This window comes from Mercenaria mercenaria, unplaced genomic scaffold (genome assembly GCF_021730395.1).
Source record: "Mercenaria mercenaria strain notata unplaced genomic scaffold, MADL_Memer_1 contig_565, whole genome shotgun sequence".
Taxonomy (NCBI): Eukaryota; Metazoa; Mollusca; class Bivalvia; order Venerida; family Veneridae; genus Mercenaria; species Mercenaria mercenaria.
The window spans coordinates 1-65,931 of NW_026463447.1; the positions used below are offsets into that span (position 1 = coordinate 1).

Here is a 65,931-nt window from a genome sequence, read left to right on the forward strand (position 1 = left end):
ATTCATGTGAGGAAGTTGGCAGTTACTTGCGGAGAACAGGTTTGTACTGGTACAGAATCCAGGAACACTGGTTAGGTTAACTGCCCGCCGTTACATGACTGAAATACTGTTGAAAAATGGCGTTAAATCCAAATCAGACAAACAAACAATTTAAAAAAAATGCAAACAATTATATGCGAGGTGCGTAGCCGATGACTTCTTGTCCCGGAAACTCCAAAAAGAATGTCAACAATACTTTACTGAAAACATACACTGTCGGATTACATCAACGCTTGGTATTTCATTACATATAACAACGGCAAAATTAAAGTTATGATAATTGCTGTCAGGATTAAAGATTATCAGTATTATTTCATGGAATATGGTCAAGTGTAACCTTTCGTCAGACCAAAAGAGAAACAATATTAAGTGAAGATGACACTTACCTTTAGATTCAAACTTTATCTCACTGTCGGGAACAGGTTTCTGACCCACAACCAAATACTACTTTGTAGTATACATAATAAATATAATTATCCGCTTTGCAAGAATAATTTGTGAGTTAGTTTTGTTTTTTATGTTTCAGACGAAAATGCTGGTCAGGTGAACAAGAAGTTGAAAGTGTTCGGTATCAGCGAGAAAGAGGGTGAAGAAAGACACCGACCAGAAGACATGGACCATTTCCCAACCACTGGTACAATTTTTTTGTTTCAAATTCATACATTATTTCACTTCATCTTCAAAGAGATGTTCAAGCTGTTACCTACAAGGTGATTTTTAAGCTCGACTCTGTAAGGTATATGAAAAGCTAACTAACTCGCCATTGCGTCGGCGTCCTCGTGCAGGGCTTGGTTTAACTTTTGATACAATTTCATTTTATCTATGTTATTACTTGACTGATTTGCTTAAAACTCTTTTGTTTCGCATCATCTCCTACATCGTATGATATACAATCATACCTGCACAATAAATATTTTATGAATTATGTCCCCTTTTTACTTAGAATTTCAGATTAAAATGTTGATGCACTGTCACTCTCTGATTTGATTCAAACTTCAGATAATTGTTCTGCATGAACACTCGCATTATATATGACAAGGTCAATGAAATGTTGGTTTGTGTAACGTCTTTTTCTGAGATGAACGAAGATTGGACACATGCCCACCCAAACCCCAATGTGGAAGTATTAATATTTGTGTATCTTAAAGTAGATTTAAATTTATCTTGCATACATATTTATCTCTAGCATAGTATAGATAGTTGTGCTTATTAATGCCTAGTAGTTTTATGTATATGGCTTAGTCATCCTACCATGACTATTAGGTCTAAGAATGAATGTATAATCAAATATAACACAGTATTTACCCTAAGGGGTACCAAATGTTTTAAGACTCTATAGTTTTCACTCAGTTTTATTAACGTTTCGGCCTTAAGGCCTTTATCAAAATGACAAATTCCGAGAATTACTCTACATCATGGCGTCTCATAATATAACAACATTTGAAATACAAAACCGGAATTGACGTAACGTTATTAAACGTCAACGTCAAATCCCGCTAAATGTGTGTCGCTTTTTAGCGAGATTTGACGTTGACGTTTAATAACGTTACGTCAATTCCGGTTTTGTATTTCAAATGTTGTTATATTATGAGACGCCATGATGTAGAGTAATTCTCGGAATTTGTCATTTTGATAAAGGCCTTAAGGCCGAAACGTTAATAAAACTGAGTGAAAACTATAGAGTCTATAATCAAATAGTCTCATAAATATATAGGCACGCGTGTTTTATGTTTTTAAATTAATATATAGTTAACAATGCCAAGGGTTGTAAGACTAGCAGTTTAACGCACTTTCTCAGTTGATCTTTGGCTAGCTTCCAATAACGAATGCGGAATTTTCCTTTTCTCCTTCACGTAACAAAATGTTTGTAACTTATCGACTGTTACGCTTATGTTAATGCACCATAACGCGATATCAGATGTTCAAAATCTTTACAGTGGAATATAAAGGTCTTATATGATTATCTGTTTAAGATTATAAGGATTTTATACGACTGCTAGTCTGTGTTCAGACCCTGTGAGATAACTCCTGAGGCTATTCAAAGTTTATTCGACGCCGCCCTGAAGGCGGTGTCGAGTATATGGGATACACTTTTATTTCGGACCCTGTAAAGATGGTAATGAATAGTTTCGGAGTGTTAAACTGAACACAGTGAATAGTTTGTAAAAGGATCAAGGATATTGCACAATACATTTTAGTGAATAAACAAAAATATGGCAAAAAGAAAACATAAAAAATGTATGTAATGCAACTTATTATGTGATTTAAAACAATGCTATCTGTCTTTCCTCTCCTTATTTGTAGAGCAGAACATATTTTTTTATTTACAATTTCGTCAAAAATGTTGATCCGATTTATTGATAAGGGAGGTTACTCTGTAAGTCAAGTTTTCTATTTCTATTCTTAGCATGACCTACTTACCTATCTCATTTTCTATAAATAGAACACACCACAGAGCTGATATACCATATACTACAACGCGTGAATCGCCTGGACACGGGAGCGTTCGTGTACTTTACAATAATCTTGCAGTAAACTTCGAAGAGAATATTTAAAAAAAATTACAATTTGCCTGCATAAAAATTCCTTGGAAAAAAACATATTTACAAAGTAAATACAGATATCAATAAGCATAGATATGTTGAAATGAACGAAGGAAGTGCCGCTGTTAACTTATTTTTAACCTTTTGTCTTATTTTCTTTGTTGATAGGTACAGTGATGTAATTTCAGAATGCGCACACTTTAGCAAATTCCTATTTCTTTTTTTTTTCTTTCTTTTTTTTTTTTTTTTGCTTATGTGTCATATAGACCTACTCATTGTTTACAGATATACACTGTCAACTAAGGTGTGCAATAGGCTAAAGAGCATTTGGCTGAATTTGTTAGTGACAAGTTAATACTTCTTTAAATGTGGTTAGATCGAAATATCAAAAGCCATGGGACCATAACTTATCAAAGCATCAGTGACTTTATAATAGAATTCCTTGTTGAATTTATATGTTCATTGATCTTATATGACTAGTCAGTTGCTCTGGTTTTATTATATCTTGTTACTTGCTTCTTCTTTTTTCTTTTCTTTTTTAATTTAATAGATAGTTTTTGTATTTGTCCATTCCTGACAAAAAAACAAAAACAAAAAACAAAAAAAAACAACATTTTCATTGAAATATTTTCTACACTTTGGCAGCGGGTTATTATGCTTGCTAAATTTCTTGTAATATTAGATTTGAATCTAGACACTGACATACTCCTAGTAACCTTACAGTTAAACGAGGACTTGAAGTTTATCGTTCGTCCGAAAAAAATGAATTCTATGATATTCAAAAGTATATAAGAAAGATTCATGCTTTGTGAATAGGGGCAATATAGAGATTATTTACGTTATATCATTCTTTTCTTGGACAACATTTTTGGTTGTTTTTGGCAACGGAAACAGTAAATTGCTGTGTATAATCTGCATTCTGAAATCTATAATGTAGGTGACTAAGGTCCATAAAACTTCATCAGTAAATAGAAAACACTCATTACATTACATGATAATAAAAATAATGGTTTCTGTGAACCACAATTTTGAAATAATTTCAACATTTCCTCATTTCCCAACAAACTGCATTTCTGTGAAACTTCATACACACGCTCCTGCATATAAGAACTTTTCACAGGAGGTGATCTTAGTTAGTGAAATAATTACTTTAATTTTTTATGTAAAGGGACCACCTACTCGCAATGTTAATGTCATTGCAGGTAGAGGGTTTGTATTGCATGATAAAACTTTTCTATCATGTTTATTCTTCATGCTTTAAAACAGTTTATAACATGTATTGTTTTATGTGCTAATGTTGATAACTTGTAGCCAGTCAGACTAATAAAGTAATGATTAGGTGATTTCTCATATTGCAAAAAAATGTACTTCAGACACAACACTTGGCGGCGTCTTTGATGCTTGCATCAACGAATTTCCTTGTATAATTATGTCCTTTGTCTTCTCAAAACACACGGTCTAAATAATCAGAGCCAAGACATATGAATTCAGGGTTTTTCCAAACCTGAGACAGCTTGGGGCTAGCGAGGTTTTTCATACACGCAGTCCGGAGGGTAATGAAACACCTGCCTTACTCAGGCAGATATATTAGATCATTTTCTCGCCTACCATTGACTTAATTCCAACATTTGAATGAAGCAATTTGAACAAAGTGCACAAGGAAGTCTGGCAGTTAGTATTAGTATTTTATCGCGATCTTTATTGCTATGTATTGTTTACAGTAACTAGTGCAAGACGAAACCAGCGATGTAAGCCTTGTAGGACGATCATACAAGAACATTTGAATATACCAGTATGTTCATTTGTTTTTTGTTAAAACAGTACATAAGGCAGGAGAGGAATTACAGAGAAATGCAATATATAATGTTAGATATCTCGTTCAGACGCTGTTTTGCTGAAGTGAAATGTGCAATAAAACTGACTTGGATACAAATTCATATGGTTACGTATTATTTTGTGATATGTATCCTTGTAAAGTACATACACATTCTTTTGAACGAAGAAGTAAGCCGACTGAGACACTTACAAATGGTGATCAAAATTATATATTTCACATGGGTGTTTTAAACTTTTATTATTATTATTTTCCAAATCGTGTTGAAATTGAATGTTCTCGTTTTAAAATAGCTGCTAGCTAAAGAATATTTGCCAAAGTTTCATTCTAATTTCAGTTTCAACTTAAATGAAAGTTTTACCCTTAATATATGTGGAAATCCAAGATAAATGTTAGAAACGCATGTTAGTGGTACAATTGCAATTGTATACTTGCAGGAAGCAAACTTACTGTATAAGGGTACAAGAGCCATTTTGTCGACCAAGTAAGTGTAGATAATAATCCTTACTTTGTATTGATGAAAAAATAAGTTCTGTAAAATGCCTTGTTTCTTTCGACATTTTCAATAATTAGAGTTTTGATCAAGAACATGCTTTTTTTATTTTCATTTTTTTTTGGTTCACATGAACTTTAATCTCCCCGTCAAACTGATATGTGAGGTCGGAGAACCATTCCCTTCAATACATTACAATATTTCTTACAGCATAATATCATACCATATACATATTACATATATATTACAAATACAAGCCATCGTGTTAAAAATAAATTTGTCAAAGTTTGTGTCTTGATGAACTAACTAAAGGCCAAGCTCAAAATATCCACATAATGTCATACCTTTTAATACAAGATACAAACAAATATTTCAAAGAATATATTCCAATACGATACTGTACATATGACAAATTAACTTTAATACTTCATTCACATGAACCTATATTATATATAATGTTTAACAGAAAGAGCACATTTCAGACTTCTATAATTAAGCCAGGTTTGAAAATTTTCAATTTTAATACATGGTCATCTGAGATTTCTTAGCTTGTAACAGATTGTATTATTTGCCAGGTATTGGCAAAAGAATCTAATGTTTGATTTTTAACTGCAATCGCTTTATGTATATTAAAATGATGTAAAAACCTTTTATATCCAGCCAATGACAGTTTACAGTCTAAAAGTTTACAGGTGAATATGAACTTCTTAAGATAGAGAATCATTATATTTTTAGGGACATAATCAACTCCAAGTAACACACTAGCCTCATCAAAAACTACTTCTACATGTTTACTTTCAAGGGAGGTACATAAAATATCAAAGAACTTTTTAACCTCTTTACATCACCAAAACAGATGTTCTATTGTCTCAATGTCTGTTTTACAGAAAGCACAACGATCTGAATCTTCAAGGTTTAGGGTTTTGAGATATTTATTAACTGGTAAAATACGATGTAAAATTCGAAACTGCATCCACTGTATATTACTATCTTTCGTTACTCTAAAAGGATTACTATAAATACTCTTCCATTTGTCATCTTTAAAAGAAAAGTCTACCATCCATTTAGTTTGACTTGACGGATAATCCTTATTTATATTAAGCAAAGTGTATATATCCCTACACCCAACTGCAGGTTTTAGTAGCGTCTTTGCTGGTAATGGTATCAATGGATAATGAATATTCACTCCATCTTTCAGTGACTTTGAATTGAGATTCAGTTTTTTTGTGTGGAAAGTTTTTGTTACTAGTATACTAAGATAATTCAAACTATTTACTTGTAAATTTGTTTTAAGTTCAAATTCTTTCTTTGTTAATAGTTTATTATTTTGATACAAGTTGTTGATATACCTTATGTCCTTTTCATACCATGATCTAAAATACAGGCTCTTATTTCCAATTAAAATATTATGGTTGTAAAAGATGGGGCATTTTAAAAAAGCCTGCGTGTTATCAACCGGGACAGTTTCAATAAAATAGAACATTTTTCCAAAACATGTTGTTGGTTTTTTGAATCATTTTATCAGCATAATGTTTACCACAATTTATAAGTTTGTGTAAATCAAACATATGATCGGTCATAGATATCCATTTTCCTTCTGTTCTTATTGCTCTTCTAATCCAACTAATCTTTTAACTTTTAATGAAACACTCAACATTCGTCATCCTAAGTCGTTCCTCAGAGTAATCTTTAGTTATAACAGATTTTTTAACTCTTGCTGGTCCATTCCATAAGAAGTCATACAAAATATTATTTAGTTCTTTTAGTATTTTATCACCTGGATCTGGATGGGAAAGGAACAAATGGTTGAACGATGGCAATAAGAGACTTTTTATAACTGTAATTCTTCCAACTGTAGTTAGATTTCTTCTCTTCAAGAATATGCTTTATTTAAACATGAATATTAACGCTTACAGTTGTGGTGCGTGCTAAGAGGTAGTCAGATTGGCAAAAACAACGTGACCATCTTATATAAATTGCTAGACGCTTGCCAAATTCATTTCTCTTTTCCTTCTCATTTTGTTTGAAAGGTACATCTAGAGATTCAACACAAATTTGCTTTGTATGCCATCGGCGCAGAGACACGCCATCGTATATAGGCTCCGTTTGTTGCTGTGTTTGTGAATCATGCGGCGTGTGTGATGAACACTCTCCCATCAGTGGTAGAACATAAACAAAACAATTGATATTTGTAACCAAAATTACTGTCCATATTTTACGTTTCTTTTTTGTTATGTTGTTGTTTACTTTTGACTAGCAATTTATTTAATTGTGCATTCATAAATTTATTACAGTGTAGTTTAGTTTTGGATATTTCTAATTCATTTAATATGTTATACATTATTTTGATTTCTTTTGTCTTAAGTTCTATTATGACAGTTTAGTTTTTGTTTCAGTATGTCTGTTAGGAACGTTACGTTTGCACTTTTATGTATACATATATAGTTATTAGAGTTATTCTCTGTTTGTGATATTCAATTCCGCTTAAGCAGAATCTGTGCTAGGGGGCGTGATTCAAAGGTATTTGGCCTCTTGTCCATGAATGGGTTAAATCAAACCGAGCCCGGGGTATCTACAATTTATTGTACATAAACGGAAACTTTTAAAACGCGTAATTTATTTAATCAGTTTACTTACATGCAATTGTATATATGCTATTAACTTTTTATTTCCACCATTTAATTTCATTATTCATGAGACAATGAGTCTTATATGACCTACAAGTTAATAATGTCTGAAAATATATATTGTTTTCTACTACTTTAGCTTTTTTGAAACGGATTTATCATTTTGTTCAAATAGTTGTATGTCACTGAAAATTGCTGAAGTAACAGATTCTTTTGAAAATGGGCATGTTTTGCCATATATAGGTGAAATAGGAATGTTTTCATTCATTTCAGATATATTTTTTGGGGTAATGAATAATTTGAAAATTATTTCATGCAGTTTGATAAAACAACACTTCTAGATGTAAGAAAGCTTTGCATTTACTCCATTTAAGGACTTTAAGCTTTTAGGCTAGTGAACATTTACCATACTGATTAATCGATATAGTGTATGCTTAAATACGGTTTAGAAGTGCACCCTTTTACATTATTAGAAAATCGCTTGTATTTTCATGTATTTTGCAGACCTATCCAACCTGAGGAAGTTTTTGTAAAAGATCTTTGTTTCGCAGAAGTGACTAAATACGTTTTATTTCTTGTAGGGAACTTTGAAATTAAAAAGAATTATAGCAGTCGGACTTTTTTTAATTTGACTGAAATGCAAGCTCAACCCGGGGCTAGAGGGCGTGGACGGTAGCATGCATTTCCACTGCCGTCCATGAACAGGCTCAATCAAACCGAGCCTGCAACATTTTCGATTTTGTCGTGTTGAGCGACCGACCTGCGGAATTTCCACATTTCCTATTTTATGTTCATTTGTTTTAATTATCTTAGCTATATGTCAAACATTTTGGTGTATATCTCAATGTGTTTATTTGTCTTAGTTATATGTACATATGTCAAACATTTTGGTGTATAGCTTAATGTTTTTATTTGTCTTAGTTGTATGTCAAACATTTTGGTGTATATCTCAATGTTTTCATTTGTCTTAGTTATGTGTCAAACATTTTGGTGTATATCTCAATGTTTTTATTTGTATTAGTTATATGTCAAACATTTAGTAAAATGTCACTACAGTCCAAATGTGTTTCATCCGATGAAGCTTTAATGAAATCTATTAACCTCACAAGAAGAGACTAGGTACGAATGTTATAAAGAATGTGCATTAGGTCGTCAACGAAAATCGTGCGTTGTGACGCGACGTATACTGTACGTTAGAACGTTTGATTTTTCAACAACTGCTGTTAGTTGACGATTTTGTTATTCATGATATCTATAACTTTACAAGTATGCACCATTAATTCATTCTAGCAATGCTATAGGAGAAAGAAACAAGAAATAAATCATGGTTTAGCGGTTTCCATTTAAGTATGAAATACATGAACGAGTTTGTAGTTGGTGAGGGCGGCAGAAGTGATTCGATCTCCGAAAACTTTCATTGCGCTCATGTAATCTGGATCATCATATAACCCAGGTGGTGCCATTCATACGAAAATAGATAATACTCAACATTTATTTTAATACAATTTGTTTGCGTTTTTTGTATCAGTAAAAGTATTAAAATTTGATGCGCTCCTGTTTTATTCCGTTTCCATTATTCTATTCTCTCTGGCCAAAAAGCATCATGGTTATGTGCTGTTGTTCGTTTGTGTTGTTGTTGTTGTTGTTGTTTTTGTCTTACTGAATACTAGTATATGATTGCTGATGGCATATAGCGCTCTATAAAAATCTTAATAAGTTTGATTTTTATTTTGATATTTTGAAAACCTACAAACATGCATTTGTTTGTTTCGGTGTTATTTACTGCTGTTACAAAGTCAGTAAAACAGACTAGTATTAGATGTTTTTAAAGTTTTTATACTACCAAATGAAGTCCAATTGTAAAGTGTTTGCTCAAAGTAAGGCATTGTTAAGGATATGTTTTTTTTATTATTATTATTTTGTTGGGTTTAACGTCGCACCGACACAATTTTAGGTCATATGGCGACTTTCCAGCTTTAATGGTGGAGGAAGACCCCAGGTGCCCCTCCGTGCATACTGTCATCAAGAGCGGGCACCTGGGTAGAACCACCGACCTTCCGTAAGCCAGCTGGATGGCTTCCTCACGTGAAGAATTCTACGCCCCAAATGAGGTTTCGAACCCAAATCGATGAGGGGCAAATGGTTTGAAGTCAACGACTCTAACCACTCGGCCACGGAGGCCCCTAAAGATATGTCAGTTGTGAATTGTCTTTTGTTACATTTTATAAATAATAAGTAAGACGAATAAAGACGAATCGTCAGTGCCAAACCTAGTTACTCTGTGTGAATACTAATATCCTGCCTTTTCTATAAGATTTTATTGTGTTCTAAAGGATGGCAAAGACTTTGCAACAAATGCCACTTTGTACTTAGGAAATATCCTCATGTGTATTCAGACGAAAATACGCTGAATCTATTGAAAATTACACCTGATAAAATATGCGTGCTCGAACGAACAAGATAAGTAAATTACAGTAGAAGTTATCGATAGTTTTTGTGCAGTATGTCTCTCTGAGAAAGCAAATGAGCAAAGACTTGCATGTCATAGTAATTCGGTAAGTGTCACTATAAATCCCGATTTTTAATCGGTTTGAAGCTTCTGAAAGTATTCACATAAAAGCATGCCAATCGGCCGGTCAATTTAAATAGAACGTCTTTTTGCTGCTATCTCATAATAACGTCATTGGGTCCACAGTGTCTCGATATAAAACTGTAATTTACCAAGCCCTGGCAATGTGCTGTCATGTTGACAGATGTGTTGTGTTGCGTAACGATTTAACATATCCATGAACTACGTCTTTTGCAAGAAAAGACCTTCAAAAAAAGACCGATAGTTTATTTTAGCCCATATGTCGACTTTCAACCACCAGGAAAATAAAATATCCACGGCATCTACAGTAAAACATAAAAATGTATTAATTTCCGTCTAAATGACAATTGAACCGGTACCGGAGAGTGCAGACGGCATAGGAGTGAGTAGACGGAATTGGCATACGTAGACGGTACCGGAGTGCGTAGATAGTACCAGAGTGTTCAGACGGCATAGGAGTTTATAGATGGTATCGGTGTGTGTAGACGGCAAAGGAGTGTGTAGACGGTATCGGCATGCATAGACGGTACCGGAGTGTGCAGAAGTTACCACCGAAGTGTAGATATAGACGGCATAGGGGTGTGTAGAAGGTATAGGCTTTCGTAGACGGTACAGGAGTGCCAAGACGGTACAGGGGCGTGTAGAAGAAGCTTTTTGTAAATACGACAATAAGTGAAAATGTTATTTGAGTGATTTCTATGGATGACGAGAAGAGTATTGTTCATTTTTGTTATGTATATTGTTTAAAGATAATCCCGAAATATATAACAAGTAGGTCATATAAGATTTAACGATGATAATGGGGATCATGACTGCCTCTTTCCGTATCTGTGGAAGCAGTCCTTGTGTCCAGCTGTAGTTGTAAATTTCCAGGAGTTTGCAAATTGCTTCAGTGCCTAGATGGGTCAGCATTTCATTTGTGACTCCATCTGGTCCAGGAGACTTCTTTGTCTTCAACTGCCTAAGAGCTGTCTGTAGCTCATGCAGTTTAAGACCCTGCTTCATGCATTCTGGTGTCACTTGGCTTGTCTGCCTTTCCCTTTTTTCTCTTCGGGCTTCCCTTTGCCGTTCCCTGTTGATGGGGATGTTGGAAACATCTTTGTAGTTAGAGGCAAAAGTGTTTGCCGCTTGTTTACCTGTCAACAGTTCACCATTCTCTTCCAAAGTTACTGAGCCTCTTCCTGTTTCTTCATCGTTCAGCTGTCTCGTCAATCTCCACAGCTTTTGGCCATCTCGCTCTAGGTTGAGCGAGGCTGTTTTGTTTCTCCAGCTCTTCCTCTGTGCTTCCCGTTTGTGCCTGAGGAATTTGGCCTTGGCTTGCTGTAGAGAGAGGTTATTTTCTTGTGAGGGATTGTTTTCTGCTTCCTCCCTGGCTTCTGATAACTTTGCCTGTAGATTCTCCAACTCATCACTCCAGTATGGCTTATAGTCCTTTTTTGCTTCCCTTGGAATGGCGCTGTAAGCAGCCTTAAGTATACTGGCGTTGAAGTCTTTGACAACCCGGTTGATGTCTCTATCTTCCACTCTGATGTCTTTACAGAGCTCATCACTCAGACTTTGGTAAAAGGTCCACCTGGCCTTCTTGTAGTTCCATCTGGGGATGTTAGGTAAAGTAGAGGCTATACGGTCCATAGTAAGTTGGACTGGGCGATGGTCTCTACCTCCTAGTTGTTCATTGACTTCCCGCTTGACATGTCCATGTATGTCATCAGTACATAAAGCAAGATCAGGGGTTGATGTTGTTCGCCAGCTTCTGGAGTAAAAAGTTGGGGGATCATCTGGCTTGTTGATGAGGTTTAGGTTGTTATCTTGCCAGGTCTCCACTTCCTCTCCACGTTTATCCAGGTGGTCATATCCCCAGCTTTGTGAGTGACTGTTAAAGTCTCCTACAATGATGAACCTGGTTTCATCAGTTGTAACTTTGTCAAGGGACTTTGTCATTTGGAGAGTATATGTTCACAAGTTTCAAACTGAAATCGTTCTTTTTGAGGCTCAGAACTTGGAACTCGGAGTCATACATATGCGTGTTGGTCTGGACAGCGCTGATGTTGTTCCTGACCAATGTCATGATGCCTCTTTTTCGTCTGCCAATTCTGTCACAGCGGAAACACTGGTATCCTCTGACTTTGAAGGATTTCTCTGGCTGTAGGTGAGTTTCCTGAATGCAACAGACATTGATGTCTTTCTCATGGAGGATATGCTCAAGTTCAGCTTTCTTGTTGAAGACACCCTCCGCATTCCAATGCATCAGCCTGAAAGGTTGATGCGGTTTGGTTCTTCTCCTTGGTATGTTCCTCCTTCTTCTCTTCGCATGTTGTGGATTGGAGGAGGGACCCCCAGTAGCTGTGGGTGGACTCTGTCGAGGCCCAGAGCCCGGCACTGAATCCCCCTGGAGGGACCTCAGAGATTTAGCACCACGTTGTTGAATACCGGATGGCTGTGTAGACATAGCGATATTGCATGGTGCTGTGGTTTGTTAAGAGAGTGCCAATGGCCCAGCACCTCTGTCTTCAACTCTCTAGGTTTCCTTCGGGGATACCTCACCCTTAGGTCCGAGTTAAAACCCTATCCTGGGAACACAGGAGCTATTTGTACCATAGCTGGGGGTCTGTTCATAGGCATCAGGGCGTGTCCACACACCGGTGGGCCTGGCATGCCACATGTCTGGGGGCAGACCTCCTCCGAGTCCCCTGCAGTTCTGCCTGAGGCCGCAAGGTGCTCAGTTACCGTGTTGCGCCAACTCGGAGGCACTGCAAAAGGGCTTGTCTGCAGAGAGGCTATGTACTGGCAGGGAAGACTTACGCACTCGGCTCCTTTTTCACCAGAAGGCTAGCCAGCGGTGGAGGCTGAAAGCGGAAGGTGACAAGCACACAACACACAGCACACCACACTTGACGCATCAGCAGACCAATTGCCACACAACTTGTTTAATAAATTCAATATGAAAAGACACTCGTGTAATATCCTCTACATATATGTATGCTCAGATACGGTATAAATTACAATTGATTCAATATATTTTGTATAGACTACAATGCACTTAAATAAACATTGACCAATGACTACCACGACAGTGAGTGGAGTTTGATATTGTTAAGACGATTGAATGAGCGGTTTGCTATTTTCTGCTATATATGTATTTGTTGATTGTCAGAACTGAAATGATCGTGTTATTTGCTTTTCGATATATCAAATTTACTACTTGATATAAATGTAGTAGTTCAATCAGCTAACGCTTAATCGGAGTAAATGCACTTAAAAAGAGAGCAATGTCAGCTGATACGGACGAATCCACTGTATTATGACAGCTAAGCCTAAATTAGTCATTATTATCAGTGACAAAATTAGTTCCGACTGTTGTGATCTCATCCAATTCTTTACAACTGAAAAAAAATAAAATCCATAAATTTTAATCATATTGATTTCAAAACCACACCCGATACAGAAACGAAGCATTGCATGATCATACCAAAATAACCTTTTAAGAAAACATTCAATGGAAAACCACAAAAATAGTTTATATAAATAAGGACGGTTGTTGCAACGAGGCAGTCGATCTACAGTTTGTAAACACCTGCTTCGACCATATCTTCACGGTAAGTTAACTATTTCATGATTTTATGCGCACAACGAAAGACGGTAGATTTTGTGTTTAACTATTACAACAGTACACTTTGTTAGAATCAGAACTGTGAGTCATTTTATGTATTCCAGAAGAAAATGTCTGACACCCTCACAGATATCAAAGTCTCCCAGCAGCATGAATCAAGACCGGCACCTATTGCATTGGGTATAAATGTGGAAAAACCAAAGTTTCCTCAGTATGCTGTCTACTCAAAACGTCTGGAGTCTTTCGATGCCTGGCCGGAATACCTGCCAGTACAGAAGAAAGATATGGTCGAAGCAGGTCTGGTATATACAGGTAATATAAAGCGTCATTTCTCCACACAAAAGCATATTGTTGGCGATCTATACGTCCAAACTATCACAACAGCAGTCTTTAAAGATACTAGTATCCAATGCGCATCGTTCACTAAGATTATTTCAGATACTTACTTTAAATGTGAAGGTTCCTCTTCAAATGATATTGACTTCACTAAATATATAATTTAATTGTGTTTTGTAGAGCTACATTCACAATTGCATAAACCTAATATACAGTACTGTTTAAAAGGTTCTTTGTATGTGTTTGATGTGTGTGTGTGTCTGTGGAGGGGGGGGAGGTTAGTCATATTGATCGAAAATGAGGGAACTAAAGTGAAAACACATGAACCTTTGAGGCTGTTTGTAAAAACGTGTTTCAGTTTGCTTGTTTGTGGTAAAAAGATGTTACAAATGACATATACATCCTATCTATCAGGAGTAGGCGACAGTGTGCGATGTTACTTTTGTGGCGGCGGTTTAAGAAACTGGGAGATTGGAGACGTGCCAATGGAGGAACATGCAAAATGGTATCCAAAATGTCCGCATATTTTACTGGTTAAAGGACAAGCATACATTGAGAAACTTTCACGAGGTGAAAGGCCAGAGACAGACGGAGCAGATGGAATAAGCAGTAAACAGGTATTATATAAATCTTGTATAGCAATTGTGGCTAACATATACGTATGTATACTATTTAGGCATGTTTTAAGTGATGAATTGTGTTGTCTCTTGAACACAGAAGTCATTTCTTTCTCATGATAAATAAATATTTCCTTCTGGCAATTTTTCTCGTTAAAAGTCCTTCAAGCTACATTTTGTACTTAAATGTTACAATAGAAAATTATTATTTCTCAGGATTTGGCCGATGAAATCAACCACATAGAGACTGTGGCAGCACAAAGTTGCATAGAAATGGGCTACTCCAAAGACATTGTTGCTGAAGCAATAACAATTTTCATTTCCAAAAAAGGTGAGAACTGCTTTAGTTTGTTCAGTGTTTTTCTATTTGCCCTGTTCCAATACAGACAGATTTTTTCCATTAGCAGTGTTGTCAGTAATCAAAATATTATATATTTATAATTCTGATTAAAGTGAGATTATGTTCATTTTTTCAACGGACTATTTCAAATTTATTTTATTACATATTTCGTCCTAATATTACAGAAAATACTGATTTCAAAGGTACAGATTTGTGCGAAATTATTTTTGAGATAGAGGAGAATCCTGAAGAACATGAAAAAAGCATTGGTGGTGGAAATGCATTCACTGAGAGCTGTGATAAAGCCAATCATGCAATAGAGGTTGATGAGCAATTAGGTAGGATTATGATATGGTGTTGGTATTAAAAAGATATCATAGACTCATGAATATAAATTATATATTGCAGGTTTCAAATATAGTTATAAATATGCATGTGATAATAAATGAATAACAATTATTTAAAAAGGGTTTTAAATATGTATTCAGTTAGAAACAAACCTTTGTCATGTGTTGTCGAAATGGCGGATGATTATAATGTGCGTAAAAATATAATTATCTTACCCGCTTAACTTACCAGTCTTGAGATTCCATTGAAATAATTATATTTCAGAACCAATAGAAACTCTCCTAGAAGAAAATCACAGATTAAAAGAGAATCAGATGTGTAAAATATGTCTTGACAGCAGAGCTGATGTAATATTTTTACCATGTGGTCACATGGTCAGCTGTCCACAGTGTGCTCCAGCTCTTGTAAAATGTCCCGTTTGCCGACAAACTGTCAATGGACAATTGAAAGCATTCTTTTCTTCTGTGATTAACTCCAATAAATGATGACGTTGACCCTAGTAGACTTCCATAATGCCAAAAAAAATAAAGTAATAGATATTACATAATGAAAACAAGTGTTATGATTTAAATTCTTACAGTAACTAAGTAAACATAATCTTTCTCTTTTACACTTTTCGATGTTTATGCATGTTTTCATAAATTGTCTACTAGGGTTAAAGTATCAGAACTACACTACGACTAGTGCAACAGGAGTACTGCATCAATATGGATATTAGTTTTACCTACGAATAGTTAGAATTTGTATTCAATTATATGAATTAATCTACCTCAAAATTACTAGTCATACGTTCCTATGGGAATATGTTGACTCTGTTCGAAATACAGTGAATGTTGTTTGAAGTTATATGTTACATATAGAAGAAAATTGTTTTGTTTGCATATTATAGTTGTTTTCTGTTGTGATCCTACAAATATTTTCATTTGCTTTCGTTTTGATACGATAGGATCTTCTTAATTTTCTCACATTTCCCTTAAAAATCTATATAATATGTTTGTTAACTACAAACGATTTCCAGCTGAAAGTAGCGTAAGCTCTAGAAGCTGTCAAAAGCAAAGTCTGTAGAATGGTAATACGAACAATAATACTACCATTTTACGATTAGAAAAATAAAAGTTACATGTTTAAAATTTATATGAAATGAGTGTATTTATTTCCAACATAATTACTGTTTGATCCGCCAGATCTTAAAACGGGATGTATGTAACAAGATGGGTACACCACCAACATACAAGACAACATTTTTAAAAGTGTAGTGGGAAAGTGGTTAACCCACTTATTAGACAAGACTGTGTAAATAAATCATTTCCAGCTGAAATAACCTCTAAAGTAAGTCTCAAATTTGTAACAAATAAATCATATAAATAGTGTCAATCCCAGATTTAATGACGTCATCGCACGAATGGAGTATTTTAAAGGCATAGCTAGGCAAGTCGAAATACAGAAGTCCATTCTCCTCAATTGTAATGTGTAAGATTTTGGAGAAATAATAACGGTGCCTTGGTCTGGAGTAGTCATCGCACGTGTACTTTCAAGAAGGAAGCATAGTGATTAACTGCACAGGGACAAATCAGCAAATATGAACTGAATATATTTTATCCGGTTTTCCAGATATTAAATCAATTCTTTCGTTGTACTTGTCAATATACAGATCATGATAACACCTCTGCAAACGCAGTTCATTTTAAAGCCAGAAACAAAAGTCTAAAACCCTAAAATCAAGTAAATATAAGACTAGACTAAATATAAGCTCTTAAAATTATGGCATGTAATCCTACAATCGAGTAAATATAAAACTAGACTTAATGTATGGCATGCTAAATATAAGCATTTACAAGTATGGCATGTACTCCTACAATACTAGACTAAATGTATGGCATGCTATCCTGCATTCGAGCAAATATAAGACTAGACTAAAACTACAACAGACTTTACTTTTAGCCAATTCAGAAGGTGGTGGTTGGGGAGGAGGAAGGAATCGCAAATTCTTGTCCAAAATTAAATTGCTGCAGCAATGCTTCCGTTAACAGCAGTGGACAGTCACGTGACCTACCGACGCTAATTATAAATCCCAACGAATAGATAGAATGATCGTTATAGTCCGAGGTTCCACCCGTCTATACCTGGTCAAAGGCAGGGTGACTAGAATGACTCAAATAGATTTTAATGCGTTCAAATCACATTTTGAATCCCTTCCCGTTACAAACACCGTTCCCTTGACATTAAGTCAAGGCAAAAGTCTGGTTTATGGCTGGTTAATATGTGTGCCATAATCAATACAAGGCATATGCAGTGGAAATATCATTTATTTTGCATGACAAAAATATAGAAAATTTACATTGGACATATGTCTGCATTATTATCAACAAACATAGGTGGGGTCCAAAACGCCATTACAACTTGTGATTGTAATTGCAAGTTGTCCCCACCCCTTAGATTAATTCTATTAATCATGTTAATAAGATAGAATTCAAACATATAGGGACTTTTTGCATATTTTCTAAATCATGCGGTAAAGTTAAAAAAAGCACGCTGTGAAAGAAATTAGAAAAGAAATCAGCAAAATTCTGCCAGCCAGAAGTGCGTTTACTAAAATGAAAATGATTTTCCTTAAGCTATAAGCATGTTGATTGGCTATTGTTTACTAAATATTACATTCTGTCATAAACTTGTGAGAAAACACCTACGCATTAAGAAGGGTATTTTTTATCTTCCTGTTAATAGTTTCCCAATTATGAGCTGTATATAATTTGATTTATGGTTTCCCAATATATGATTATTAAGTGTATGTATTGGTTTCCCAATATTAAAATGATTATTAAGTGTATGTAAAGGTTACCCATTAATATATCATGGTATAAACACATGCGAGGCAAGTTTTATTTCAGCTCAACCTATAGGACGCGCTTGTAGGAAATATTGTTGAAATTTAACAGTTTAAAGATCGCTTTGGACATAAAAGGAAATTTCTTAGCTGTGAGAGGGTTTGAACCGGATTACATATCGTTTATAAGCATTTCTTGCATACCAGACGGGGATTTCCGGTATCTTTACCGGTGCTGGAAAAATCCGTCTTACACCCCGGGGTGTAAGATGACTCTCGTGCTGTAAATGACGTATTACGAACTACATATATGTAGAAGATTTATGTAGTAATATATATTTTATTTAAAAAACGGAATAAAAATTCAGTACCTTGACAGTTCCTATTGGTTCCTGATAGAATATTTCTCGATTCAAATCACGTTATTTTATCAAAAATTCGTAACGTTACGCTGCAATTGATAAAACAAAGCCGGAACTAAACATTGTTATTTGTTTTGAAACGTCATAACGTCTTTCCTGTTTACGGACGTTGGTTTCCCGCGCTTTGTTTAAATACACTGCCATATGAAATAGTTCTAAAAAGAAAGCCGTTCGATTGATTTTATTCTTATTATTATTTCTTAAAATCGGTTTTCAAGAAAAAGATTCTGTCACTGGTTATAGGTGCAGATGAAATATCCGGCTCTCGGGTAACTGTTCAGGCGGTAACTCGGCAAGGAGCCTCGTTACCGCCTAAACAGTTACCCTCGAGGCCGGATATTCCCATCTGCACCTACAACCAGTGAAAGAATCTTATAATATTAATCTTATCGGGTATGTTTTATTTTAAGATTTACCGCATTATACAAATATTACAAACATATTACTGAAATGTCAAGAAATATGAGCATTATAATACAGTAATATTCAGACCAGGGTAGAAAATGACTTTGAGTAAAATTGCTCGTAAAATCCTTCTGTCAGACAAACAGACTAGTGCACATACACCCTGTTTGAAATCAAGATATAACATGTATAAAATACGGTGTTCTGTTAGGGCCATCGTGGTTTCGCGCTGTCATCCTGATGGTGAGATCGCGTAAACACGATGTATAGACGCGAAAGCACGATGTGATAAAGCAAAATCACGATGCGATAAAGCGAAAACACGATAACAAAAAATATCGCGTCTTCGCGCTATAAATATCGTGTTTTCACCCTCGATTTTATATCATGTTTCCGCGTTTTTCACCTTCGCGCTCAGTTGGGCGAAAACACGAAAACACGATATTTATAACGTAAAAACGCGATGTTTTTCGCATCGTGTTTTCGCGATCTTGTATGGCGTTTTCGTGTTTAAGCCCTACTGATTGCGAAGGAAAAAACACTATGGGAGATCGATGGCGAAAACACGATATCTTAATATCGCACTTTCGCCTTCTAGTTGGAAATAGACTCGTGTATCGTGTATCAGGGAGTATTTTTCAGCCGGGGTTCTCGTGTTCTCTTCAACAGATCTTAAGATATTTTGCTTAACTTCCGCGGTTTATATATTGTGTAAAGACGTGAAAAATGGTGTAATAATTGAAACATACAAAACAGTATTTGCATACGTTAAAGTACAGACGCACATGTATGGATTTAGCAGAGCAATCGGGAAATTAGGAAATTCTTGTTCATTTAATCTGCGCATCGGATTCTGTTTGTATTCTGTATAGGAATATCCCTTGATTAAGGTCAGACATCAAATATTCTTCTCTTGTATTTGACTGGACTTTATTCTAGGATATGGGATTACGTGATTAAAATGCACAGATACAGATACTGAGGTACACAAAGGTAAAAGTCGTATTTTAGTTGCTTGGCGTTTTGTTTTGTTTTATTTTAGTTTCTTTTTTTTTTTTTTTTTTTTTTTTTTGTTCATACATGCCCCATTCTGCAGCTATTTTATGCTGTTTCTGCTAAAACTTTCTACTTTGTTCAAACATTTCAAAGATGAACATTATAGTCATCGCCTCTACATAATTTTTGGTGTTTGGACAAAGAAGGACGTATAATCTAAAAGCCATATACATAACAAAACGGCAGAAAACAGCTCCAGACTTCGGTTTATCTGAAAGAATAAAAATGTAGCTATTAATAAATAAGAGGACCAACTGGTCAACTGGTCTTGCGATCACCTGAGTAAATGCAGCTTACTGCATTAAACAATAAGAAGACAAGTTTTTCTCATGTAAGCCTATGTAGAGACTCCTGTGGTGGAGCAAATTTGACCTTGTGGACATGATTTGGATATCGTTCGTAATTCTCTGGTAGACAATGATGTACACGCTCAGGTGACCTACAAAACCTTTTGTGTTAGCTTAGTGTATTTCGGTATCAGTACATCTGTAATTATTTATAGTAACAAAATTCTATCATTACCTGTCACGTGATCCCATACCCTAGATTATTTGCCTATCAATACAGTATGATTTTCCAAATGTTTATCATTATTTTTATTAATGAGAATGTACATTGCAGGACGTTCATAAAAATGTCCGACACACTTGATGATGTAAAAGTCTTGCAGCAGCATGTGTCGAGACCACCGCCAATTGCACTTGGTATAAACGTAGAAAAACCTAAGTTTCCTCAATATGCAATTTATTCCAAACGCATGGAGTCATTTGATTTATGGCCGGAATACCTGCCTGTACAGAAGAAAGATGTGGTCGAAGCAGGTTTGGTATACACAGGTAGGTTCAATATAAAAATGCTTTATTGAAATTGTAGTATAATGTTACATTGAGTCATCCTAGTAAAAATAAGTTTTAAGAACATATTTCTTTTTTTATAAATACCACATATTTTCCATTTTAAGTATTTAATAATTATAATAATCATCATCATATTAATAATATTATTATTATGTACACGCATTCATTTTGAAAATAATACACATCGTTGATATAATAGGTGTTGGTGACAGTGTGAGGTGTTACTTCTGTGGCGGGGGTTTAAGGAATTGGGAAGTAGGTGATGTGCCAATGGATGAACACGCGAAGTGGTATCCGAAATGTCCTCATATTTTACTGGTTAAGGGCCAGACATACATTGACAGAATTGCTAGAGAAGAAAAGCCTGAGATAGACGGAGAAGATGGAACAACTATAAAACAGGTATGACTCCATATATTAAACAATGTTATTTTTACTCGTTTTTGCTCCATTTCGTTAAAAGGCATTTCATTATATAACGTTTTTATATTTGTTGCCTTTTTTTTGATAACGCTAACACAAGCGTCATTGGATACAAGTTAACAATTATAAGGTATTTTACAGGACTCTGTTGATTCAGCTAACCACTTAGAAACTGCGGCAGCACAGAGTTGCATTCAAATGGGTTACTCCAAAGTGATGGTTGCTAAAGCAATAAAGATATTTATGACCAAAAATGGTGAGAACTTCTTTATTATTCAACCTTTTTCTGAAACATGTGAACAGTAAACCTTCAGTTTTGATTGATGCAATAAGACTAGTTTAAAAATTTGGACGTCCAAACATTTTCCATGACTAATGCTGTAACTATTATAAATGTCATTTTATCCATATAAACGAATTATGAATTTTTTTTTTATTAAACGTTTCTTGTGATATAACTTAAATATATTCCCCCATGATATTTTTACAAACAGGAAACAGCGATTTTAAAGGCAAAGATTTGTGTGAAATCCTTTTTGATATAGAAGAATATCTCGAGGAACTAGAAAAAAGTAAAGGTAAAGGAGACGAGAAATTAGGTATGATTATTAAGTTTTAGAATTAACTAATAGCGTTTTGTGATAATCTGCCGTTAGTTACGCAAAATATTCGAACCGTGATCTATGACAACTGTAAAAGTCAGTTAAGATCAGTCTCGTTGTACATTTTGCAAACTAGCTGAATAATAATGTACATATGTATTTAATGGTTTATTTCTTCATTCTTTAGTGAAATAGCTGCTATTAACTATTAAGTATTGTGTACATGAAACATAAGATAATGATAATATTATTAATAATAGTAATAATATCAATAATAACAATGATGATAGTATTGATAAAAAATGAAGTTAGAAAAATAATAAGAACCGATGCTGAAATTTCAGGTGGAGAGAATACATTATTTATTCCTTACGAAACGGTTCTTCCAATGGAACATTACTTGTTACTGATTTTTCCAGAGCCACTCGAAAGTCTTCTTGAAGAAAAACAGAGATTAAAAGAAAATCAGATGTGTAAAATATGTTTGGACAGTCGAGCTGATTGGATATTTCTGCCATGTGGCCACATGGTCTGTCCTCAGTGTGCCCCAGCGCTTATCGAATGCCCCGTTTGCAGACAAACTATCAATGGACAGCTGAAAGCATTCTTTTCCGTAACTAATGTAAATGTTTAATGATAATGGGTACACTTTTCAAAACATTTCACAATTTAATGTATGTTAACACGGTCCTCAAGTCTTGATAGCATATTCTTATATATCTGTAAAACAGGTACTTTTGTATTCCAAAAACTTCTTTTTTCTATATAAACAAACATATTTGAGATTTAACATATCCTCTTAGTAATTCGTACTTTTCCCTCGGGATGACATTCAAATGCATGCGTCCAAATAGTAAAAATTAGCGTCTGTTCAGATTGCATGTGAACAAGTTGATAGGATTGGTAATAAGTTTATAAGTTTAAATCAAATCCCTGAAAGGACTGATAATCAGTGCTTTTTTAGTAAAAATTCAACCGATACACCTGTAGTTGTGCATAGACCGGTCATGATTTGAGCAATGTTCGTAGAGGTCCACAAGACAATGCTACATGCCAAATATCTAAGGTATGTGCATTGTGGTTGCAGACACGAAGATTTTTATACGAACGAGAAAGGAATGACAGAGAAATGCAATACATAATGTTAGATATCTCGTTTAGACGCTTTTGATACAAATTTATATTACCATGAATTAGTTTGTGATATGTATCCAAATTCTTTCGAACGAAGAAGTAAGCCGACTAAGGCACCTAAAAACGTTGATTAAAATTATATATTCAAACTTTTATTATTATAATTTTTCAAATTTTGTTGAAATTGAATGTTATCGTTTTAAAATAGCTGCTAGCTAAAGAATATTTGCCAAAGTGTCATTCTGACATTACGGTTTTTACTTAAATGGAAGTAGTTTTACCCTTAATATATGCGGAAATCTAAGATAAGTGTTGGAAACGCATGTTAGTAATGCATATGCTATTTCATACTTACAGGAAGCAAACTTACTATCCCTTGGAAGGAGTATGAGGGTACATGATCCATCTTGTCGACCAGGTAAGTGTAGATAATAATCAGACCTTTTGCGTGTATTTAAAATTTACATACAAACATTTAGCAAAGTTGCAAAACACAAGCACACAGAAAAACGCTAATAAATAGTATTATCAAATCTTACCTTTGGATCGCAGAAGATGTCCATACATGCTTCTGTCCGATGTATTGTGTGCTAACTGGAACTGATAATAAATAGGAAACGTGAAACAATAATTATTACTCTATAAATTGTTCGCGCGAAATGTCAAGCAATTGATTTTTTTTAAAAAGTAGACATAGGCAAAGAGAAAAAGTTCTACATTTATATTTGTTCAATTTTAAACTTGTATGTAACATCTTGAAAAAAATATCTGTGTCAAACCAGAAAATTAAAAAAAGACATTTTGCACCGACCGTAGAATTCCTTACAAAACATGTGGTCTTTAGAGACAGGTGGTTTCTGTTCAGAGGTGGTCTTTAACACAGGTTTGACTGTATATGGTAGAGTATCAAACAACTGTTTCTAAAAATCTGACAAGCACTTGCGCCACAGACAACCGAAGTATTCCTGTTTGGAGTTCCACGCTTTGTTATTGTTTATCTGAAATTCATACATAAATGCATATTTGGTGTCAATGAGCATGTCTTTACCTCCGCGCTGTTCTTTTCGTTCTGCAAAACTGTTTTTACAAAATATATTCCTTTACAAAACAAAAGGTGCTGACAAGTTGGCACAAACGCAGCATGTACTTTCCAGACATTTTCGCCTTTTTTCCAGTTAGCGACTATAAATTCGCAGAACGCACATCAAAGTCTGTCTGTTGAATCTTCATCGTCTATAATATTGAGACAAAATGCTATTATAATTTTACTAAGTTGGTCGCCATGGTGTGCAGGCGTTTGAAATATATAAAATAGATGATAAAATAAAACACATAAGAGCAATTTGTCTCGTTACAACAAAGTTTCGTTATCAATGTAACGTTATGCATGTTTTGATTATTTTAATTTACATTTGAATTTTGTATTTCAGCTTTTTATTCATGTGATATTGGAAAAAATGCCAGCGACCCATTATGAAAATCTATTTAAACCCCAAGACAAAACTATTTAATTTACACGAAAATTGTCTGATAGTAAGGGGGCTAAGCAACATTTTGTCGAACGTAAAATAACTTACAACCCAGGTAATCAAGTCCAACACAAGCTACTTCACGAATATCGAACAACACGCGACCAGGCCAATTCTTCAATGACTCTAACCTGATGGCATATGATGAATACATTTCCAGAATTTTCGTTTCAGTGACAGTCTTTAGACCGAACAGTCAGTGTACACTTTTCTTCTGTCAATTTCATACTTTCCCTTTACAAACTAAAGATTTATGGAACAAACCTCATTGTCCTGAAAAAGAAAAAAGAAATTAAAAATTAAATTAAAAAGGTCTGACCTCGTAAGCCCGTTTTCTTCAATAAAATAGGAAATAAACTAGAATTATAAGGCTAGAAACAGGAATATTTTTCTTGGTGCAACTTTCAAATTACCTAACTTTTATATTAAAGTAAGGCTTTCCTAAATAATTTCAATTTTTTTTATTTTTTTTTTTTTTTTGATAATAGAGGGACCAATTAGAAGATCTTACAGTTGTTTATATTTATAAAAATACAAATTGCATTCTTTTAATTAAAGTTTTCAATTTTTTAGTATGACATAGTATTTAACAGAGACTTTTACAAAATCTGTAAATTGAAAAGTACACTTTGATACCCGGCACGTAAAAATTAGATGAACAATCAGAAATGTTGAGTTGATTTCATGTTGTTTGGTGATGGCAATTGTACGAGTTCTAAACCTGATCTAATTCCATGATCGATAAATAATACGTTTATCATTAAGGATGAAGATGTGTCCATATATTGATCAGAGAAAGCCTATTCCAATACAAGTACATGTATTTTAATTAAAAATACACTGATTAGACAAATCCTTTTATTTCAATATCTAAAAGGTTTTTGTTTTTCTTTTCATTAATTAAAGTAGAAGTGAGTGTTTCATTTGAACTTATTTAATTTTTTTGCTCACGAGATATATGACATAACAATCCCTATACCCCTGACTGCTTTTCATATATATTTCCCTTTTGTCTGTTTGTACTCTTTTTTTCATATTTTTGTCATTTATCTTTTTTCTTTCAGAAGAACTACCCTTGCTGCCTTGTGGACATAGCTATTACTGTCCCAAGTGTGAACAAGAAATAGCCAAGTGCCATTTTCTGAGATGTAAAATAAGGTAAGAGTTACGGAAAATGAACATCACTCATTGATAAGTATCCCAGGAAAGTCTAGAAATAGCTGATCGCATTAAATGGCATGCTGCCGTTCGACGTTATAGGCCATTCTTTGCAAGACCAAAATATAAAATAAAAATAAACAATCACATATTTTAAGTTTTAGCTCACGTACAAAGTGCTAAAGCTTAGCTAATGTTGTCATTTCTTGTTCGTCGTCCGTCGTCGACGTGCGTCGTTAACAATTGACATTTGACTGTTAATATTCTTGAGGTCACTGTTTAAGCCAGATCTAAAGGACATTATCCTCAGCCAAAATTTTGAAAATTCAGTAGTTGACTAGGTCAATAGGTAACGTAATTTTATTGACTGGCATCCTAGCCTTTCAGTTCAAGTGGTCAAATGTATCTCGAGGGATTCTGCAGATGCTACAAATAGAAAAACCATGTTAAAACTATACTAGGATAAAACTTGAAAAATAAATTATATGTCTCCCTCCTTTAGTCTGCGACGCCTTTTATCTTCAAGTGCTGATTACATGTTCGAAATATAACACTATTTACGATACAATATCTTGGCACGTAATAAAATGTGTAAATGAAAAATCTTGTATTATGGTAAAAATAATATAGATCTGGGGCCGTATTCATAAAGCATCTTAAGTATAAGTTTTGACTTATTTAAGATTTTACTTAAGTTTAAGGTGATTTCAGCTTAAGTCTAAGTAAAAACTTAAGTCCTAGTCATAAAACAGCTAAAACGTAAGATACGTAAGAAATGACTTAAGTCAGAAAATAAAATAGTGTGGTGTATACGATTAAAGTGTTGTTTTTCAGATAAAAGCACTTTAAACATAATTGTGCATGTTGTATCTGTCAGAAATTAATGTTGTTGTTTTTATGTTTTCGTCCACAATAAAAAACAAGAATTACTTATTAAGTTGTTTAAATAAATTTCTAACCTAAGTAATATTTTAGTAAATAATCAATTTCTTATACTTATACTTAAGATGCTTGATGAATACTGCCCAAGTTTTATGACCCATGAAATTGATATATCATGAAGAATAAAGCTGTATCCATCAGACCCAGGGTATTCTTACGTCATTTGTCTCGTACGCCTCTTGTTTCGGAAGAATGAATTTAAATACCCTTGCTGTTTATTTAAACAGCGTGAAATAAGAATTGTTACCTACCGGCTTCTTTGTTCCGATGCGGTCTATAAACACCTTATAGACCGCTTAAGAGGTCCATAACAATTTCCAGACCTGTCCTACTTCTACTGTCTACACAAAAATCTCAAGTGCCTGTAGTGGGAATCGAACCCGAGTCGCTCCGATGCTAATCCAATGCTCTAACCACTGAGCCAAATTGTCGACACAGTAACGTTCGTGTCAGAGGTTAAATTTAAAGTTATGCGTAAGCGACCGAAACAGTGCAGTAGAATCATGAGAAGTCCGTGCATGACATTTACGGTGAACGCGTGACAGACTCTGTAAATATGGTATTAATTGTTTCAAAAAAAGTACGTTTTAAGTGAAAAATCCGACCAGTTTTACATATCTTGAAAACTGATCTAAACATGACTTTACTGTAAAGTTTTAACATTCAATTCTGAACAGGTCTTGACATTTGTCTGAAAGTTAATACGGGCATACTCTTCCGTCACAGTGGAGAATGATTCATGAAACAGGACTTTTTATTTTACAAAGGAAAATATTGACAATGGTATAATTGCAAAAAATACAAGCTACTGTACACAAATTTCCTCCAACTTGATTTAATAATCTGCTAAAAAAAGGTGACGATTTCTGTACAATTAACATGGAACATAAGTACTGAAGTTGCATTTTTGAAAATAACCCCGTTAAATTATTGTGATACATTCCGAGCGTGTCTGAAATAAGATTGTCAGTTTAAACACATTTAAAGGCAGTTTTTAGGTAGTGGTAATTGTTATAAAACTTGTTAAAGTACATTTCTTGTATTCTGAAAAATGTTCTAATTTTGCTGAATGTCGTTAACTCATATCGAATTAACAGTTGACATTTTTATGCCTTTAAATATTATTAGATATTTTGCACTGTACAAGGTTTCATTGATTCTATACATTTATTGACATCCACAATATAACAACTTCTTCACGTGAATCGGGTGTAGAGAACCAAAACGACATTAAACTATATAATGTTTATTCAAATCGTTGCCATGTCAATCAGAACAGAGGCCTCGAACTACAAACCTGTTAATTAGTTGTACTCATTACTTTAATTGTCAAGAAAACTGTAGGCTTTTATATCTTCTTGGTGGTTTTTAGCACATTCCACTGTGTCTTCTTGGCGTGTGCCAAAATCAGGGTATATTATGATAGGAATTTCTTGTGATAATGTAATGATAAATCTATATCAATACTTTTTATACGGCAATGTATATTTAAGCGTCAAATTAAAGAGATAATAAACTTAAAGTTTCTTAAAATAATTTTGAAAAAAAAAAAAAGCTTATAAAATACCATTTACGTCAAATTCTGACTAATTGACTAGACACACATGGATGATCTCAGAGAGAGACTATTTCCCAAATGTGCACGGAATTTTCATGCAATACAAAATTTCATGTTCTAATTGCTGACAAATACATTTACAGGTTCGTAGCAAGTTGGGCATTTTGTTTTATAAATAGTACCCGATAAAATGTGACACATATTGGCTTGTTTCTTTTTCTAACTATTTGGGTTTTTTATCATACATACACGTTACAAACGTTCTTCAAATCCGAAACCAATCTGGACTATGTAAAACAAAGAAGCATGTAGGTAAGTCAGTTATCATTCTCGGAATAGGTCTGCATTGTGTTTATAGACCTGTGAGGAGATTTGAAAACCTCGCTCGCTACGCTCGCTCGGTTCACAAATCCCTCACAGGTCTATAAACACAATGCAGACCTATTCCTCGAACAATAACTATTACTTAAAGAAATTGAAAGGAATTAATATAAGCATTTACTTGCTTGTTTTCTAATCCAACATTTCATAAATGTATTTTGCACAATGACTATGTAACTTTATCGAAAGAAATAAAATATGTTTAAAATAAAGAAATTGGATATTAGACACTTGACTACAGGTTTTTTAAACCATGCTATTTGAAATGATGTTAAATTTCATTAATCGTCTCAAGATGGTGTCTGACAATCGACGATTGTTGAATTCATCGAAGAAACTTAATATGAAATATGCCTGTCAACTGTGAATTTTAAAGTGGGTACTGACAATTTTGTAAGGTAAACAGAAAGTGAGTGAATTTAATCTATGAAAGTTTATTTTTCCTTTTTAACACCCTGTCATTCGACGACTATTTTTCAAATCAGTAAGTTATGAGTCACTGGTGGAAATTCCCTCAATTATGATTTTTATATTTTATTTTAGTTGACCTACCAAAAATCCATATTTCCCAAGATGATCTGTGGAAAAATGAAATATTTTTCACACTAAGAATTAACTTTTATTATCTTATAAATGAATATTTCAAAACAATCTATGTTTATCCTCTGTGTCATTAATATACCTATGCTGTTGAATGCAGCGGTTGCATGAGTCATCAGAACACTTTTTTTTATTTGCAGACAAATGTGGGACATTTTGCTGTGTGGACCTCTTTTGAGGTTATTCTGCAAGAAAAGAACAAAGTAAGGAGTTACTGAAGTTTACGAAGTTACACAGTTTAACGATTATACATAGGGCAAAATCTTACTAATTTTCTGTTATTCATTATTTACTTGCGTCTATCCAGGAAAGATTTTTTTTACAATGCATACTACAAAACATGAAGTGGAGTCGTGGAGTGGACTCAAAATTGGAGTTGAGTCATGGAGTGGAGTCATATTTGGAGTGGAGTGTGGAGTGGAGTTTAAATTGGAGTAGCGTCATGGAGTTGAGTCAGATTTGGAGTTGACCATGAGCACTGAGCACTCGAAAGTTTCTGTGCAGTATTTCTTCACACAGATCTTTACATTTAGTTTCCCTTTTCTCTTCTATAATACTGCAGCAGGTAGTTAGTGCTATTGTAAGTGCCGTTGGCCATTATTTTGAATGTACTTATGCGAAGGGCCAAATGGTACATATGGTATTTACCAATGTTTCTTCATTTCGAAAACGTTATTATTTTCTCTCGGTATTAACAATATAACTAGACTTTTAATCATGTTTACAATACAATTGAGTTATACATGTATATGTATTTCTACCAGCCCAGACATGGCTGTTTTAGCTAACCAAAACAATATTAACGGATGAGCTGTTAGTATCTATAGGTAATGGCTAAAAGAAACAAATTCATGTAAACGATTTCTTTTCACGAACCACCTGAATGTTTGATTTCTGTCACATAGAACAGATACATGTCACACTAGTGACTAGTAAATCAGACAGAAGAAAATCTTTCCTGGATAAGAATGCAAAGAAAAAATAAATAAAAAATGTTGTTTAAAATGGTCACAAATGTTTCCTTCATTGACGGCAATCAAATTTAAGTCAGCTGTGCAAATCATATATCTTACAATTATTACTGTTTCTTGTTGTTGTTTTTGTTTTTGCAATGCAGATTTACATAAAATATTACTCTACTGGAATGTATGAAGGCATATATATTAACATCATTTTTATTAAGAAGTGTTCAGTTAGTACAAAAATATCTTATTAGGTGTTCTGCAATTTTCAAGTGGAGTTATGAATAATCTTTCATGATATATCTAATAGAGCTCTGACAGACTTCTGCAACGGGGACGTCGCATCAGAAGCACGTATATGGCTAACTTGGCAAATGCGACAGTCTAGTTAGCGCTACACGACAAATGCTGTTTGTATAACCCCGAATTATTTAGATCAAGCATTATGTAAATGGCATGTGTTTATTTCATAAAGTAATGTGATTTGTTAATTCTCATTACTTTTGTAAAGGATATCCTGCAAAATGAGATAGGCCAATATGACCTTCACAAAGTACCCGGTGAGAGATTTTGATATATTTTAACATGAAATTTGAATACAATCTGGTTCCAACAAACAAACAAACAAACCAAAACGAACTTGAAATTTTGATTAAAATATATTTAATGTTGGCGGTTTACAACTTATTTTCATAGACATCTGTTTGTTTCAGTGCAAGTTCGAACTATTTTACACTGAGTGAATACATACCAGAAACAATATTTTCAAAAACTGATCTGCCAAAAATAAAAATATAAAAAAGATAATATTCAAAAGTGCAAGATAACTCTATTTTACATGTTTGCGGAGCATAATGTCGCCATGTCCGTCCATCCCGGAATATTTTCCTACATTTTTATGATTTTAAGGTAAATGTTTCGCTAACAACATATGCCGTAAATTGCCAATACAAAATTGTATATAACTCCTTTTACAGTTTTCAAAGGATCTGGCTGAAAGTTACAGAAAATATCCTTATGAACTGTACTTGTCCATATTGTCAGGACATACGTATACCTCGTCATTGCTCTTTGAAATGTTACAAAAAGTGAAATACTGCTGGATAACCTGTTACAGTTTTAAAGAATTTAAGACAGCTTGCTCTGTCAGGATATGGCTGAACCATAACAAAAAAAAATTCTGACCATTAACATTTTGACATTTTGAATAATAAGCCATTTTGCTATATTTGTAACCCCTGTAACAGTTTTCAAAGGGACCTAGGCCAAACAAATAGAAATGTTAGCTATTCAACATACTGTTACGCTAAAAGGATACTGCCGTATTCCTCAGTTTAAATCTCATCCAAATAAACGAATCTTTTCCCTCCTAATTATTATAGCAAAAACATTTCTATATGTTGTCATTCTTTTTTTATAATATAACTGTATACTCTTTCTAAGTCCTAAATCATTCGGGGAGCATACATTTTTGAATAAGATTATTTATAATTCCATATTCAATGCCATTTAAATGGTTTCAAGTAAACTGTAGATCAAAGATATTTTCTTTTCCTTTATATTTTAATATGATTGGGCTTATAGTTTAACGTTTGGAAGTTTACAATATGTACATTTATGTTTTATTGAAGCATTTATGCTATTAAGATATCCAATTTATCATAAATTGTATTTTATGTGTAATTCAATGTCAGTGAAAATCTTATTTTGATTTCTGTTGGAAACAATAGATTTATCATATGTTAATTTGTCATTATATTTCAGTAACACTCTTGTCAGTTTCATTTTAATGCACACATGCATCTTCTTATGTTACGTGTAATTGTTTTATCCTCCACTTCTAGTTACTGTTCTAATAATATATTCAAATTTTCTTTTAGTCTAGTTTTGAGTAAGTTTTCTCGGTTACTTAAATACATTCCGGATGTTTGATTTAATAGGTGTAAAATGAAAGAATAAAAAGACTGTGCTTTGTCACTTAAGAGATAGTCTAGAATACAGTTTCAGGTTGTTTATAAAGTTAAATGGGTAAAATAATACTTTGAATTTACCACATATTAATTAGACACAGTTAAGATGTCAAATACGTGACTATAATTAGTATAGTATATATTATTTTAGTATGTAACACGTGTACATCAATAAACACTTTGTCTGGTCTGCCGATCATTTTGGGGTTTATTTAGATTATTGAATGTGTTGCAAAAAGATGTGGAGTACTGTATTTAAACTATATTCATCGATGTTGCTCAACATGCGAATTAAACATGAAGAAGTGTGAAATACATACTTTAGTTTGCATGATAAAATAAAATGAACAGGGTTGTACATTTTCTTGCTTGAAAAAGACGATATTTGTCAAAATCAATTCTTTCAAATAGTGGTGCCTTAAAAATCTCTCATACAACGCAGTAGATATTAACTGTACTATCTCTATGAAACGTAGATGAAAAATGATTCCTTAAATCTAGTCGAAATGTGTTGTTTGTTGTTGTGTAGTTGATTTAAGTACATCAAAGTTTATTGATGTCTATGTGCAACGTTCAGAGATACAGTGACTTTTACACACTGTATTTCTTTTCCATAAATGCTCTGCATTTCATATGTGCCAATTCAGGACTGCAAAAATAGCCATATCTACTTTTTGTTAATATTTGTTTTTATATCTTTTGGGAGTTTTATATTTATTATAATGCAAAATAAAAAAAAGCTAAATATGTATTAATTGTCTTTGTTTTATTGTTCTCATGAAGGATGTTAGTTCCTAGATAAAAGTATAAAAATATGTTAGAACAACATGTCCCAATTAACTGTTTCGAAACTTAAATATGCATTTACTTTCCATAGATTCGTGTGATTGACAATAATAGTTAAATATGATTATTATTGAAGTGCGCTGCTGTCATACTTTAAACTATAGGCACAATTGCACCGTATACCAAATGTAGGGATAACGCATGTCTTTTTGTGTTATAACATCTGAAGAATCTCAAGGGATTGTTTGGTACCCGAGCCCGGTAGAGTGAGGATACCAATGATTCCCGAGGGATTCTAAAGAGGTTATAACACGAAAATAACATGCACTAACGCTATTCTAGCATAAATCGCGTAAAAACCAAGTAAATAAATACATTGTCTCTCAACGTTATTAAATTTCCATGAAATGTGCGGAAAAGTCTAAGTTGTTTTTTCAAGTTGACGTAATTTCCTTTTGAATTATCCGTTCGGGGCCGTAATACGTTTATGCTTTGCCACGGAACGCGCATATATAAAAGGTGTTATAACAGCACGTGAGCGCGAGAATCTCTGTTAACACACGTTTTCTCTCCTGTTAAAACACCCCCTAAAAGGGACAATAACAGCAGTTTTATGCTAGAATTATATTTTATGCTTTGCATATAGATATGTTATTATGTTATAATTGCGAATATGTTTCAAGAACAATAAATATGAAGCTCCTTTGAAAGAAAACAACACACATCATGCAAAATGGCTTTTTCTGTTCATGAGAGATAATGAACAGTACAACACCCTCACGATCTTAAACCGACTTAATTCATTATCCTTAAAATAGCAATATGCGAGGAGTTCAATTACCAACTGAAGTTGAGTAGATATTAAAACCAAAAGGGCATTAGTGGTACTCATGTACATTTATGTTTAGCCCTTATTGTCTTCCCGTAGAAATAATACTTATGTATGACCATTGCTACGCAGAGCAGATTTCTACTGGACGATTCTTTACACGAACTCTGCTTATGCATATTGTGACAGTAGGATGCAGTATATGTTTAAACTTGCCCAGTTTTTTGTTGTGCACTTCCAATTAGCTATCCATTTCTGTTACAGCTCTTCCTCTTTCGGTGGTATTTTAAAAAGTGTGCACAAATGTAAAGATTGTTGAAACCCTATTGCGGAAAAAACTTTTACACTCAAGGACTCGTCAAAGTTAAGATATTTAGGCATTAAATTGTGATAATTTATTATACTAAAATAGGTAATACAATTTGTGCTCATTAATATATATGTGAAAGTATGAGACATGTTTTGTCTAATTGCAACATTATGATGAATGGCCCTAATCAGTGCCAGGCAAATGAAATATTACGAATTCTTATGTGACTTGTAGTGAGCGCACAAAAGTAAGTAAACAGTCATTTCTTGTACTGTTAAGATTATAATAAAATCTGTAGAAAGATTATTTGGAAGTACAGAATTAAAAGCTGACTCGGTTTGATCGAGTGTGTTCATGAGAAGTAATGGAAAGTGAAACACCCTTCGTTCGTGTCCGCAGAAACAGCTTCAACAGAGAAAACAAAAAACATTCTGGAATTCAGTTTCTATTATCAGTCTGTCTGGAAAACTTGTATCCAACAATTGGTAACGATTATAAGGTAAGTAAACATGTAGATAGAACCTCTAGGGCCACTAGATCCCTAGCGGAAAACCTTTTCTTTGGGTAAAGCTGTTATGTTCGTACGTCAATGTATGTAAATATGAAAGGAAATGCTTATTTTGTAAGTCGAGTAATTTAAGTATCTGAGACGTAACTCATATAATATAACAGAAGATTATGTGGAAGCCGCCTAACGGATGCCAAAACACTTCGTTAAACATGTTGAAGTGGCGTATTACAAGTATGTAGTTTGGAAAAGCAGTTTAAAGCTCTAAACAAGTTTGTATCAAAGTTCTTGAGTCTACAACTAGATATTTGTCACTAAAAGAAATAAAACGTCTTTACTATCATAAGTTTCAAGACTTTTAGCTACGAGTAACTCTATTACACCCTTCAATTTGTGTTGCATTTTATACATGAGCCGCTGCTTGAGAGAACCTTTCAATGTACTTTTGAAAACTGACAATAGTTTCACCTTTTCCCTTATGATATGTTTAAATAAAGGGTTATGACCCTCTTTGTTACTGCATCTATATGGGCTTTAAATTTATTCGAAAACAGATATCAGATTTATGCAACACGGTTCTTTCAATCAATGGAAAACTGTTCATAAAGGATGTGAGCTGTTATGTGTATTTGTTCATAGATGTCAAAGACCTTTCGAAACAAAATAGACTTTTATACTTTATTAATATTTATTGCAACTATTTACATAATAAAGTATAGCGTAAATACTCAAACGTATTCGTTCAGTAACAAAACTAGAAGATATAATTGTCTGAATCTTATCATAGATATATTAGTTATTTTGGGACCGATTCAAATTTGCCCATAGTGGGAAAATTTTGTTTAAATATAACTAGATTTTTTTTTATTAAATCAAGATTATTTCATGCAAACTTTAATTCGATCACAGGGCTTTGAAATGAGCAATCATGTTCATGTTTAATTCATTCTTTCTTTAGATCAATGTAATACACTTGTATCAGTTTAATGTTGTAATAACGTATAATGATACGAAAGTGCAAAACGCAACAAAACAAACCGTTAAAATATTACAAAAATAGGTGCATCTAAGTATCATAGCCGTATTAAGGTATGTCAAATGTATCCACTGATGGTACTATACCATATGAATAACGAGATATACGATTACTTTAATATAGATTATAATAAATGTCAAGGTAACAATAACAATCAGAAACATGCAATTATAATATGATATATATGATATATATATATGATATTCTTTATTTGTAATAAGCCATTTATGGCCCATGAACAAAGCATCAATATAAAGAACATAGGTAATACAGCGAGTCACATTATACAATATATAAAATACAACACATTATGCAATACATAAAATACAACACATTATACAATATATAAAATACAACACATTATACAATATATAAAATACAACACAAATCTAGCATTTGTGGGAGAGACAAATTTACATATGAATCAGCATATTTGTGATTAGACGTCTCATGTTATTCGTTAATTTTATAACATTAAAACCTGGCAATTCATACAATTAATCTTCTCCGATATTTTTTAAATTAAATATTAGAGAACACCTTTCTCCTTTCAAACGCCTTAAAGACGTATGTTGATAGTTTTCTTACTTCATGTTCATTTGTAGAATTCATCAACTCAGTAAATTTAACATAATTTGGCAAATGCCAGAAATATTTCTTAATGTATTGTTTCCTTAAATCTGAATAAAGTGAGCATTCTATGATAAAATGATATTCGTCTTCTAAAGACTTACATATTGTACATTTTCTATCATCAAATGGAGTTCTTTGAGGCTTTTTCCATCTACCACATTCTACTTCTAGTCTATGAGATGACATTCTTAATTTTGATAATGCAATACGATATTTAGTAACATTTGTAATATTCAAATACGGTTTAAATTCAAAAAATGCAAAAGATCTATAAAACAGAGCTCTGGAGGATTCATTTAAACTTGCTTGCCAATCTTGTACAAAATTGTCTGTTAAACGTTGTTTTACAATTGAAAGAAAAATGTTTACATCTCCAACACCTTGATTAATCCACACTTCATAGAAACCAAATTTTGATAATAAGAATTTTATTTCGGTCACCCAGTTTGTCCTGTTTGGATAAATATCTGAATCTGTTATTAACATCTTATATGCAATTTTTATATATTTTGTGTCCGGACTAGAGCAAATTTTTAACCAATATCTAATTATAGATAAAAAACGTCTAAACATAAATGAAATTCTACCAGTTTCTCCATATACAAAAGTGTTCTGAGTGCATAGTTTCACACCTAGAATGCGTTTACAAAAATTCATGTGTACTCGTTCTATTTTCAAGCCTTTATTAAAGCCCAGACTTCTGAGGAGTAGTTTAAAATTGGTGCTATTAATTTATCAAATAGTTCTAACAAAAATTTTGGTGCGAAAGGGGTAAATCTATATATGTATTTATTTAGCTGAAATATTGCCTTTAGAGCTTGTCCCGATAGCATATTATCAGTTTCATTGTAAGCTCCTCCGCTCGTGAATATAACACCTAGATATTTAAACTTTGTTACTATTTCTAATTGGGTATCATTGTAATAAAATTGTAAGTTTTGTGGAAGCCTACCACCTCTTCTAAACACCATTATTTTTGTTTTCTTGGTATTTACAGACAATTTCCAATTGAAACAATAATCTGCTAAAACATTAAGCGAGCGCTGCAGGCCCTCAGCTGTTTTTGAAAATAAAATTATGTCATCTGCATACAATAATAAGCACAGTTTCAATGTTCCTATATCTACGCCTTCTACACCCTTTAAAACAAAAGTTTCCTCTATATCATTGAGATACATACTAAAAAGAAAGGGAGATAAACACTCCCCTTGTCTAACTCCTAAAAAACACGAAAAACTGTCACTGACAGTATTCATTAACTTTACTTTTGATTTAACACATTCGTACATTGACTTAATGACATCTAAAATTTTTCCTCTAATACCAAACTTTATTAATTTATACCATAAAATATCCCTCACTACAAAATCAAAGGCTTTCGTAAAGTCGACGAAAGCACAATACAAATTTTCATTATTACCTAGGCAATGTGAAATAAGAGCATTTAAAACAAATATATTGTCTACCGTACTCATCTCTTTACGAAAACCTGCCTGCGCTTCAATGTATACACTGTAATTTTCGGCCCAGTTATTAAGCCTATTGTTCAAAATTCGAGAGAAGAGCTTGCCTAAAACACTAAGAAGAGTAATGCCTCTGTAATTACTTGGATTCTTATCATCTCCACTTTTAAAAATAGGGACAATCAAACCCTCACTCCAAGAATCTGGAAAATAACCGTTAGTCATACACGTATTAAACAATTGGAATAAATATGGAAGTAAATAATCGATACCATGTATGAGAAATTCATCTAATAAAAGATCTGACCCTCCACTCGAATTTAACTTTAATTGCTTGACAGACAAAGTTATTTCTTCTTCTGAAATTTCAATATCTAATTCATCAAACATTACCTGAAATTCGCCCTTTATATATCTGTCGTTAAAATTTAATACATCTTCATCGGCCTGATAAAATCTATCATTTGGATTATTAATTGCTTTGAAATACCTAGCAAAAACATCTGCAGACAACGATTTTGGATAGCTTGAACATGAAAATTGCTTTAATAATTTCCAGTATTTTCTAGCATTAGATTTCCTAGCCTCTAATAATGTTTTAATATCCTGTCTACGATATCCAAACCTTTTAGCGCTTATAGTGCGTTCAAAATCTGACCGCGTATTACACATCGTCTTTCTGTTACGCTCATTTTTGTTATTTCTATAAACATTTAAACATGCATAAAAGCGATCTCTTTTACTTGCACATTCTTCATCAAACCATTTTTGGTTAGAGCTGTCAGACTGTTTACTCTTTATATTATTAACTTTTCTCTTAAACAAAGGTGAACAAACCGTATCCATAACTGATACAAAATTTGATAAATTTGAGTCAATATCAGACTTATCCGACAGCGTATTAAGACTTTGAGCAAGGTTTCTAATTTGAGCCTGAATAATGTCATCCTGTAGCTTACGTTTAAACGAATTCATCTGATTGCTGTCCCATTTATACGTAAAATTGATAAAATCTGAATTAGCATCATTTATAACGCTTTCAGTTTCATCATAACATGCAAATATGCTAAATAATACCGCACAGTGATCTGACAAAATATTTGGATAACAAACAATTGAATATAAAACATAAAAATAAAGATATTATCACATGTTTGACATCGCGTGCGTATAATTTTGGTATTATTTATGTAATAAAGCTTTGATGTCTTTTTTAAGTATAAGAGACGTCGGTCGATTTAACTGCAGCCTCTGTTTGCAATTTAAGAAATGTAAATGTAGCATATTAACTAAATGCCTGAATAACTAAAAGATCTTTGTTGTAGTTTATGTACAAATGTTACGCAAGATTTTAGATGCGGTCAGTAATATTCATTCAGTAAGGAAACGATATTGTTGAAACAACATTACGCAAACTTGCATTTGTGTGAGGAAAGTGGGAGAGTTTTTCTTGGGGTTGGGATGGGGGCAGATACTCTTGCAATATTGTTTGAACAGTGAGAAAGTTCCTCATACAAATACTTAACCATTTTGTTTTCATGTAACAAAATTATTTTTATATAATCTTAAATTCGATTTAACTATACTGATTGACAAAAAAAGTTCACAGATAAACTACAATACATTTGGTTCATTATTCAAAGAAAATGAGTGTATAAGGTATTTTTCCCCTATTAAATCATTCGTATTAGAAATACAATGTAATTTTAATGTCGCTCATTGAATATACTTCTGCACTGTTCCAAACGTTAAGCGCACGGCTTCTTTGCAATGACTCAAATAAAAAGATTTTTTTGCATAGTAAATACGGGCGACTTGAAATCCAGAAAAGGATATGATATGAAGGTTAGTTTTATGCATTTCTCGTTGCCAAAGATACTTGATATCAACTTCTGATATGAATTAGAGGGGAAATAAGTTATGCTTGTAAAATATTCGACGTATGGATGCAAGCGGTTTATGCTTTTGAGCCGCACAATGAGAAAATCAACATAGTGCGTTTGCGATCAGCACGGATCCAGACCAGCATGCGCATCCGCGCAGTCTAGTCAGGATTCATGCTGTTCGATGCCGCAAACGCACTATGTTAGTTTTTTTCTCATGGCGTGGTTTATTTATGGCAGTTTCAGAGAAGAAGATTTTTATGTAAATTGTGACGACGGACGATGGATGACAGGTGTTTGGTACGTAATAGTTACAGTATTTACACGATAAAGAAAAGACATTCACAAATATTTTCCGACAAAAACAAAAATAATAATAACTTTAAATGACCATTCTTATGGTTAGTTAACCTTTATAATTATGTTTCTTACAGTGATTTATTTCAAATGAAATATTGTTATTCGGAATGAATTTCCGTTCGGTTTGTAGGCATACACGGAAAATAGATCGACATAAATTGAATGTTTTTCTAACAATAAGCTTTTAAATCATTTGCCATAAAACTCCCTTATTTGATTCAGTCTTATTGTTGCCATATTCTTTACTCTGCACCGATCATTAAGGGCATGTTGTTTTTTTTTTGGAAATTCCTGCATTGAATTATGTTAAGGTAAAGGTAACATTTGCTGATCTAAAGATTAAATTTTCTGTTTTATGTCTGGTATAGAAACAAAAATATTTTATTTAATGGTATAATGTTTCGATAAAAAGAATGCAATGATATGCATTGAGTTTTAGCAACCTGATGGCCATAACAGCAGAGGTCTATTCCCTGATATTCCTTTAACAATTTACTTCATTTCGGAGCTTTTAATTACGTTTAAGGTATAACCAAGTTCATTGCTATGGCTTTTGTATTAGAATTAAATACACTTTCAAAGACTGTGTCTTTTCTAGATAAATTTGAACATTTGACTTCAAGTTTATTTTATTATGACCAGTGATCAGTTTTGTGTAAAAGAGGACTTATTTTCACTGATCTATTTCTATAGACAAAATTTTCTATTGCAAAAATGGTACAGAGGTTATATTATACTCAAAATGTAGACCGGTCAAGAAAACGATGGGAAATATATTATAGTCTAGTAGCTAGTCTGGGTCATATGTTTGGGCAAAACACTGAAAAGTCCCAAAATAATCCTCTGAAGATGCATACAATTAGATAATATACATTACCAACATATAAAATTATGTAATAATGTATCCAATGTAGCAGTCTCTCAATGCACAAGATTTATTAATATTTTAATAATTTATATTCAATATTCTAATTCAGTAAATACATAATTACACAGTTAGGTTACCAGATTGTTAGATCAGTTCCCACATTAAAAAAAATCACTGAAGGACCATAAGAATTTATACAGGTGTAGTTATTCAGTGGCTAGCTCTAGTGAGCAGGTTATAATATATATTCTATTTTACCTGTTTCCATAATGTCTTCTGTAGAGTCACACAGTTTTCTCTTTGTGGTCTGACGTTGAAAAGTCTCATGTTTAATATCTGGAATGAGTAAATACGAATACTGTTCACGGTATCTTGACAGTTTCTTGTATATCTAAATATCAGAAGATATATGATTTTTGTTGTTATTTTTAGCAGCATTACAAGTCAGACGAACATTACTATTCATCAGATGTCAAATTACTTTCAATCTGGAAATAATAGACTAAATTTGGACATCATCAGATCTACATAACGTAGGTATTGTAATTAAATTCCAAAAGAAACTTTTCATTTTTCATTCTTACACAAATTGTGTATAAATGCATCAGTTATCTCTTTACTATATACATGTTATTTCTCTTGTGTCGTAATATTGCAGAAACTATTTGATTTCCACGTAATAGATGACCATTTAAATATTGTTTACTAAGATTAGTATTGTCATGCGAATGATTAGCTCACGAAGTACTGAAGGTGAATTATGGTGACATGTCATTTTCCGACTTCCGTCGACGTCCGTCGTGCGTCGTCCGTCGTCTGCCTTGTGAACACTCTAGATGTCACATTTGTAACTCAATCTTGATGAAACTTGGTCTTCATGATCTCTAGGTGAAGTTAGAAACTAGGTCAGTAGGCCAGATCAATGGAAAAGCTTGTGAATACTCTAGAGACCATAGTTGTGACCAAATAGTTATGAAACTTAGTCAGAATGTTTGTCTTGATGATTTTTAGGTCAGGTTTGAATCTAATTTATGTGGAGTTTAAAACTAGGTCATCCGGTCAAATAAAAAGAAAAGCTTGTTAACACTTTAGAGGCCACAGTTGTGATTTAATCTTTATGAAACTTGGTCAGAATATTTCCCTTGATGGATGTTAGGTAAATGTTGAAACTGATTTATCAGGTATCAAAAATAAGGTCACTAGGCCAGATCAGAGGCAAATCTTGTCAACACTCTAGAGACCACAGTTTAAGTTTAAAACTCACGTTAATAAGTCAGAATGTTTTCGTTAATAATCTATAGATTAAATTTAATTCTGAGTCATGTGGGGTCAAAAACTAGGTCACTCGGTCAAATCAAAGAAAAAGCTTGTGAACACTCCGGAGGCCACTTGTGACCCAATCTTTATGAAACTTAGCCAGAATGTTTATCTTGATGGTTTCTAAATCGAAGTTGGAACTGGGTTATTGGGATCAAAAACTAGGTCAGTAGGTTGGACCAAAGGAAAAGCTTGTGAGCACTCTAGAGGCCACAGTTGTAACCCAATATTTCCGGAACTTGGTCAGAATGTTTGCCTTGACAATCTCTAGGCCAAATTTGAAACTGGGTCATTAGGGGTAAAAAATAGGTCAGTAGGCCAGATCAAAGAAAAAGCTTGTGAACACGTTAGAGGCCACAGTTGAAACTCAACCTTTATGAAACTTAGTCAAAATTTAAGGAAAAGTTTGTGAACACTCTAAAGACAACAGTTGTGACTCAATCTTTATGCAACTTAATTAGAATGTTTGTCTTGATGATTTTTAGGTCAGGTTTGAAACTGGGTCATGTAGGGTCAAAAACTACGTCAACTGGTCAAATCAAAGGAAAAGTTTGTGAACGCAATAGTGGTCGCAGTTGTGACCCAATCTTTATGAAACTTGGTCAGAGTATGTATGTTGATGATCACTAGGTCAAAATGAAAGCTGAAATGGATAAAAACTAGGGCAGTTGGCCAGATCATCTCTAGTGAGCGATATAGGGCCATCAATGCCCCCTTTCTGTAATAGTATATGTTTTTCCTGCTTCAAAACACCCACAGAGCTTTTTTGTATTTCACTTCCTCAAAACCATATCAAATATATTTTACGCACCCGATTCCAGATTATCTTCTCGGCAGTCACACTTCTCTTTTTAGATAAAGTGACTGAATCTATTACTTTTACTGTTCATGGTATTCTTAAAGAAATAAAATGTGTAAATAAAATTTTAGATACTTTTCTCTTACTGAATTTAGAGCATTACTTGTGTATTCACCAAAGTACGTTCTATCATATACCTTCGTTATTTTTAGTGAGTTGACTTAGGCATTGCTGGATCTATATACAACATTCGCAAATATATACATGTAATTGTTTAAAACTGTTATAATTCAGTTTACATTAATGTTGTTTGTAATTGAATTCTTACCTTTACTTGAGGAATACTAAAATTTTTCATGGATTTAAACATATATAATGTTTGTAATATATGTTCATTTTTATACCAATTAATATTACTAAGTACTTAATAGTATTTATTTCTGTCGGTACCATGTGCAAATCTACAGAAAGGAGATAATGTACTACGAATAGAGGAATCTCAAGAAACTATGTTTTTTGTTAGTCTCCAGTAGCTCCTGTCTAAAATAAAATGGATAGATAGACTTACTTACAAAGTTACCAATACTAATGTAACAATAATTTATGTAAACATGCTAACAAATAGTCTAGCTACCGACCAGATAATATTATTCTTTAGAAAGAATAATCCTATTATATAGTCTTACTTCATCAGTCTTGGCTCTGATATCTAGTCTGGTTAATCTAGTCACAGCTTGTGACCGGTATCTCATAATAAACCGTTAGCTGACTCATCACAAGTATGACACACTGCAATAAATTTTTCTGTGGATAGAGATCTTAATCAGCATTTAGTTTACAAGTGGTGAGCACGTCTTCATGAGCTGAGATTCAGTTTTGTGTTACAGTTTATTCTGGCTAGTTTTAATCATACACAAAAATAACCAGAAGGTCTGAATTGCCCTTAGTCTTCTATTTTGATTATGTAAAAACTTTAATACCTAAATGAAAACGTATTAAATAGTCTTTTGATTGGTTAGATTATTAAATATGTATAAAGTATTTAGAAGTACATTATGTTACTTTGATTCCAGTAAATTTTATTTAATAGCACAGTGCATAATATCATAAGAAGTCAAACAGCAGTTTGGCCCACATGTAAGAAAATACATGTAAAAAGTGTGAATCCTAAGCAGCAAGTACACGGGTATGAAACGTTGCCTGTGGCACAAAATGTGCCGCACTGAAATGAAGGCATCGCGCCTCAGACGACGCAGGCATTGCGCAGGATGTTTACAAAAATAACGAGCAAGGTGAGTAAAATTGAATGTTTTTGGTTATTGTCCTTTTACAGTAAAAACGTTTTAGAAATCTGGGAATGCAGCGGGATGTAGTTGTGTCTTGCCGACAAATCCATGCCCAGTTTGTGAACAAATATGTAATATTGTTATTTTGCGCGTGTTTTTCATCGGATGCAGTAACGTGAAAATCACAAAAGCAGTGAATATTTCGAGTCATTTCATATCCTGCTGAAAAAGGAATGATGTATTTCTGTAGTATATCATATAAAGACATGATATCTAATCGATTAAGATAAAATATATGCCTAGGAAAAGGCATATCCCCTCGTTCTGCCGACTTTTGAGTCCAGTGCCGCAGGCATCTTGATGGTGCCGCAGACATCGTGAGAGGCGCAGTCATCTTGAATAATACTGTAGTCAGTAGTACGTGTATTTTCGACCTTCTAACATGTATTGAAGTACAAATATATCAATAACAATGTTGTTCCTCCAGTTATTGTATTAGTAAGACAAATCTTCTCAATCCGAACTTTGTAACAGAAATAGCTATTTTAAGAAGTTTTCAGTATTTTTTCTCGCTGTTTTTTGGAATGGGGCCAGGGAAAATCACGTCATTTTTTCAGCCAATTTTAATGTTTTTGTTTCAGCATCGAGTTTTTTTTCTTTACAGTTTGCGCGTACTTTTTTTTTATTAGCGGCGAGCTGAATTTCACCCCCCTCCACACCCCCTCCCTCCAAATTTTTTTTAAAATAAATGGTGAGATTCGCAGTTTTGCGTTCCGAAACTAAGGAACGCAATTAGACAAAAAAAGAAACACACACACATAAAAACATGTAATTTCTCTCGCTCATCTCGCGCCATGTTTTTTCTGCAACAGTATATCAGCACAAATTTCACTGTTAAGTCAAGACAGTTACATACGAACGAAGAATATTTAAAACGATATTGTTCCCAAGTTTTGTGTAGAAAAGAACCAATGAAAAAATTGTCCAAAATGGGGCTTAACTTGTTCTAATTATTTCTGAAATTCTACAAAAATATTAACGTATTTTACTCACTCTTTGTCGTTCAACTATGATTTAGGTCTGTGCACTGATTATACACATAAAGTTTTCGTCTGATCATAAGGAGAAATGATTTTCTTTTTCCTTTTAATATAGACCTTTTTACACTGACCCATTTGCTTAGCAACGGGAAACAATTTTCGCGCATGCGCACTCTACGTAGGGCAAAAAGACATGACTGCACAATATAAATTACGTTAGAGATATATTCTATTCTGGTCTATTCGATCAATAATGAATTTGTTTTACATTAAATATTCACCGAAAGACAAAGGAAAATATATATAGATCTTTGCAAACCCACAGCTTTAACTTATTTGCATTATCATTGATGTTTTTGGATTAATCAAAGAGTTATAAAAAAGTATCATATACTTCTTTGGATTAATGAACTATTCATTCGGCAATTTTGATGTTAAGAAAAATGAATAAATAAAATAATATTTTTCATGAATTTATGAAGTAATAACAAAGATTTTGATTTATTTTCTAACGTGACCTCCCATAACTTACCACGTGTCGTAATTAGCTTACATGATACTTGAATTATAATTAAAAGCCGAAGTTGGAAATAAAATGTTCAATTAATAAAGTTCAGCCTTTGGTTTGTATCCGATTATACTCAAACGGGGATCAATTCATTCAGTATTCAGAAAATAATAATAATAATCATCATCATCATCTTAAAATTATATCAGGTACTTTCCTTCAGTGTGTATAGTTATAGTCATTGATTTGATAAATATCTTACGAATTTAGACTTTTTGTAACTACACTTTCATCGTTTTAAATTAAAGTTCCAAAGTACATTCTTATAGATTTTGAAATACTAGATATCACGTGAAATGTTTGTTTTTGGTTCACAAAACAGCTCCGCCACGTGATATATTTCTTTAATGACCGAAGGCATTAATTTATATCACATCAAAGCCATCTTATTTGCTTCAGTAACTTTTATGGTCCGCTCTAATTAAGAGACACTCTCGAAATTAACTTACGGTCTTGATTACCCAGATGACCAATGTTTTATCATGTCAATTGCATAATAGTTACGCAATGATTTCCGGTACATATATCACTTTTAAACAGCAACTTCGGTGGTATGGAGCCGCGACCCCAAAGTATGTAGATGTCATTTAAGGCGGAGAAAAATATATATTTTACAACTATATGAAGTTGTGGGAAAAATATATATTATGAAAAATATGAAAATTTTAAATGTAAAGAACAATTTTATATTTGTATGATGTGTGGAATATACCGGAATTGCATGTTCTTTTCTGACGAAAATAAGAATAAAGCAGTCGTTTCAGGTAAGATATGATTAATTAACATACATGTCCTTTATCAAAGTATACTCTATAATAAATTACTTGACTGAAATTATCTTTATAATGGCAAAACAATTAGTAATATAATGATAATTTTATGTAGGTTTTCTTATCGTTGAGAGTTTTTTTGCCACACGTAAAGCACGAATGCGCGTAAAAATCAAAACGTCCATGGATTAGCGTAGCAACCAATAAATTGTGTAAAATCATCTATACACTGAATGCATGCACATCCATCTGAAAAATATAATATAAACAAGATATTTAACTATCGATAACTTCATTGCTTCTTTTCCAAACAAAACTTGGGAACGGTATCATTTTAAGGGAAGTTTCATGTTTTTAAGAGTTTTTGTGTCTTATTTGCTTTCCTTTTCTTCGGAAAGCTAAAACAGTGATTTTTTCGGGGGTTGTCGGGAGGGGGGCGAAATTCAGCTCATCGCTTATCAAAATAGTACGCCCAAACTGTAAAGAAAAAAAAAAAAAAAAACGACGCTGAAACAAAAACACCAAAGTTGAAAAATGACAGAAGTTATGACAGTTTTTGTGCTCAAATGCTGGTTTTCATACCTTGCTTTGAACTAAGCATCAATAATTGTTACAAATGAGAATGTTTGGTAATTGAATATTGTTTTTAGGGGAGAAAATAATTCAAATTTGATACAAAATGACGTGATTTTTCTCAACTGTGAGGCACCTGGTCCCATCCCCCAAAAGAGCAAGAAAAAATATTGCAAACTTCTTAAAATAGCTATTAATATTACAAAGTTCGGATCCAGAAGATTTGTCTTACACAATAACTGGAGGAAAAACATTGTTATTGATATTTTTGTACTTAAAATACATGTTAGAAGGTCGAAATTACACGTACTACCGGCTAAAATAGTATTCAAGATGACTGCGCCTCTCACGATGTCTGCGGCACCATCGAGATGCCTGCGGCACTGGACTCAAAAGTCGGCAGAACGTGGGGATATGCCTTTTCCTTGACATGTATTTTATCTCAATCGATCATATGACATGTCTTTATATAATATACTACAGAAATACATTATTCCTTTTTCAGCAGGATATGAAATGACTCGGAATATTCACTGCTTTTGTAATTTTCATGTTACTGTATCCGATGAAAAACACGCGCAAAATAATAATATTACATATTTGTTCACAAACTGGGCATGGATTTGTCGGCAAGTCACAACTACATCCAGCTGCATTCCCAGATTTCTAAAAGGTTTTTACTGTAAAAAGACAATAACCAAAAACATTCAATTTTACTCACATGCTCGTTATTTTTGTAAACATCCTGCGCAATGCCTGCGCCGTCGGAAGCGCGATGCCTTCATATCAGTGTGGCACATTTTGTGCCGCAGGCAACGTTTCATACCCGTGAAGTAGTGCATTGCCAATAGTACAAAAATATGTGTTTTAATAAAACAAAGTGATATTAAAGAACGATATTAAACAACGATATTAAACAGATATTGAATGATGTGGAACAGGTATTCAGTTAAATTTGGACATAGGCAGAATGAATATTTAAACAATTGATTGAGCTATAGAAAAGGGCTTATAAAGTGTTAGAACATAATATTTTATCTCAGTTTTTCAACAGTTAGAAACAAAAACTCATTTTCTAACGTTCATGATAAGACCAAACAATAATTTTAAAGAAAGATCATTTTTATCCAAAATCTGGAGACCAATGCCTTTACTTTGCAAAATTGGATTCATAGTCTTGCACATTTGTTACTGTGATAACTTTGATTTAAATGAAGAATGTTAATGTTATGGACAGAACAGGTAAATTTTATTAAAACATTAAAATAGAGAAAAGTAGAAACTCCACAGGTCGCTCAACACGACAGAAACGAAAATGTTGCAGGCTCGGTTTGATTGAGCCTGTTCATGGACGGTAGCGGAAATGCATGCTACCGTCCAAGCCCTCTAGCCCCGGGTTGAGCAGAACTCAACATCCAGACATACCAAAAGTACAAAAAGCAATTTAGAGACACCCGCAGATATATTCAAACGAAGGTGAAACATGGAACCTTCAATGATACACGTGTTGAGGCGTGTAAATCCATGAAGAGCAGACAAAGTAAAGGGTTTGCCCCAACAAAAAAACAAAGGGCAGAACCAAACAAACTGGAATTTAGGAAGGGGCTCTGAGGTTATGGAGCCTGCGTATCACAGGAACTGTCAAACGACAAAGACATTTTAGCAAACAATGAATAGAATAGGGATATCCCAAGGACATATCCCAATGACATACATGTATTGTCGCTATTCTTGCATAAAACATTATACGCCGACATAATGTAATGTTTTCATAATCATGTGATGACTTTACGATTCCGTTACATTTTTTTGAAATTACTATTCTGTTGTTCTTGGAAACGGTAAACACGTTTAAAATATCCATAACCAGGGCCCATAAATCATCAACATTACCAAAAGCACATACTGAAGATTTTTGAACAATTTTTCATCTCTCATTGCAAACATGAAATTACCAATAATTGTTCATATAAATTAAACATTTGGTAAACAGGAGCACAATTTTAAGAATAATAACTTCACGTTCAGTGATAGTTCCATATAAGTAAAAACTATACATTGAAATGATAATCCTACTGATTACAACATATAATCTGTCGTTATATTTCAGCAAAAATGAAAGCCATTCAATTAAAAGATAATCAAGTGTGTAAGATATGTTTGGACAGTCGAGCTGTGATATTTCTGCCATGTAGTCACATGGTAAGCTGTCAACTACGGTGTTCCGTTGGGGCCATCGCAATTTCGCGTTGTCGTCCTAGGGGCGAAATCGCGAAAACGCGATATTTTTACGCGAAAACGCGATACTTTCACACGAAAACACGAAGCTATAAAGCGAAAACACGAAACAAAAATATCGCGTTTTCGCGCTCTTAATATCGCATTTTTGCGTTTTCGCCCTCGATTTGCCATTGTCTTTTCGTGTTTTCGCCTTCGTGGTAAGTAGAGCGAAAACGCGAAAACACGATATTAATAGCGCGAAAACGCGATATTTTTGCTTCGCGTTTTCGTGCATAAGTATCGCGTTTTCGCGTTTTCGCACAAAGGCGAAAACGCGAAAACACGATATTTTTATAGCGAAAACGCGAAAACACGATATTTTTATATCGTAATTTCGTCTTCCGGTTTGACTTGCGCAAACGCTTGAAAGACATTTCTAGAGACCGTAAATTCCACCCCTATACATTTCAACCCCAACGTACATTTCGACCCTTCCTTGGCCATTTTGACTTCTTTTTCTTTCACATTTTCATACTACTGGTAGAAATAAAATAACCACCCAAATCGCAATAATTATTAATGAGTTTTATTTCCAAAAAATGTAAATAGCACGTAGGCTTGAGTTTTGTCATCAGTTGAGAATAAGGCCAGTGTCTTAAAATGCTCACTCTATATTTTATCCATACATTGGGTGTCATTTTGTGTGTCGTTTGTCTGTCAGTCTATGTATCTTTGTGTCTGCCTGTCTGTCTGTTTATATACTTATGTATGTTTGTATGGCATTTACTACAGATGAAGTCTGCGGTAGTTTGTCCTTGAGATGAACAAATACCCTGTGACAACAAGCGGGAGCTAAAAGCAGCAAATTCAGGTTGTGACAAATGTTGATAGACGATATGCCATGTGCAAGTCTTTAATAAAATTCTGTGGAGCATTATGATTAGAGAAGATTTATATAAGGAAAGTTGAAAAAAAAAACATTATGGTAAAAATTGGTAAAAGCGTGTATATATATTTGTATATCTTATGTGATTACTTTTTTATTGAAAACACATTTGAAATATGACTAATTATTTTATTGTTCTCGTTTTATTGACCTTCTGAACCTTTTCAAAAAGTGACCGAAAAGAATGTGAACGTGATTTTAAAATAAACATGTATTAAATTTTATTCTATTCATTATTTATTTGGTTGTTGTTTTATTCATTTTTATTGACGTAGTCCTAGCTAGTTCAATTCATTGCTAATCAATTATGAGTTTTAGATACATTTTCAATTACAAGACAATGCCTGGGTACCGTTGTAAAATTGCAATTTTTTTTATAAATAAGTGCCTTTAATTCAGTTAAAAAAATATGCAAATGAACAATTTTAAGCACTGTTCTACATAACCTAGTTCTGCACAATTTAATTACCGAAAGTTATAAAGTAACTTCCTTGTTCTGAATAACATAAAATATAGTCTAGACTCGTAATATATGATCAAAAATCTATGTATAAATTATTGGTGTTCATGTGTATAATAATTGTAATTGTCACTTTTTATGTAACAGTGTAAACGTTAAGATGTTGACAAATGAAATGATTCCAATTATGTTTTAAAATCTGACAGGAATTTAGTCGTATATTTCATAACATTTTAAAAAAGCACATAGAAATATTAAACATTTAAATTGGACATATATTCCAATTTATATATCATTACCATATTCTGAGAGAACTTCTACTAGGTTACAATGTGTGCACCTCGGGGATTGATCAAATTAGGTCAAAGTGTACATAAAAAAGGAGCAAATAGACTCAGTTTTGTACACTGTGACAATCCGAGTCGACTCCCAGCAACTTACATTTTCTTAAATAATATTGTCAGTGCTGACTAAAGATCAAGAGAAAAGTGGGGTCATGTTTAAGGCAAGAAAAATAATTTCAGTCAAACACACAAACTGCAAAATCAGCTAAGAAATGAGACCCCAAATTATACTGGTGGTGTATGATCTAAGTTTCCATGAAAAATTTTGTCATGTTATCATTTCATTATGAAAATGCTACCTACATGCTAAGCATAGATCTGTCATGTGATTTTAGCAACAAAATTGCAAAGAAAATAAGGAAAATAGCCCTACAGAGCAAACAAAAATGAGGACTATTTGTATCCGCCATTATGCGACTACCATTTTTCTTTTCACGTTTTTTTTTTATTTAGTGTCTGTATGCCTACACACCGCAGACTAGTTGTCTGCATGAACATCCGAGCACCCCAAATCAGTCACAGGAAATCGTAAACCGCGACAACATGATTTTTTACTTCTTTTTCGTATTAAATGAAAACTGTACATGCAACTGAAAAACACTTTTAAAACAGTAATTTAGTGTAAAGGCCGTTATGTTTCTGCATGGAGTGCAAACAAAAAACTCCTAAAGCCAGTGCGAGAACGCGGTGAATGACTTCACCGTCACGGCTTCTCGTAAATTTTAGTATGATATTCGCTGTAAGAGGTATGATGTCACTATCATCCTTTAATGACTTCGATCATTATTGATAATAACGCTATAAAACTAAATGTAAACTTCACTGTTTAGAGCGAAGTTTCACTTTCTTTTGAGCGTTAAATATTTCTTTGAAAATGGATATCTAAAAGATAAATCTCCATGCTAGGTGGTGTCTTAATTCATATTACTTCCCTATCACTATCTTTTGAACATCGATTGGTACTTTACTCGATAATGTCCTAGTTGAACTTTTATTTCAGAATGTATCATCTGCCCTTTCTTTAAAAACTCACTTTTCTTTTTGTTACCATGGATAGCTGTATCTTATCATTGGTTTTTCCATCATAAATTCGGGAGATACCAAGTTTACAATATATATCTGTCAAATTGGAATAACGCAATGATTTACAACTCGTGTCATTTGTTTCTCAGAGTCCGTATCCAATTTTGTGATGTAGCTCTCCTTGCACTGTTGATAAAGTATTGTTATAGCTACTAGCATGTTAACATTTCATAGGAGGAACTGTAAACTTTCCGGATATTCCATTCACAATTATATGCAAAACGGCTGAATGTGAGTAATAAATGTGGATGTAAAACATGCTCGTACGCTCAGTTTAGATTGATAAAATTAGAAGCATGATTTGAACAAGCGAACTGTAAAGGTTTCGCTAGATTAGTCATTGGGAGAAAAAGTTTTTACAATCTGCGAGACAAGAAACTGATTTAAGCTAATCTAACTGTGAAATAAGATCATTTGGAAGCACAGCGAGTCTGTTCCTGATCGAGAAGCAAGAAGTAGTGAAATGTTAACAGAGGGTTAGGCGAATTTCTGTTATACAAGTACAATTGAACTTCATGATCCAAAAGGACTAGAAAATATTACAAGACTTAGTACAAGTAAGTGGGTATATTATGGAGCTGTCCTATTTTTAGCCGAAAGTATTTTCAAAATAAGGCATCTATTTTGTCCACGAAGATAATGTCGGCCACAAAATTCAACTGAATGTGTTCCAGATAAGAAATACCATATGAGACCAGACGTTTGTTTTGTTTAACGCCACATGGATACAGTCATATGATTGAGTAAGACGCCATGTGTCCTTTATTATTTCAGACGAAGGCGGGTAAATGTGAGAGGGTAATAATGATGGTTGGCAATACGTAGAAGTTATTTTTTACTTATTGGTTTTCCAATGAGGTTTCCCCTAAAATCAAATATAGTGCTACGTACTATTGTGGTTACCAAGAGCATATCACGTACTAGGATCGTGCTGGAATTGTACCCAAAGAAAGTAGGTTGTTTTATTTTATTTCTTTCACATTCAGCTGAAGGTTGCATGGATTATATTGACGGCAATATTTTAGCGGGCATTTACATGATGATTGATTTGTGACAAACCGCAAAAATCTTTCAAAATGAAATCGAGCATAAATTCTGATGAAAACAGAACAATTGTTACAGCAAAAACTATGTACGTGAAAGTCTTTTTGTGCTGATAAGGTTAAGGCATTAAAACTTTACTTGTCGTTAACTATTCCAATATCCTATTTAATATTTTAATATCTCACAAAGAAAGTGATACTTTATAACACGAATAATGTCCTTTTACTGGCAATTTACAGGTACTACCCTCAAAATCGTTTGACAACAAAATGGACATGCACTAGCGGATTCAGGAGAGGGGGCACACCCCCTTTAAAATCGCCGGAGAATACGTAATTTGTCTTATATTCTGGGTAAAATAATTGCAAAATGTACATTTTTTCTGGCACGCTGCGCTCGCGTACACATAATTTGTCTTTTCTTCTGTCTGACGAATATAAAATATGCATTTTTCCCTCGCTACGCTCGCATTGATAATTTATCATTTCTTCTGGTTGAAAAACATACATTTTTTGTCTCACTTCCTACGCTCGAATACGTTTTGTCTTCAGAGCTGAGTGAAAAATATAGAATATGCATTTTTTTCTCTATTGCACAGGTAATTTGTCTTTCGTTTTTGGTGAAAAAAATGCATTGTTTTCTCACTCACTATGCTCGCACATTTAAAAGCTGACAAAGTTTGCATGAGCTCCTATAAAACTCTTTACAATTTTTATGTTAGATAGTCCTAGGTTAACCCTCCCAATAAAAAAAAACCCAGAAATCGGGCTAAGAATCAGAGATACCTGCGCAAGAATAAGTCTGAAAATTCATAAAATGTGACTCTAATTAGCTTTTTATTTGGTCTGATTTTGTCACAAAATATGTCCTTTGTCAATAGCAAATAAAGTACCTCAGAACGTCCAGAATGCACCAGGTGGATCCATTGTTTTCAAAATTTTCAGGGCAGCATGCCCCCGGACCCCCCCCCCCCACCTACCCCCACACTTCCTCTACTCTAGATACATTTTACGCCGCCTCTAACCCCAAATCCTGTATCCGCCCCTGGACATGTTTAGGTATCAGGAAATTATTAATGCTATATTTTTTTACTTAATTACTAACAGACAATATGTTATGGAAACCCTAGAGAATTAATTGTTTTTACTAATTTATACATTATAAACCGCTTACTCAAGGTAAACTGCTTTGATCTCTTTGGTGTAGTGGTCAAGAACGTAGGAAAGGTTTTATCTATAACCGTGGCGGCCCGGGTTTGGCATTTGTGAGATAATTAAGAAACTTAAACTCCTATTCTAATGTTCAAAATATGACCAGTTTTTAATTTTAAAGAAAGATTTTGATTTCATGAACGGCGTGAAAACGTTGTTTATTTCCCGATATTCCGACCTATTCTAAATTTTTGGGCCGACCCTAAATGTTTTTAGTCAACATTTAGTCTTCTGAAAACTGGTGATTAAAATTAATTTAATTAAATCAAATAAGTAATTTACCAAATATGTAAATTAAATTCACACTGTACACGTATTTGGATTGAAATGATAATTATGATTTAACCACCTGGTTAGATAATACCTCTCTCTGACAATTCATGTGGGGAAGTTGTTAGTTACTTGCGGAGAATCCAGGAACACTGATTAGGTTAACTGCCCGCCGTTACATGACTGAAATACTGTTGAAAAAACGGCGTTAAAACCAAAACAAACAAACAAACAAATCAATACCTCTGCCTTTAGTGTGTATTGATTGGGAAATATTGCCTTTTAATGTAATTTTGTTGTCTGTTCCATAAACAATTGTCACATAGATTGGTTGATTAAAATGCGTCTGCATCAGAAGGGCATCATAATGTAAAAAAAAAAAAAAAACATTCATGTCCTAAGTATGCATACTTTTAGTCAAATTTGGAGTGGAGTGGAGTCAAAATTGGAGTGGAGTCATGGAGTGGGGTCAAATTTGTTTTATCAAGAATATTTATTTATTGATATTTTTATAACTATTCAACATAATAATGCTTTTGTCTTACATTGATTGTAGGTACACGGAACAGAGGGTTTGATCAAATTGTTAATTGTCAGTATATTTTATCTCATTGTTTTTGAAAAGATTTTAAAGCATCACATAGATATGAAATAAAATTTTATTTTTTTGAGAACAGTTGTAAACAAATCAAAAGGAGGTCAACCCATGGGAACATATTCAAATAGACCACAGTATAAAATACTGGTAAAAAGTAATAACCAAGTTCCCAAAACTAAGTTCCAACTGAACAACTGTAAGAGCATGTTCTAATTACTACTTGATGTATTCTCTGATGGGTTGGGTATAATAATAGACAATATTTTTCATAACCTTTATCAGTGAACAAATATAACACTCCTCATCAGTGCTTTTTTTTTATTGAAGTTTGTTGTTTTTGTTGTTTTACTTAACAAATTTTTCACTTGGGCTTAGATCATTTTCAAAATTTGTCGACAGATTTATTATGAGAACCTTTCAGTCCCATTCTAAATACCAAAATCAATTTACAAGTTTAATTATCTTATTAGATGAATTATTTCAGCAGTATTTAATTTAAAATAAACAAGAGGAATTTATGCAAGTCAGATAAAATTTAGATATTTAAACTTGTTACATTTGTGATTATGCATATTAGTGTTTGAAATTGTTTATGTCCACTGATATTGCAATATTGACTACCGTTTAGCTCGGGTAAAAAAAAATAAGTAGCATGCATGTTGGTGTGTTAAGTTCATTAATTTTATTGCTGACAAAATTTCTATTGTATCCACCCGCGACCTGCAGCCCGAAACTCGCAATTTAGTGTATATGTATATATTTTGCGGGCTGCAGGTTGCTACAATGAAACATTTTTCCATTATAGCAACCCGCAATTTAGTGTTACTGTATTAAATGGTTGCACATTTTTACTCAAAAAAATGATGAGTTGAGTACATTATAAGCCTCTGCAATTTTGTCAGGTGTGATGTTGATCATTGACAAAATTCTTGTTTTTAAGTTTATACTAATTTCTTTATTCTCGATTGCGAAACAAGTTCTTACAACTTAAGATTAATCGCTCTCGAGACTCATTCCAGATGGAATTAACCTCGAGTTAAGATGTTTTAGTTGTCTTGTAAAATGAAAAACGCAATAAATATTTAAAAACAAACTCATACTCATCACAAATTGCTGTATCTCGTACAAAAATGATAGAAAAGTTATTCTATTATTCTGAGAGCTGGATGCCCAGGTCAAACCTAAGTTATGATTATTTTTTGATATGCTCCAGTATACCAGCGTGTACACCTCATTCAAATAATTATTTTTATAAATTGGCTTTAACGATTTTTTTTTATTCCGATGTTACTTTGTTCCCAAAAAATTGCTTAAGGAACTACACATGGAGTAGCATTATTCATTGAACGACCCTCGTATTCCTGAGTGTCAAAAAGTTAGCGATTGTTTTAATCCATGTGTATAGCGTGCGCAAAATTGAGCAAATTTCTGATTTCCTGACTTATGTAATGATAGCACATTGTTATGGTACATTACAATTTTAATTACAAATATTAGCGAATTTTTACAATTTGCCAAAATTTCCACCCCGCTAACTTTACCACTTCTACGGTATGTTTCTGTGCATCTAAAACTCTGTCTATGACTTGGATTTTTCATTAATTTTCACCATTGTGTGTTTATCACAGGTAACTAACTACCTTCTGGAATATATTGGGCAAATAATTTAGTTAATTTATTCCTATTTCATCTATATACATACATATCAAAATAAAATACATGTAATCTTAAAATCTCAGCCAAGTTTGATTCTGGGCTACACCTGTATACTGTAAGTCAAACGTTGTTGGCCCTTCAGGTTAACACAATTTGTTACATATCACCTTGTTAGATCTAGTACATTACATGTATCTTGATTTCTTTAGGAATCCTAATCATATTTTATAATATGAAATGATCTTAAGATTTAGATCAGGGGTGATTATAAGGCAAATCAGATTAAAAAGTCTAGCAGAGTCAGAGTTGTAAGGCCTTGATCAATAAAAAAAATGATTCCTACGTTTACACTTTCATTTCTGCATCAATCCAAATGATATTTATGAAGAATTAAAATCTGGTGCAAGTGTGATGGTAAGAACTGTTAAGAAATAGGGCTGTGATGGTAAGATCTGTTAAGAAATAGGGCTGTGTCATAACCATTTATGCGTGTAATGTTTGAAAGAAAATTCTCTTCAAATGGTGACATTGACCTAATGATTCCAATAGCCCCTTCGTCCCAGTGGTCTCAAATGCATTTCACAGATAAGAAACATGTATTTTATAAAGTTTCACCTAAAAGTCTGTTACTTTTAATTAACAAGAAAAAAAACAACAAGAAAAACATGTTATCTCCATGTGATGAACATTTAATATATAAATGCACATGCCATTTCAAATTTAAATAATAAATCCAGTGCTACATCATGAAATGCTAGAATTTTTTTATCATTTTTAATTGGAATTGACACCACTATGATAATGCACAACCTTTCTCCTGTCACTTAAAATGAAAATTAATGTAGGCAACAACCATTATTATACCCTAATTAAACCTTCAAATAATTAATCAACCACATGGTAGGTGTTAGAAATACATGGAACTAGAACATAGATATAGACACTACATTTATTATTTCAGAAATATATTATAATCATATATACTGACTCGCATTTTCTCTAAAGGGCAATAAATCAATATTTTGTTAACAGGAATTTACCGTAGATGGAGTTTCACAGGCTTAATACATTTCAAAATTTTGACTCAACAATTCCACTCCAAATTTGACTCCACTCCAAAATTTGACTCCACTCCAAATTTGACTCCACTCCACGACTCCACTCCAATTTTGACTCCACTCCACGACTCCACTCCATGACTCCACTCCACGACTCCACTCCATGTTTTGTAGTATGCCCTTTGTAGTACAAATCCACCGGATAAATACTATTTATTGTCACCAAAGTGGAAATCCGAGTTAAAAAGTATCATGCATGATCATATTAACCAACGCGATATATATAGAAACGTGATTCGGTTTACGCCCTACCATATTTAGTAAACATACAGTTCACACCCTATAAACGACTGTAGCCCCCTCTTCCTCTTGCGAGTGATCAAAACAATAAACTGACAGCTAAAAGTTAAAAAATAACATTTTAAAGTGACTGATTTGCTTTGAAGGTATGTATATTTACATTTTATTGGAAGCTGAACATGATTTGTTTCTGTATATAATGTGTTAGTCTGATGACAGGTAGAATTATAGCAAAAAACTTGATTGATCACTGATTTTGTCCAGAATTATACATTATCGGCGTCAAAAGTACTTATTTTCTTGCTTGAAGAATGACCTACATGTAAATTTCACTGTTTCATGGATGAAGAAACAATACTAGTTTGGTAAAATAAAATAAAATCATTGATAAATTCTCCAATATGTTCATACCCGTCAATGAAAGAAGATTCGGTGTTATTTCCTGATTGTATGCGTGCTTGCTTAAATACTGTACAAGTTCTTGCGAGTTTCGTAAAAAGACTGTATGCCTGTTTGTGAGTGACTTCTTTATAAAATATCGGCGTTTCCTATGGTCCTGTAGTACTTCTTCATAATTATAACCCGCAAACAAAGTTTGAATGAGGGTGGAATATAGCAGTCAACATGCGGTCTGTCTGTTCGGTCTGTTTGTATATGTGTCCTCATATATTTGGTTGTGCAATTACTTCAATGCTATTACACCTACCTCTCTCAAAGATTACGTACAAACATCGGCAATATGTACTTAATGTCCATCTTATTATTTTCCTTTTTCTTTTTAAAGTAACACCTGAAGGTGAAACATGGTCTGCTATTTTTGTGTCAGTGCCGTAACTTCTTTATGCATTAAGGGATTTTGAAGTAACTTGGCACAAATGTTCACCATCATGAGACCATAATTAGACAATGTGTCGCATACAATTCTATACTTTCTAGAATTTCAAACCATTGAAACCAGTATATAATCGCAACTACAATTAATAAGATGTGAAAATATGAACAGTGAATGGGGTGATTTGGAGTGAAACGGCGACAGACTGAATCTACTAATCCTTTGTGAATCGCTTTCTTGATAGCGTCGCACAGTAAACAGTATTATTTTAGTTTTGTCTTTGTATTTGCCATAAACACACGAACTTTAACATGAAACTTGTCTTATTTTACTGAAATTACATTCTGCGAATGAAATAAGTTCCCATTTTACAAGCAGAAGTGCCATTAGAGGAAAACCTAACCTGAGCAAGAAGTGCTCAAGGTGAGCTTTTGTGATCACCCTGTGTGCGTCGTCCTCGTCCGTCGTCAACAATTTGACTGTTAACACTGAGAGGTCACACTTTTGGTCCAATCTTAATGAAACTTGGTCATAATGTTACCATCAATAGAATCTTAGACGGGTTTGATATTGGGTAATCAGGGCTTAAAAACTAGGTCACCAGGTCAAATCCGCAAGGACAGATTCCTGACGTGTTATCACTATCAAATGTAAATTATTTCTAACCTGAGAAATAGCAGTAAATCTTGACAGGTAGTAATCACGGCGGCTGTACTACTCGCGCACGGTATTTATAACGATAACATGTTTATGTTATTATTGAGGAAGGGGGACTCGGGTAGTTAAACCATTAGGCCATTCGTGACAAAATAGTTGTACTACTTTTGAATCATGTTGACTGGTTTACCATGAAGTAAACTCTGAATTACTAATAAGGACTTAATCGACTTTCCGGGCAATGTTTTCGTTATCCTTTTCTATTTATACGTTTATTCGCAGGATACTTGCGGGTGAAATAGTTTTTTTTTAAAAATCAGAGGATCATTTTGTTGCAGACGGACAGACAGACGGGAGTCAACCTATAGTCCCTCCTGTCTCATCTCATATTTATTTTAAAATCGTCAGATAAACGTGATTTCCGTAGGGAATCGACGGTTTATTTCTTGCATGAAATAGTAGGGACCCTGTTTATACTTTCAGTTTCTAATTCGTATTTTATGATAGTATATGCTGTGACAGGATGGACGTACCGGGGACAATAACTATCAGAACAAATCAACACCCATTACAATATTTACAAATTTATTTACAGAAAATGATTATTTACAATGAATAAATGAAAAGTGAAACAAAAATCTTATTATAAGAAAAAAAGAAAAAAATCTGAGCTCAGTAACTCTTTTGTGAAGTGTAAAGTTCTAACACTGACTGTTCGTTGACACAGATGTTTCCGTTAACTTTGAACATTAAGTAGCACAAAAATACAAAATATCTTCAAATAAAGTCCCTTTAAACCGTGAATACGTTGACTCCGTTTTGGCTCCCTATGATGGTAGGTGATTGCATCCCTGAGCTGACTTCAGTGGATCACAAAAATCATCGTCTTTGCAGTTTACGGCACAACCATGGAACAAAAGCTCTGCGCTGGGAAAATCACATCCAGGCGAGTGAAGACAAATGAACCTCGGGTATTGTACTTCCGGGTCGTGACAGCATCACCAGGTAAAAGTTGTCTGGTGGAAGAAGCTAAAATATATAACATATGGTAAGCACCATAGCAAAACAAATAAGTAAGGGCATAAAACTGCTCCTTTGGGTACACCACACCTCCATAGGCTCCCATAAATAATACGTGCTACTTATACAAAATATTATGTGCTACTAAGTTCATACGTCACGTGATTAGAATACGTCACTTATTACTTCCATTATTTCTAAAATTACTAACAAGTCTAAAGTTAAAGTATGGAAAAGATATGAAAAGTTTATGATGAAAAATTATAGATAAGGAAATGATAAACTGCAGCTATTATTTATAATTACAAATTAATACGATGTAATGCGAAATAAACGTAATACAAAAGCTAGCATGAATATAATATCAATTTGATGTAAATTCTTCTAATGTCGAAAGTGGTGTGCACTAGGCATATCTAGTCCAGTCTCTATTTGTAGGGTAATGTCCCGTCAAATACTAAATTTCATGGGACTCACGGCTTATGCGTGTACTCTGATTATTTGCATTTTCACGGGAATCACATTATAGCCGGGAAATCTGACTACTTTGGCGCGGATTGAAATTTACAATTTAAGGCCCGTTATAGTGGTTTTGGGGATAAAAACATAAGTTACTGAAGTTTATAAAATACCAACTTTCTTGTTACTGAACCGAATTTAATAAAATTTACATGGAAATTCAACTTATGAAATACAGAAAAACATGAGAGGTATTTTATGCGTAAAATCTGACATTTACCTCAATAACTCAAAAATTTACAAAAAGATGATGCAATACCTGTATTTACACTACAGATACATTGAGGCCCGTATGTCAGTTTGTGACATATGTGTGTAAAACAAACACCGAATACTTGCATGTAAACGACGCTGAAACATTCAATTAATTATTTAATTAAGTAGGATAGCGAGTCACAGACACTCCATCCCCACCCCCAATGGATTAGTACAAGTATCGCACGAGGGGTTAGACATTAAATGACATTATAAACATGACGACTGATCAAAAGAGACAGTTTTGTTTGCATTTAAAATTTCATTGACGCCTTTAAAGGACATAAATCGCCTACTGTACTCGCAAGATGGAATACAGTATCACTCGCAAATACGCATTCAGATCAAATATCAAAATTGGCAAGTCGGCATACAGTTAATGTTTTTACACAGACTAGATAAAAAATCAATTTCATTAAAAAACGCAATAAATACGAAACATTTTATTTACATATATTTATGGAGTATGCATACATATTACAGAAAGCATCATGGATAATTGGATTACAAATCAATTTGGCGTAATCTTTATCAGTTTCGTGACTTGGTCGAGTGAATTTTCATGCAATGAGTGTGATTAGTCAAAATTTTGTAAACATTACCTGTCAGTTTCATCTATTATATCACTATATACACATATTTATGTTAGACTTATCGTTAAACTTTGATACACATACAGTGTAAAGCAAAATAATGAATTTGAAGACGATTCTTACCTTTCGCGTGTCTGTTTATTGTTTTGATCACTCGCAAGAGGAAGAGGGGGGCTACAGTCGTTTATAGGGTGTGCAGTTGTTTAGATGTTTATAAAATTAGGTATATTTATGTGAAATAATTGTTGGGAAACCAGCTCCTATTTAAAGATTTTTCTATTTTAAACATTTAACCAAAAAGTCTTGACCTTCAACAAGTTTTGACAGATTTATGTTTTTTGAATAACGGGCATTTGTTTACAAAGATAAAAAACGGCCTTATGTTTACATTCTCGGACAAAAATTAACTCTAGCACCGCGTTTAAATACTCCGTAAATCGGCACTTCTCGATACATTGTCATTTGATATTGTAAAATATCTGCATGCTAATATTTCATAAACTGAAATGGGCGTAATGCTTTAACGCGAACAGTTTTTTTGTTTTTCTGTTTTTTTTTTTTGTATTCATGGATAGATCTTTAAGTAGCCAGTAAGAAGACATCTGATTTTTTAAATATTGCTCATTTTGCATAACTTTTTCTCAACTATTTTGACTATTCCGAATCACTGTTGCTGTTACTCATTTTCTACCTGTAGAAAAAAGGACACTATGAACACTAGTTTAGTTCATTTGGCTTTGGAATCCTTAGATTTTTTAACAAAAACAATTGAAGATGAAGTGAAAATAATCAACATTGTCGAACTTTGTCAATGTTTTAATATAAAAGTATTTTGCAGGATCGGACAATGGAAAATATTATAAGCACTGTTGGATTGTGGATACCTTGCTATACTGTTCCGTTAGCGAAAAGTGATGACCGTCAAAGAACGCCTCATTATTGAGAAAATTTGCCTTTTTAAGATTATATGGTAATTTGGTGTTGTTTTTTTTCATGTCTGTGTTTTTATCGTATATATCATCACTTTTGAAAAATGATCTAATGTTAAACTAGAGCGTTGCTTAAACAATTTTTATTTCATTCTTAGTTTTCAGAAGTTACAATATGCTGGACCTCGTCAAGATAACGAGTCAAAAAGTTACCATTCCGGAACCGGATGCACTAGGAATACACGTAGAGAAACCTAAATTCCCCGAATTTGCCCTTGTATCTAAACGTCTAGAATCGTACCAAAATTGGCCAGAAAATATTCCCACCGACAAGAAAGATCTAACAGAAGCAGGTCTCGTTTACACTGGTAAGTACTTTTAACAAGAGAGTCACGATAACCTTAAGTCATTCGTCTGATCTTGCTAATCTGACTTTGAACATATATGATGGCACTATACCTTTTAAGCAGTTCACGAGAAAAACAACTGTTTAAGTGTTCTATTTTAACTCTATTGGCCTTTTAAAATGACCAAGAGAAACTTCTTAGGAATATCCATAATGCTACAGACCAGTCTGGCAAAGTTACGTCCAGCAATTCAGAAGAATAATCCAACGAAGAATAATTCTACTTCTCGCCCTGTTGATGAGTTGATGTTAATGGTCTATTAACACAAACTTAAGGGAGGTTCACACTAGGATACAACAGACCAGTTCCAACATTAAATAAAGATGTTTTCTATTTTTAGCCATGGTGGTCCCTAGTGAGTGTCAAGCAACACCATCTCAACACACTTGAATTAGGTCTATAAAAGGATGTAAGTTCAGTGAGAATAAATCAAGCTCTTCCTGCGAAAAGATTGTTTCAATGATTCTGTACTTTTAGCTTTGGCCATGACTACGAATTCAGTTGTAACCATTTAAGGTATTTGATGCCTAATAGTAATATTTACAAAGTGGCATTTACTTTTTATATTCTTAAAGGTGACCGTGTTTCGCACTGTTTGCAATGTTTAACAACTTTTTCCGTGCCGTTTTTTTTATATAAATTTTGTATAACTTGATATGGTATCTCCTCAAGCTCAAGAAGAGACAAATTTCAAAATGATGACCACCTTCCAAAACGTTTGCGGAGAACTCATTTTACCATTAATTTTAATAAAAGAAACATCAAACTATTGGTAAACAAAAGTATAACACAAAATAAAAATGTCAATATCATTTTTTCTAGGGTGTTTCAAGTAAACGGATTTAACGAGACAGAATTCTAACTTCAACATTGAAAACATAAGGTCGAATCCTGTGTTTTCTGTTTTGAATTTTGCTTACTTCATTCAAAAGTAACCTTGTAACTCTACCCCTTCTGTTTAAGCAGTAAATTCACTTTGAACAGCGAGAACTCACATGTTTAAATGGTTTTACCCGATCTCTTTGGATTGCCACATACGGGCTTTTATATCCAAATAAATTGTTTTCATGAACCGATAAATTGATATTAACCATCGGTGTTACATAGTCAACAGTGTCCAGTTTTCACGCTAAAAGTCCGAATCTTAGAAGGATCTTATTCTCAACCATATGATAAACTATTTTTATTATCCATGCAATTCCGAGGGAAGAAAAAATATATGCCCATCCAAATGTATTGAGGAAATGCAACAGCAGCTATTGGCTGGAAAAGAACGGCTGATAACATTCATAGCTGTAAATGTATTGTCTTGCAAGTATATCCAATTACTAGAAATTAAGTCGACACATTTGACTTATAACATTGTATTGCACACAACTAATTTATTGCATTTCGTTGAAAAGGAGTTGATGACAGCGTCAGGTGTTATTTCTGTGGTGGGGGTTTAAAAAACTGGGAACCCGGCGATGTTCCCATGGAAGAACATGCGCGGTGGTATCCAAAATGTCCGCATGTAATACTGGTTAAAGGACAAGCCTATGTGGACAGAATTAACCGAGGTGAAGACTCTGAAGAGACCGATATCGGCAAAGACCAGGTATGTGCAGAATTAAAAGTTTCAAAAATATAAATCAAACAACACGCTCCATCTTTTTATCAGTTTAGCGCTCCCTTTAACTTCAAGTTGTCAAAGGGTATTAAAACATCAAACCGCTTTCAAAATTTTGTTGATAGTATTTCGAATAGTGTCACTAAATACTATGTCATCCTATCTCAGATTAGATCAGGCGGGGTCAAATGACAAGTGCGTGATCTTGACAAAAGAAAGATGACATCATTATTTTTTTCTTAAAGACGTTTCAAACCCTATCGAACATATATGATGATAATGCAGTTATAGGTGTATGACATTGCCAGATCTACGGAAAGCCGTAGTTAGAGCAGATTTTTTAAATAAAACTGCATTTTGGCATTACCACCGAAAACTTGATATAAGTCATCAAATGCGTTGCCGGTTTTTTTTCTGACGATGTAGAACAGCCGTCCATAACCAACTTCAAATTTTTCAACAAAGCTGAATTTCACATGTCCACGCCGTTGCATTGTTTCCTTTTAAAATCGCCAATGCAAAATATTGTTTCTGTATCGTGTATCTATGTTTCTCAAACTCGGAGCCATACTACGATACAGATTTTTTCCATCCACCGTCGTCTCCACAAGAGCCGACGATCGATAAAACAGTTCGCATTGACACTCCAGCTCTCATCCATTACCGTTTCTTTAACGTTGATATTTTCGAC

General features: G+C 33.6%; 3 protein-coding genes and 1 long non-coding RNA gene across 9 annotated transcripts; all 4 read left to right on the top strand.

Annotated features, from left to right (window-relative positions):
- Nucleotides 1-160: 160 nt before the first annotated feature.
- Nucleotides 161-10,117, top strand: LOC128554611 (uncharacterized). Its single transcript, XR_008369644.1, has 4 exons — nt 161-673; nt 4,304-4,374; nt 4,854-4,900; nt 6,940-10,117. It is a non-coding gene; the product is annotated as an uncharacterized LOC128554611 (long non-coding RNA).
- A 3,454-nt stretch (nt 10,118-13,571) lies between these two features.
- Nucleotides 13,572-16,258, top strand: LOC128554610 (baculoviral IAP repeat-containing protein 2-like). The gene is made up of 6 exons (XM_053535889.1): nt 13,572-13,722; nt 13,841-14,048; nt 14,487-14,689; nt 14,906-15,020; nt 15,215-15,367; nt 15,642-16,258. The coding sequence occupies exons 2-6, from the start codon at nt 13,847-13,849 to the stop codon at nt 15,860-15,862; spliced, it is 894 nt and encodes a 297-aa protein (XP_053391864.1). The 5' UTR covers nt 13,572-13,722; nt 13,841-13,846; the 3' UTR covers nt 15,863-16,258.
- A 1,984-nt stretch (nt 16,259-18,242) lies between these two features.
- Nucleotides 18,243-32,951, top strand: LOC128554609 (baculoviral IAP repeat-containing protein 7-A-like). Of its 6 annotated transcripts, none has more exons than XM_053535884.1 (9): nt 18,243-18,353; nt 20,706-20,920; nt 21,141-21,343; nt 21,506-21,620; nt 21,859-21,963; nt 22,311-22,588; nt 23,458-23,518; nt 25,694-25,787; nt 29,409-32,951. In XM_053535884.1, exons 2-9 carry the CDS (start codon nt 20,719-20,721, stop codon nt 29,473-29,475), a joined length of 1,125 nt encoding a protein of 374 aa, XP_053391859.1. In that variant the 5' UTR covers nt 18,243-18,353; nt 20,706-20,718; the 3' UTR covers nt 29,476-32,951. The 6 variants fall into 6 exon arrangements, 5 of the variants coding, with proteins under 5 accessions (XP_053391859.1, XP_053391858.1, XP_053391861.1 ...); XM_053535883.1 differs by lacking the exon at nt 18,243-18,353 and adding an exon at nt 18,388-20,021; XM_053535886.1 differs by lacking the exon at nt 18,243-18,353 and adding an exon at nt 18,388-19,918.
- Nucleotides 32,952-52,363: 19,412 nt separating this feature from the next.
- Nucleotides 52,364-65,228, top strand: LOC128554612 (death-associated inhibitor of apoptosis 1-like; the record flags this gene model as incomplete). The annotated part of the gene is made up of 3 exons (XM_053535890.1): nt 52,364-52,839; nt 63,383-63,592; nt 65,035-65,228. Coding segments are annotated over exons 2-3 (387 nt in total), but the record flags the coding sequence as incomplete, so codon positions are not given.
- Between the last annotated feature and the right edge of the window lie 703 nt (nt 65,229-65,931).

Excerpts from the sequence above, each read along its gene's own strand:
- LOC128554610 (XM_053535889.1), top strand. The coding sequence starts at position 13,847 with ATGTCTGACACCCTCACAGATATCAAAGTCTCCCAGCAGCATGAATCA. Across the intron at positions 14,049-14,486 it reads AGCAGGTCTGGTATATACAG|GAGTAGGCGACAGTGTGCGA; the intron begins GTAATATAAAGC and ends CCTATCTATCAG. Across the intron at positions 15,021-15,214 it reads AATTTTCATTTCCAAAAAAG|AAAATACTGATTTCAAAGGT; the intron begins GTGAGAACTGCT and ends CTAATATTACAG.
- LOC128554609 (XM_053535884.1), top strand. The coding sequence starts at position 20,719 with ATGTCCGACACACTTGATGATGTAAAAGTCTTGCAGCAGCATGTGTCG. Across the intron at positions 20,921-21,140 it reads AGCAGGTTTGGTATACACAG|GTGTTGGTGACAGTGTGAGG; the intron begins GTAGGTTCAATA and ends TTGATATAATAG. Across the intron at positions 25,788-29,408 it reads TTTCTGAGATGTAAAATAAG|ACAAATGTGGGACATTTTGC; the intron begins GTAAGAGTTACG and ends TTTTATTTGCAG.